Below are 72,089 nucleotides of genomic sequence, written 5' to 3' on the forward strand. Positions count from 1 at the left end.
CCAACATCACTGCCCGACATGGAAATACAAATCAAAACCAGAATGATATATCACCTCGCCCCTGTCAGAATGGCTGAGATCCAAACGACAGAGAGAAACAAATGCTACCGAGAATGTGGAATGAGGAGAACACCATATACATGCCTAGCAATGTAAATTAGTGTGGCCACTGTGGGAAACAGTATGAAGATGTCTTTAAAAACTAAAAACAGACTTTTCATGGGATACAGCAATCCCACTTATGGGACTGTACCCAAAAGACATGAACACACTTTATCAAAGACACAGCAGAGAATCTCACCTTAGTCTACTCTTGCTGCCATCAATAACCCCACAGACTGGGTGGCTTATAGACAAGTATTTCTCACACTCCTGGAGATGGAGAAGTCCAAGGTCCAGGTGTCAGGAGACTGTGTCTGCTTCATGCACAGCCGCCTTCTCACTGCGTCACCTGGCAGAGGAGCTCAGGCAGCTCTCCAAGGTCCCTGCACAAGGGCACTGACCCCATTCACTCTGGCTCCACCCTAAGGACCTGGTGATGTGCCCGACACCTACCTCCTACTACGAAGCTGTGGTTCAGATGTCAGCATATGCATCTGGGGGAGCAGGGACCTGCAGTCTATTCCAGATACGATATTTCTCTAAAGACGGCATGCAAGTGAACAGCAGTCTCATAAAAACATTCAATACCAACAACCATCAGAAAATCTGAAGTAAAAACCGTATGAGATACCAGTTCACAACTCCTCAGATGAACCCGAACATCAGAGAGATGGGTGCTGTCAAGGATGCAAGTGAACTGGAACTACCGTAGGATTGATGGGGAGTCAAATGCAAGTGCCCTGGAAAACTGTCAGCTTCCCGTTGTCAGAAAAGCATCTGACAGTCTGTGACTTGATGGTTCCACTCCTAGGTGTCCACTTACAGAAACTGAAGAGAGGTTCAATCAAAAGGTGGGCCTGGATGCTCAGAGCAGTATTCTAAGGGGTGTTTCAAACATTCATGGAAAAATGGGGAAAGAGCACATTATGAACAAAGTAGAGGGTTCGAAGTATTTTTTGCCAAAACAAATTAACTTTTATAATGAACTTTCGGAAGTTTGTACACACACACACACACACATACACTGCCATTTATAACAACTGAGCCTGGAGGACACTGTGCAGAGTGAAATAAGCCATTTCCAGGAATAAAAAACACAGTCCAGGGGCAACACCTGCTGCTGTAGTTGACACTGCTTGTGACCCACAAACTGCTTACCACAGGGTCTGCATCCGAGTCCTGGCTCTGCTTCCTGTTCCAGCTTCCTGCTACTCCCTACCTCAAGGGTAGTCAATGAACGGTTTAGAAACTGGGCCCCCGCTATCCACGAGGCAAACCTAGACTGAGTTCCAGACACCACCTGGCTGCTGTCTGAGACGTGAGCCAGTAGATGGAAGAACTCTTTTTTAGTCTCTGTTTCTATCTCCATTTTCTGCTTCCTTCCCTTTCCAATAAAAATAAAAATAATTAGATATAGAAACATCATTTAAAGCATTTTCACATTTTTTGTGGAATACAATAAAGTTGAACTGAGAAAAGCACAGAGACTAAGGGTGGTTTCTGGAGGGAACAGTGGGGCTGAAAGGGGAAATGCTGGCTGAGGGGTACGAGGTTTCTCAGATGAGTCTCAGGATTCCCCATACAGCATAGTGACTGCAGCTAAAACTACACTGTGCACTTGAAACTGAGTTACAGAGTAGATCTTTGTAAAAATAAAAGATGTACTTGGCAGGCGCCATGGCTCAATAGGCTAATACCCTGCTTACGGCACCAGCACACCGGGTCCTAATCCCGGTCAGGGCACCGGATTCTGTCCTGGCTGCCTCTCTTCCAGTGCAGCTCTCTGCTGTGGCCCAGAAGTGCAGTTGAGGATGGCCCAAGTGCTTGGGCCCTGTACCCGCATGGGAGACCAGAAAAAACACCTGGCTCCTGGCTTCGGATCAGCACGTTGCACTGGCCGCAGCATACTGGCCGCACCGGCCATTGTGGGGTGAACCAACAGAAAAGGAAGACCTTTCTCTCTGTCTCTCTCACTCACTGTCCACTCTGCCTGTGAAAAATAAATAAATAAAAATAAAAGAGTTATTTCTTTGAAAGGCAGTTACAAAGAGAAAGGGAGAGATAGAAATCTTCTTTGTTTGTTTGACAGGCAGAGTTAGACAGTGAGAGAGAGAGACAGAGAGAAAGGTCTTCCTTCCGTTGGTTCACCCCCCAGATGGCCACGCCAGCCGGCACACTGCGCCAATCCGAAGCCAGGAGCCAGGTGCTTCCTCCTGCTCTCCCATGTGGGTGCAGGACCCAAGCACTTGGGCCATCCTCCACTGACTTCCTGGGCCACAGCAGAGAGCTGGACTGGAAGAGGAGCAACCGGGACAGAATCCGGCACCCCAACCGGTACTAGAAACTGGGGTGCCGGCGTCACAGGCGGAGGATTAGCCAAGTGAGCCGCGGCACCTGCCAAGACAGAAATCTTTCAAGTCCAGGGTTTACTCCCCAAGTGGCCACAAAAGCCAGGGCTGGACCAAGCAGAAGCAAGGAGACAGGGGCTTCTTGTACGTCTCCTACATGGGTGGTGGTGGCCTAAGATTTTCACTTCTCATTTAATCTGAGACAGAGCTTGAAACCAAAACTAAGAGCTTAGAGATCATGGACTGTATGACTTATGCCACATGGACACCAGGTGCTGTGAAGGGGGTGGATGACAGGTCCAGGCTGCCCCTCACTCAGGAGGAGGACCCTCAGCCTCGGGGAACTCAATAAGGCACCAGGACTCCCTTAGCCCAAAGCAGAGGCACTGCACAATGTGGAACTTGTCAGGATGACTGTGCTCCCAAGATAAAGATGAGAGAACATGGTGTTGTCGACAGGGCTGGGCCCCTTCTGACCCTCACTCAAGTGTCAGGGAACTCACAGCAAAGTTTGGAGCTCAGCTCTCCCCACATTACTGTTACCCAGGAGTTAACAAAGGAACATGCAGAGACAGGTGACGTGTTCCACTGTGGACTCTGTGTTCTGTGCTTCCCAGTGGGATCTGTCCCCTTTCCCCAGACACCCCAATGACAATCCACAGAGAGATGAGCTCAGAGAGTCTTTTCCTTAAAACTTGGCAGGTTGCTCTCAGGTGCATGGAATCCCCCAGCTGTCACCCTGGGTAAGTGGCTCTTTATTCCACGGATGGGCCGTCAGGGTGGGTGGCTTCCAAGGCACGGGGTGAATGGGACGAATGGTGATTATGAGGAGGTTGGTGGCAGCCTCAGAAGAGACGTGGGCTCCAACAGACCTCCACAGCTCAGGACTGTTCTCTGTTAACACAATAGGGAAACGGGCTTCTCAGGATATTTGGTCTTTGAATATGCCAACCCACGAAAGTATTTCATTTGGCATCTAAAACAGTAAACTAATCAATTTTAGCTTCCCTTCTTTTTTGATGAAATTACTTTCATTGGCTTGGTCAACTCTCAAAGCACACATTTTCTCACCATTTTAGACTAAAATTGCACTGATTCACAACCACACATTCACCTACGATGGAATGAGTTCAATTCTACATTTTCATTCCATCTTATCAGCTTTGTACTTTTAGCTTCCTAAAACTGAAGTATCACTTTAAACTACCTGTTAAAGTCTGCCTTAAAAAAATAAAACTTTGAGATGCAAATAGGGATGTTTCCTTGAGGCAACGTCATAGAAAGTTAACCCTCTCTTTCCTGCACAATGGCTGCAGTATGTTCTCATGCAGACCCTTCTTATCCTGCTCCGGTGGCACAGATATAAAATCGACGGAGTCAGCTCTGAGGCTGTGGGCAAATGCCAAACAGATGATGGGGAAATGAGGCTGATGTTACACTGAAACAAAGAACATGGAGAGACAGTGATGAGACTTTATCTTTCCTATCTTCTAATTTAGAAATCGTCTATTAGAAATATTGAGTCATTTTAGGAAGTATTAAATTTGCACACTCTAGATCATGAAAACACATCCTCTAATGTTGCCCTCTAGTCCAATGCCAGGCCAGTGCTTTGCAAACCATCTGTAGGGAAGGACCAAATTTTTCTCCAGCCCTTTGTGTATTGATATTTTATAAAATAAACTGAAACCTTCACTGATATTTATTCTAGAAACCATTAGGAAGAAATACTAGAATAAATTTCAGATAACGTGAAGTCAGTGACTGGACTTTTGTTTTATACCCAAAACTAAGGTATTGATGATGCAGGGACTATTGTGCATGTCTATACCTATCATGCATTTATTAAAACAAACGTTCAATAATCACTGCTGCTTGTTAGAAAGAAACGATTGTGGTGTGATCGTAAATGACAGCTCCTCTGTTCAGACAGGAAGTTGGGCTGCTCGTCACTGTTGGTTGATCAGGGAATCTGACTCAGGACTATCTGGCTGGCATGTGTGACACTACAATTAGTTAGTGATGGAGCCCGTGGATATTCCTGTGCTTTGTTTTGGAATGAAGATAATTACTGTGCCCTTGATTTTTCTCAGACTGCGCATCGAATATTGGCACCATTTACATCCAAGAGTGAGCAAGCATCCTGAGCTGGACCTTACCAACATGTAATCCCACCCAGAGCTTTTTGTGAAAATGCTGCCATTCAATTACTTCACAATTTCCTAGCTTTCTCTTCATTCTGGTGGAATTCGTCTACGTCACAGAATCTCTGTACACAGCTCTAACATCTCTTTGGTGACAAGTTTGCCTCTGCTGACCATTTCATAACTCTCCATGTACTCAAATTGAACGTGTTCCTCAGTATACATGTAGTCCTTGATGTACATGACCTGTGTATGGTCAGTGTCACTGACCAGAGTTTATGCTGGATGACCTACATGGTAATGATCAAAAATGACATGCTCTCTCTCAGTATGCAAGGCACCTGACAACGTGCTGGACATACACTCCAGTATTTATCCATCACATCAGTCCTGAGAGAGTTGCAGGACTCTGCTTATGCTCCAGGTGACAGAACACAGATGCCCTTCCCTCCTCACCCGGTCTCTGTCCCCCTCCATCTCTTAAGCTGCTGAGGGTTTTCCTACTCCATGACCACTACCAACTCTGCCCTGACAACTCTTTCAGGTGTATTCTTTTTTTTTTTTTATATGACAGGTAGAGTTGTGGACAGTGAAAGAGAGAGAGAAAGGTCTTCCTCCCATTGGTTCACCCCCCAAATGGCCACTACGGCCGGCGTGCCATGCTGATCCAAAGCCAGGAGCAGAGGGGACTGCCTCCTTCACTGGGGTGTCACAGGGAGTCTTCATGGTTTCATTTGCTCCTGAAGGAACATCAGCCTTCACGACCAGTTCTAAAAACTCCCGGTGGTGAGTTTTCAATGAAACACTGGTTTCCCATTCTATCTCTTATTCTGTGTGTTTCTGTTCTCCAAACCTGCCACTTTGCCTTTCCTTTAACTCGTATGGTGTGACCAGAGAACTCTTCAGAACCTTATTCCACATGATTTGCCTGGATTCGAGTCACTATATTCTGAACCTCAAGTCTATGTGTGGGCAGGTTGCTCTCTCTGGTGTTGAAATGGATATTTGGGCTTGGCGCAACAGGAGAGCAGGTGCCGTGTCAGCACTGTGACCCCTAGGAGCTGTGTGGGACGAGGGTCTCCGGCTCATCCTCCTTATAACAAGAGTTCACTACATGCTCTACTCTCATACACTATGCTGTGCTGCTCAAGATTCTCTGTGAGCAGGCACAGCTGGGGAGAACTTGCTAAGAGCATTTCTTTGAGTTTCTCTTGTGGAATGTTCAAGTCTTACAGGTTTTCTAATCAAATACCAACACAGAAATACGTATTAGCTATATTTACAGAAGCAGTGTGTACCCGGTACAGTGTGGAGACAGCTGGGGGAGTGCACTCCTATCTTCAGGTGTCTCTCTGATCCTCCATGGAGACACTTCAGTGGCTTCTCTGGATGCATCCCAATGTGTCCTTTTCCTTATCAACATTCTGAGAAAAAAAGGAAGTTTCAAGCTCTTTCTTGGGGATTTTGCCTATAGGAAAATAAGACTTCCTATATTTTTGAAGAATGATCCACCTAAAATTTATTTCCTGATACCAAGTCTGTGGTGTCGTGCATCCTGCCTGTTCTTACACACACCACTGAGAAACGCTAGACATACACATTCCATCAATCACAACTTACAACTGATGAAACCAACTACCATATCATCTTTACACTATTATGTACTCGAATGAAAAAGGTTTACTTGTGTTTTAAAAAAAACAAATTAAAGAAAGGCCTGCACAAGAGTAGTTCAAAGAGTTCAAGTAACATGGAACTAAAAGATAAGGTTTTTTGACAGACAAAACATTTTGAAATCTAAGCGTAGTCTTTTTTCAGAATATGCATTTTAGTGAAAAATATAAATACACTTCATATACATGGAGTTCAAATTTTTTAAATCATCTTTAAATGCTTTTTAAAGTAATCACATATTTCAAATAACATAAAAGGAATCCTCATGTTTCAAATATGTAAGAAAACAAGAGTTTTAATTTTCATTACAATCTTTTACTGTGTTATATTAAAATTTTACATCATTAAATGTTATCATAAAACACCCTCAGTATATTTTGCCTAACTTAGGAGAAATAGATACGCAGTACATAGGTGACATGTTAAGTACAGCAATGACAGAACAAACTATCGAAGCTGTGTGCTTAATGATAGCACAGAACCCCTAAAACACGGAGACAGGTAGACGATCTTACTGACACTGTCCCATTTTCTCATGAGTACATCACAGGCTAAAACCTTATCTTGCTGAATGTACGAATTGAGAAGATGAAGTCATTATTTGAAAGATACTTTCAGAAAATATTAACTTTTAAAAAGACTACTATACAAATTCTACTCCAGAAATTTGGAAAATTTCCAAAATTTAGATTGAGTCTTTGTATTTATTTTTTTAAAAAAAGAACTAATTTATTTCATAGGTGCAATTCTAAGATAACCATCTTTCCATCACACTCTCTCCCTCCCTCAATCCCCTCCCCTTCCTTCCTTATTATTCATCGATTTTTGCAATAACAAATTCAATGTGTTCTGTAATCACAGGCTTAATGCATCACTAACCATTTTCTAGAACAAGAAAAAAGTAGAAAAACCATGCTTCCACAGGAGTATAAACACGGGCTAAGATAAACAATCCAAATCACAATATATCCATTTTACCTCTATACTATTTTTTATTCATATAATTCTGCATTTACTACCACATATCAAAGGAAACATGGTATTTCTTTTTGGAACTGGATCATTTCAGTAAGTATAATGGTTTCCCATTGCATCTATTTGCTTACACAAGATCTCATTCTTTTTATGACTGACTAGTATTACAAAGTGTGCATATATACCACATTTTCTTTCAGTCATTTCTTATGGACATCTACATGACTGCACAGCTTAGCAACTGTAAACTGAGCTGTAATAAACACGAGGATAAAGGTAATTCTTTTCATATGTTGATTTCATTTCGTTTGGGTAAATTCCCAGGAGTGGGATGGATGGTAGAGCTATTTTCAGATTTCTGAGTAGTCTCCATGCTGTCTTCTAAAAGGGTTGCACTAGCTCATTTTCCCATCAAAAGGTATATTAGCATATATTCCTCCCCCCACACGCTTCCTAGCATTTAGTGTTTCTGATTTTTGGATGAGAGCCATTTTAGCTTGAGTGAGGTGAAACCTCATTGTGGTGTTCATGTTGATGACTAGTGATCCTGAGCAGTTTTTCTTGTGTCAATCGGCCATTTGAACTTGAAACTTAGCCTGTCCATTTTCTTTGCCCATTTCTTAACTGGATTGTTTGATTTGTGCTTGTGAAGTTTCTTTAGCTCCTTATAGATCCTGGGTGTCACTTTCATCAGATTCATACTCTGCAAGTATTTTCTACCATTCGGTCAGCTGCCTCTTCACTCTGTTGAGTGTTTGCTTTGCAATGCAGAGGCCTCCTAGGTTGATGTAATCCATTTGTCTATCTTTGCTTTGCTTGCCTGTGCTTCTGGGGTCATTTACAAGAAGTATTTGCCTATCCCAATGTCTTACAGAGTTTTCCCGATTTTTCCTTTAGCAATTTGAAGGTATTAGACCATACCATAGATTAAGATTCTTGATCCACTGTACGTTTATTTTTGACTAAGGTGCAAGGCAGGGATCTTGTTACCTGCTTCTGCACATGGAAATACAATGTTCCCAGCAGGATTTGTTGATGAGGCTATCCTAACCCAGGGGTTGATTTTAGCCCCTTTGTCAAAGATTAGGTGCTTATAGCCATGTGAATATTCGGTTTCATTGGTCTACGTGTGTATTTTTGTGCCAGTACCAGGCTCTTCATTATAAGTATCCTGTAGTATGTCTTTCTTTTAACATTTATTTAATGAATATAAATTTCCAAAGTACAGCTTATGGATTACAATGGCTTTCCCCCCACAATGACTTCTCTCCCACCTGCAACCCTCCGCTTTCCCGCTCTCATTCCCCTTCCATTCATATCAAGATTCATTTTCAATTTTCTTTATATACAGATCAGTTTAGTATACATTAAGTAAAGATTTCAACAGTTTGCACCCACACAGAACACAAAGTGAAAAATACTGTTTCAGTACTAGTTATAGCATTAAATCACAATGTACAGCACATTAAGGACAGAGATCCTACATGAGGAGTAAGTGCACAGTGACTCCTTTTGTTAACCTTACAAATTGACACTCCTGTTTATGGCATCAGTAATCTCCCTATGCTCCAGTCATGAGTTTCCAAGGTTATGGAAGCCTTTTGAGTTCTCCGACTCTTATCATATTCAGAGAAGGTCATAGTCAAAGTGGAAGTTCTCTCCTCCCTTCAGAGAAAGGTGCCTCCTTCTTTGAAGACCTGTTCTTTCCACTGGGATCTCACTCACAGAGATCTTTCATTTAGGTCATTTTTTTTTGCAAGAGTGTCTTGGTTTTCCATGCCTGAAATACTCTCATGGGCTTTTCAGCCAGATCCGAATGCCTTTAGGGCTGATTCTGAGGCCTGGAGTGCTGTTTAGGACATCCGCCATTCTGAGTCTGCTGTGTATCTCGCTTCCCATGTTAGATCTCTCTCCCCTTTTTTATTCTATCGGTTACTATTAGCAGGCACTAGACTTGTTTATGTGCTCCCTTTGACTCTTAGTCCTTTCATTATGATCAATTGTGAACGGAAATTGATCACTGGGACTAGTGAGATGGCATTGGTACATGCCACCTTGATGGGATTGAATTGGAATTCCCTGGTATGTTTTTAACTCTACCGTTTTGGGCAAGTCAGCTTGAGCATGTCCCAAATTGTACATCTCTTCCCTCTCATATTCCCACTCTTATATTTAACAGGGATCACTTTTCAGTTAAATTTCAACACTTAAGAAAAACTGTGTATTAATTACAGAATTAAACCAATAGTATTAAGTAGAACAGACAAAAAAAAATACTAAGAGGGATAACGTATTAAGTTGTTCATTAACAGTCAGGGCAAGGGCTGATCAAGTCACCGTTTCTCATAGTGTCCATTTCACTTCAACAGGTTTCCTTTTTGGTGTTCAGTCAGTTGTCACCAATCAGGGAGAACATATGACATTTGTCCCTTTGGGACTGGCTTATTTCAATCAGCATGATGTGTTCCAGCTTCCTCCATTTTGTTGCAAATGACCGGATTTCACTGATTTTGACAGCTGTATAGTATTCTAAAGACTGCATATCCCATAATTTCTTTTTTTTAGATTTTTCTTTTTTTAATCTTTATTTAATGAATATAAACTTCCAAAGTACAGGTTATGAATTACAATGGCTTCCCCCCATAACGTCCCTCCCACCCGCTACTCTCCCCTTTCCCACTCCCTCTCCCCTTCCATTCACATCAAGATTCATTTTCGATTCTCTTATATACAGAAGATCAGTTTAGCATACATTAAGTAAAGATTGCAACAGTTTGCTCCCACACAGAAACATAAAGTGAAAAATACTGTTTGATTACTAGTTATAGCATAAAATCTCAATGTACAGCACACTAAGGACAAAGATCCTACATGAGGAGTAAGTGCACAGTGACTCCTGTTGTTGACTTAACAAATTGACACTCTTGTTTATGGTATCAGTAATCACCCTAGGCTCTTGTCACTTATCTCCTCTGATAAAATATAAACTGATATTGCTTTAAAACAATATTTTTAAGTAGATGAACATTAGCAGTTCATAAATAATAATTTACAACAGTTCTGAAATTACCTTTCTTTGAAATACAGCTTTTATTTAATTCTGGTTATTAACCCTTTATCTGTTGCATAGTTTGCAAATATTTTTTCCCATTCTGTCGGTTGCCTCTTCACTCTCCTGACTGTTTCTTTTGCAGTACAGAAACTTCTCAATTTGATGCAATCCCAATAGTTGATTTTGGCTTTGACTGCCTGCACTTCCCGGGTTTTTCCAGAAACTCTTTGCCTGTGCCAATATCTTGAAGGGTTTCTCCAATGTTCTCTAATAATTTGATGGTGTTGGGTCGTAGATTTGAGTCTTTAATCCATGCTGAGTGGATTTTTGTGTAAGGTGTAAGGTAGGGGTCTTGCTTCATGCTTCTGCATGTGGAAATCCAGTTTTCCCGGCACCATTTATTGAATAGACTGTCCTTGCTCCAGAAATTGGTTTTAGATCCGTGATCAAATATAAGTTGTCTGTAGACGTTTGGGTTGGTTTCTGGTGTTTCTATTCTGTTCTATTGGTCTATCCATCTGTTTCTGTACCAGTACCATGCTGTTTTGATTACAACTGCCCTGTAGTATGTCCTGAAATCTGGTATTGTGATGCCTCCAGCTTTGTTTTTGTTGTACAAGATTGCTTTAGCTATTCCAGGTCTCTTGTGCCTCCATATGAATTTCAGCATCATTTTTTCTAGATCTGAGAAGAATGTCTTTGGTATCTTGATTGGCATCGCATTGAATGTATAAATTGCTTTTGGGAGAATGGACATTTTGATGATGTTGATTCTTCCAATCCATGAGCGTGGCAGATTTTTCCATTTCTTGGTATCCTCTTCTATTTCTTTCTTTAAGATTTTGTAATTCTCATCGTAGAGATCTTTAACGTCCTTGGTTAAGTTTATTCCATGGTATTTGATTGTTTTTGTAGCTATTGTGAATGGGATTGATCTTAGCCGTTCTTTCTCAGCCGTGGCATTGCTTGTGTATACAAAGCCTGTTGATTTTTGTGCATTGATTTTATATCCTGCCACTTTGCCAAACTCCTCTGTGAGTTCCAATAGTCTCTTAGTAGAGTTCTTTGGATCCCCTATGTAAAGAATCATATCGTGTTCAAAGAGGGATAGTTTGACTTCTTCCTTCTCAATGGTATTCCTTTAATTTCTTTTTCTTGCCTGATGGATCTGGCTAAAACTTCCAGGACTATGTTAAATAGCAGCGGTGAGAGTGGGCATCCCTGTCTGGTGCCAGATCTCAGTGGAAATGCTTCCAACATTTCCCCATTCAATGGGATGCTGGCCGTGGGTTTTTCATAAATTGCTTTGATTATATTGAGGAATGTTCCTTCTATACCCAATTTGCTTAGAGTTTTCATCATGAAAGGGTGTTGAATTTTATCAAATGCTTTCTCGGTGTCTATTGAGATAATCATATGGTTTTTCTTCTGCAGTCTGCTAATGTGGTGTATCACATTGATTGATTTGCGAATGTTGAATTATCCCTGCATACCAGGGATAAATCCCACTTGGTCTGGGTGGATGATCTTTCTGATGTGTTGTTGTATTCTATTGGCCAGAATTTTTTGAGGATTTTTGCGTCTATGTTCATCAGGGAGACTGGTCTGTAATTTTCTTTCAGTGCTGCTTCTTTCTCTGGCTTAGGGATTAGGTGATGCTGGCTTCATAGAAAGAATTTGGGAGGATTCCATCTTTTTCAATTGTTCTGAATAGTTTGAGAAGAAATGGAATTAGTTCTTCTTTAAATGTCTGGTAGAATTCAGCAGTGAATCCATCTGGTCCTGGGCTTTTATTTTTTGGGAGGGCCTTTATCACTGTTTCAATTTCTGTCTCAGTTATGGGTCTATTTATGTTTTCTTTGTCTTCCTGGTTCAATTTAGGTAGGTTGCATGTGTCCAGGAATCTATCCATTTCTGATAGGTTTCCCTATTTGCTGGCATACAAGTCCTTGTAGTAATTTCTGATGATTCTTTTTATTTCTGTGGTGCCTGTTGTTACATTTCCTTTTTCATCTCTGATTTTATTGATTTGGTCTTTTCATTTTTAGTTAGTTGGGCAAGTGGGGTGTCAATTTTGTTTATTTTTTCAATAAACCAGCTCTTCGCTTGGCTGATTTTTTGTAATTTTTTTTTGGATTCAATCCTGTTAATTTTTCTCTGATTTTAATTATTTCTCTTCTCCTACTAGATTTGGGTCTGGTTTGCTGTAGTTTTTCTAGGTCCTTGAGATGCACTGAAAGTTCACTTATTTGGTACCTTTTCAATTTCTTGATATAGGCACCTATTGCTATAAACTTGCCTCTCAATACTGCTTTTGCTGTATACCATAAGTTTTGATATGTTGTGTTGTTATCCTCATTTACTTCCAGAAAGTTTTTAATTTCTCTTTTGATTACTTGAATGATCCAGTGTTCATTCAGGAGCATGTTGTTCCATCTCCATGTGTTTGCATATTTTCTAGGGTTTCCTGAGTTGCTAATTTCCAACTTCATTCTGCTGAGGTCTGAGAAGCTGCATGGTATAATTCTAATTCTTTTCAATTTGCTGAGACTTGCTTTAATGCCTAGTATGTGATCAATCCTAGAGAAGGTTCCATGCACTATGGAGAAGAATGTAAAGTCTTTAGACGTAGGATTGAAAGTTCTGTAGATATCTGTTAGATCCATTTGGGCAATAGTGTCGTTTAAATCTGCTGTTTCCTTGTTGATCTTCTGTCCGGATGATCTGTCTATTTCTGAGAGTGGAGTATTGAAGTCCCCCAGTACTATTGTATTGGAATCTAAATCTCCCTTTAAGTCCCTTAACATATCTTTTAAATAGACCGGTGCCCTGTAATTAGGTGCATATACATTTATAATAGTTACATCTTCCTGTTGAATTGAACCCTTAATCATTATATAGTGCCCCTCTTTGTCTCTCTTAACAGTTTTTGTATTAAAGTTTATTTTGTCTGACATTAATATGGCTACACCTGCTTTTTTTGGTTGCTGTTGGCATGGAATATCTTCTTCCAACCTTTCACTTTCAGTCTGCATGCATCTTTGTTAGAAAGATGTGTTTCTTGTAGGCAGAAAATAGTTCAGTTTTGTTCCTTAATCCATTCGGCCAGTCTGTACCTTTTAACTGAAGAGTTAAGTCCATTAACGTGTAATGTGACTATTGATACATAGTGACTTTGCCCTGACATTTTCCCAAAGATATTTTCTGGTATATGCTTTGAGCTTCCTATGCTCTTTTACTGGTGGGTTTTCTTCCTTTACCTTCTTTCATATTGATGGCCATGTTTCTGTGTTTCTAAGTGTAGCACATCTTTAAGCATCTTTTGCAGGGCCGGACCAGTGGTGGCAAAGTCTCTCAATTTCTGTTTGCTATGAAAGGTCTTTATTTCACCTTCATTCACAAATGAGAGCTTAGCAGGATATAATATTCTGGGCTTGCAGTTTTTCTCTCTTAGCACCTGTGCTATGTCTCACCATTCCCTCCTAGCCTGTAGTGTTTCTGATGAGAAGTCTGCTGTGAGTCTAATTGGAGATCCTCTGAGAGTAATCTGACGTTTCTCTCTTGCACATTTTAGGATCTTTTCTTTCTGTTTCACTGTGGTGAGTTTAATTACAACGTGTCGTGGTGAGGATCTCTTTTGGTCATGTTTACTGGGGGTTCTATGAGCTTCCTGTACTAGGATGTCTCTGTCCTTCTCCAAACCCAGAAAGTTCTCTGCTAGTATCTTACTAAAAAGCCCTTCTAATCCTTTCTCTCTCTCCATGCCTTCAGGAACTCCTAGAACTCGAATGTTGGTTTTTTTAATAGTATATAATAGTATCCTGTAGATTCCCAACAATATTTTTTAGATTTCTAATTTCCTCTCTTTTCTTTGGTTTGACTGTATGTTTTCCTGTGCTCTGTCTTCTAAGTCTGATATTCTCTGTTCTGTTTCACTGACTCTGTTTTTTAGACTCTCTAATGTGTTTGTCATTTGATCAATTGAGTTCTTCATTTCATTTTGATTTCTCTTCACTATCACACTTTCCTGTTGTACTAGTTTCTGCATTTCATTTTGATTCTTCCTTAAAATTTCATTTTCACGAGAGAGATTTTCTATCCTGTCCAATAAGGCTTTCTGTAGTTCAAGTATTTGCTTTTGAAAACTTCTAAATGTTCTTGTAATAAATTTTTTGAAATCTGTATCTTGCATTTCTTCTATCTCATCATCTTCATAATCTTGGCTTGGGGTGTTTTGTTTATTTGGAGGCGTCATAGTGTCTTCGTTGATCTTGTTCCCTCGATTTTTGTGTTTGTTGCTTGGCATTGTTAATTCTTATTCCCTCACTGTGAGTTTTTTTTTTTTTTATATATACTATGTCTGTGTTAAGTGGACTGTCTGCTGTTGGAGGAGCCTTGGAGGCTTGAGATGGGTGTGGCCAGAGAGCTCTGCTTGGTTCTTCCGGCTAAGCGTGTGCAAAGGTGACACCCTCACGTTATGCATGGTAAATCTTTCCTTCTTTCCTTCTTTCCTTCCTTTCTCTTCCTCTTCCTCTTCCTCTTCCCCTTTCCCTTTCCCTTTCCCTTTCCCTTTTTCTTTCTTTTTCTTTTTCTTTTTTTCAGTAGTATGTAATACCATATGGCTGACCAGAATTGATGGTATTTAGCTTCAGATCTCTGTCTTCTACCCAAAGAATCTGTGCGGGCTCAGTTTCTCCAGTGGACTCCCACTGGGTTGCCTAGGCTACTGAATTGTAGCACCTCAGTTCCTTAGCTCTACCCTTTTGTTATGTATATCCAGAATGGAACTTGCTCTTTGTCTCTTGCTTGCCTTTGCAAGGTCAGCGGAGAGAGAAACTCGCCCCTACCAGTACACCCCAACTTTTTTTTCTTCCTTTTCTCCTGTAGTCAGTCTGGTGAACTTTCCCTCCTCAAGCCTGCTTCCCTCTACACTCTGTCTGCCATTTCCCTGCCAGTGTCTCAGGTTACTGAGCTCACCTCCCCTTCCAGCGCCGATGTGTGGACTAAGAGCCTTGGGCGTCCCTGCTCTCCCCACTGGTTGTCTGTGTCACATCCACTAGATCCAGAAGGGTTTCCTTTGCATTTTTCCCCCAAGCCTTTCCCTGTGATTACTGTAATTCCTCTTTTATCAACCTATCTTTTCCCAGACTATCAGTGCGCATCCTGACTATTCTGCCATCTTGGTTCCGTCCCTGTAGTATGTCTTGAACTACACTATTGTGATGCCTCCAGCTGTGTTTTTTGTTATTTAAGACTCCTTTAGCTATTTGGGTCTTTGTGCTGCCATATGAATTTCAGTAGTGCTTTTTCTAGATATGAGAAGAATATCCTTTGATTTTTGAATGGAATGTATTGCATCTAAAAATTCCTTTCTATAATTTGTTTTCTGTCTCACCAATGCTGCTGTTAAGACTTTCCATTCTACTTATTTGACATGTTGAATTCTCCATCTTCAATATTTGTTACAATTTTCTTCTGTATCTCCATCGCCCATCAGAATTTTTTCATTTGTGTTATGTGTGGTTTCCTTTAGTTCTGTTTTATTTGCTTCTCTAGGTCTTTGAGAAATCTTATCATGCTTTTGAATACCTTTTCAGGCAGTTGACCCATCTCGTTGTCTTCACATTCTAATACTGAAGTCTTCTTGTGTTCCTTTTGGAGAGTTCTATTTTCATCCTTTTCCATGTTTCTTGTGTTTCTATGCTTATTTTTAAATGTTTGTAGATCCACCTGTTGGTTTTCTCCCCTGATGGCTTCTATCTTTGAATTATGCCTCTGTGGAGTGTTTGCTCCTTCAGTGGATGTCCAGCTGGACCAGGGAGCTCCAGCCAGTGATCAAGATTGGGGTAAACACCCAGGGTGACATCCAGGTACAGAGTCAGCAGAGGGGAGGGTAGGAGCATGTCACTGGACACAGCATCAGCTCCGCTCTGCCAAGGTGATCCAACCACCCATGGTGAACCCACAGTGCCTAGGCACCTCCCCCGTTCAGATGCATGAACTGAACAATGGATCCACGCACGTCTCATTCTCAGTGAGGAACCCTGAGCTCTGAATCCAGACTTGGTGATTGCCCAAAGACCCAGCCACAGCCGACTGCACACCCTATCACATAGAATTCCACAGTCACAGGAACAGGCAATCTATATTAGTTCCCCCTATCCACAGAAAGAACCATGATCTTCCCACAGTCAGCTGCCTTAATCATAGAGGTTGATGGATACCCTGCCTTGGCAAGGTGTCCAGGCAAGTTGATAGAGAGGGGGAGTGCTACATGAGGTGCATGGGTGCCCTCACTCGCATCACTCCTGCAGGCCAGACTCAAACTCAGTGAGGACCACAAATTTTTTAAGAATGTTTTTTAACTTTTATTTACTAATATAAATTTCCAAAGTACAGCTTATGGATTGCAATGGCTTCCCCACCCCCCATAACTTCCCTCCCACCCGCAAACCTCCCATCTCCCACTCCCTCTCCCATTCCATTCACATCAAGATTCATTTTCAATTCTCTTTATATACAGAAGATCAATTTAGTATATGTTAAGTACAGCTTTCAACAGTGTGCACCCACACAGAACATAAAGTGTAAAATACTGCTTGAGTACTAGTTATAACATTAATTCACATTGAACAACACATTAAGGACAGAGATCCTACATGAGGAGTAAGTGCACAGTGACTCCTGTTGTTGACTTAACAAATTGACACTCTTGTTTATGGCATCAGTATTAATTGATTTTGACAGATAGAGTTAGACAGTGAGAGAGAGAGACAGAGAAAAAGGTCTTCATTCCCCAAATGGCCACCACAGCCAGAGCTACACCGATCCAAAGCCAGGAGCCAGGAGCTTCCTCCAGGTGTCCCACGCAGGTGCAGGTGCCCAAGCACTTGGGCCATCCTCCACTGCCTTCCCGGGCCACAGCAGAGAGCTGGACTGGAAGAGGAGCAACCGGCACAGAATCTGGAACCCCAACCTGGACTAGAACCTGTGTGCCGGCGCCGCAGGCAGAGGATTAGCCAAGTGAGCCATGGCGCTGGCGAATCTCGCTGCATTCTTAAATGCTAAAGAATCACATGGCCTAAGCAGTTCTGCTTCTCCTATGAACTTGTGGTGTAGAACCACAAAACTCTAATATGTTGCAGAGGAAACAGTCTGATATTTTGATTTTCTTATGACAATTCTGTGGAAATGTACAGTGGGGATTTTTTTCAAGATTCTATGCCACATATTTATAAGGCTTGAATCCAAGTAATGAACTGTACTGCACAGGGACAGCATCCCACAGGCAGGCCATGAACAAGGTCTCCCAGACAAACAAAGCTTACTTCCCATGCCCCTCCTCACATGAGGAGGACAGGAAGCTCAGGGCCCTATGGAGAACCACCTGTTTGGTGGAGGTGGAGAGAGTGTTCATGCATTAACTCTGTGAAAAAGAATTATCTGGGGCTGGTGCTGGGGTATAGTAGGCTATGCCTCTGCATGAGTGCTAGTATCCTACATGGGCACTGGTTTTTGTCACAGCTGCTTCTGTTCCAATCTGGCTCTCTACTTATAGCCTGGGAAAGCAGCAGATGTCCCAAATGCTTGGGACCCTGCACCCATGTGGGATAAACCGGAAGAAACTCCTGACTCCTGGCTTCAATCAGCTCAGCTCTGGTCATTGGGTCCATCTGGTGAGTGTACCAGTGGATTGAGGACCTTTCCGTCTCTCCCTCCTCTCCTTTGTAACTCTACCTCTCAAATAAATAAATAAAATCTTTTAAAAAAGGAATTGTTCCCTTAGAATATGAACATATTCTTGCTCTTTCAACATGCTTGGGAATGGAAAAAGACGACACTGTGGAACAGAGGGTGTTCAGTGCCTGCTACTGTGCTGTTCACATACCACTGCTCCTCCACACAGCAACAGAGCTGGCAAATTATGAGAGGACGGTGCTCTCTCAAGGTGAGCTCAGCAGGAGAACCTCACAGGGACGGCAACGGCTGCAGTTCCTACAGCGACCATTGTTCCCCAGGCACATTATCCATTTCATGCAATTATCTAATACTCTTTCACCTAAAGTGCTTTTAATAAATAATATGCTTACCTACATTTGTAGATAATTGGGGGTCACATGTTGAGCTACAGCTGAAGGCCATACATTATGTATGTACATACTCTTTACAATTATTGTGTATTGGGGTCTAATTTATGCTTTCCTAAAATTTTCACTTCAATTCATCAAAAATTGCATTCTATGTATCCACAAATTTATCAGGATTTTGCAGCTATATAAGGAAACAAATCATTTTCCCAGATTTTGTATAACTAAAAATTACATAAAAATCAGGAAATGCCTTTCAGATAATGGCCATTATACTGTCCAGTTCCTGTTGCAGCCCAGGAGTGGGATGTATATCCAATCATGATTGGCCTGTGTGGAGCTAGGAACAAAGCACATTCCAGGAGAGTCTTTGGTGGACTGCAGTATTCCAAGGTGAAAAAGGGTGCATGGAAAATGATCAACATATCTTCAAAAGGAGAAACTTGAAGTTGAGACTGATACATGAGTATTATCTGTGATGAATAACTGTTGCTGTGGATTCGTTCTGAAAGGAGGAGTGCAGTGGAGGCAAGAGGCATGGAGTCACCATACAGACACTGGGAGTCACGTGAAAGCGGGCTAGAGGCAAGCAGCCTGCAGACTCATTTATTTCAGTTGGTACAGCAGCTTATATAGCCTAGGCAGCCATTCTGGTCAAGGGGCAATTTATGCCCTAACCAATCACAGCCTGTAGCCAGGCAGGTTCTGTTGCCAGGTGGCAAATGACAAAACATATGTTTCTGGGGGTTTCCCAGGGGGACCCCACTAAGTCTGAAACACTGTCTCAGGCACGTTGGGCTCCAGAAGTTGCTGTGGATTGGTTCTGAGAGGAGGGGTGCGGTGGGGGCAAGAGGCATGGAGTCACCACACATACACTGGGAGTCCGGTGAAAGCGGGCTAGAGGCGAGCAGCCTGTAGACTCATTTATTTCAGTTGGTACAGCAGCTTATATAGCAAGGCACCCATTCTGGTCAAGGGGCGGTTTATGCCCTAACCAATCAAAGCCTGTTGCCAGGCAGGTTCCATTTCCAGGTGGTTTCCCAGGGGGTTTCTGAAGCCATTCCTGAGTAACTGATGCTTGTTTGCCAGTGGCTTTCTTGGCATGGCTTTCTCATTCCACCACAGATAATTTTTCTTACTTTTTCCTCAGACATTACTACATGTCTGTCTTGCACAAAAAAATGAGTAGAACCAATATACTTTCCAGTTTTATTGCTGTAAGAGACACCTTTTTCTTGGAAGTCAGCATTGGTATCACAGCTAATGCCTTCCTACTTCTCTTCCACGGCCTCTCCTTCTTTCTGACGCACAGGGCCACATCCACTAGCTTGACCATTGGACACCTGGCCCTCAACCACCTAGTGATGCTGATCACCACAGGGTTCATAGCCACAGACATTTTTGAGTCTCGGGAGTTATGGGACGACATCACATGTAAAGCGGTCATCTACTCGTACCAGGTGATGCGAAGCCTCTCCCTGTGTAACACCTGCCTGCTGAGCATCCTCCAGGCCATCACCCTCAGCCCCAGGAGCTCCTGTTTGGCAAAGTTCAAGCACACATCCTCACATTACAACATCAGCGGTTTTGTCTTCCTATGGGTCTTCAATCTGTCCATCAGTGCACATTTCTTACTCTCTACTGTTGCCACCAAAAATCGTACGTCCCACAGTCTCATAGTTGTCACTAAATCCTGCTCTCTTTTACCCCAGAGCTACTTACCGAGGCACACAATTTCCATGTTATGGATATTCAGGGATATCTTCCTTATAGGGCTCATGGCCATCTCAAGTGGGTACATGGTGATTCTCCTGTGCAGACACAATAGGCGGTCCCAGCACCTTCACAAAACCAGCCTTTCTCCAAGAGCCTCCCCAGAGCACAGGGCCACCAAGACCATTTTGCTGCTCATGAGCGTCTTTGTGTTCCTGTACTTGATGGACTGCATTGTGTTCTCATTCTCAGGGCTGTGGTGGAAAAATGACCCAGTTCACGTCTGTGTCCAGATGTTAGTAGGCAATGGCTATGCCACCATTGGTCCTTTGTTGTTCATCAGTAGTGAAAGACGAATGATCAAGCTTTTCAAATCCATGTGGGAGAAGGAAAGTAAGTGTTCAATTGTTCCCTGATAAATTTCACTTCTTTCATTGAGCAAATATGTTGATGTTCAAATGACTATTGATTGCCTATAGAATATGCTTTCTGGTTTCATTTAAATGTATGGAGTTAAGTGAGACCCAAGATGGTTCATTAGAGCAAAGCCACACTGACTTCAGCCACAGAAAGACGTTGGTGCAATAAAGGATGGGTCACTATCAGGGGACTGAGAGACACATTCAGTGGAGAAGGCACTGAGGAGAACATGACTGTAGGGAAAGCACCATCTTCACGTGGCTGGGTGAGAGGAGCTGCTGCAGCCCCTGATTCTGGCTATGTTTGAATGAGGGAGAATTCCACAGTCCCCATTGCCTTCAAGTGCATTCTTGGGAGCTGGCAGGGGTTTGCCATCTACTTTGCTCTTTGAAAGGGGGGCCTCATAGCCTCCCACCCTTTTACCACCAAAGCACCAGACACAATGGACTGATGTGGATGTGTATCTGCCCTTTGTCCTGACTGAGGAACAATGGGTAGTTATGGCGATGCCAGGTCCGGGATGGGGGAGCTCGCAGTGTGGAGAGTGGGCCCCTGCACTCTCATGACGACGTGAGTTCTAGGCTTATGTTATGTAGCTGAGAGAGAAATGAGTTATAGCTGATTTCCTGCTCACCTCAACAGTCTGTGGAAAAATATGGGCTCCTTGCATGCTATAGACAGAACTTGCTAAAGAGCTGAGGACAGAAAATGGAGTAAGCCTGTGCTCTGTGTTTTTCGTGTGCCTGGGTGGGTTGGTTGTGCTGGCACCATGAGGTTACTCTGGACTGTGAATCAGCCAGTTCACCCAGCACAGTGAAGGGCTGCAACTGGGCACACATGAATCTATTCCACAATCACCTCCCACCTATCACTGTAGCCACAGGTGCTCCAGCACACCCAATGTGGGTGTCACACCAGATCCTAGCCCACCCACAGAAGGTGGCTAGAAATCCTTGCCTCTACCTAGCACACACACCCTGGAACTCAAGTAAAAGCCCGAGGCACTCCACAAACCCTTATGTTACATTTCCAGGGAGGAAAAGCTCGGTGAGGCAGAAGAAAGAATTTCCAAAACATAGACAAAGCTATTGAACTCTTTCATCAGAAAAAAGCAAGAGAAAAACCGAGGACAATGTTCCATCCCCACGGGATACCATCAAATGACAAAACATACGTTTCTGGGGCCCATGCTATGGTTCAGTGGGCAAAGCCTCCACTTGTGGTGCCGGCATCCCATGTGGGTGCTGGTTCTGGTCCTGGCTGCTCCTCTTCTGAACCAGCTCCCTGCAGGAGAGCAGTGGAGGATGTTCTGAATGCTCGGGCCACTGTACCCACAGGAAAGATCCAGAGGAAGCTCCTAGCTTCTGATCAGTTCAGGTCTGGCCACTGTGGCCATTTGGGGAGTGGGCCAGTGGATGGAAGACCTCTCTGTCTCTCCTTCTCTCTGTAACTCTTCCTCTGAAATAAATAAAATCTTTTGAAAAAGTACAAATCTTAGACATTCCTGAAGGAGTAGAAAAGCAAAATGACTTGCAATATTTCTTCAGTGAAATAACAGCAGAAAATTTCCTGAATTTGAACAAATATAAGGATATCCAAGTACAGGAAGAAAATTTCAACCCACAGTAGAAATGTTCAGCGAAGATCTTCATCACAACACAATATATTCAAACATTCCAAAGTAAAACACAAAGATCCTAAAGTGTGCAAGAAATAAACACCATATACCTTTAAAGATCTCCAATTAGATGGCAGGTTTCTCATCAGAAACCCAACAGGACTGGAGAGAATGGAGCAATATAGTCCCAGACCCTACAGAAAAAAACTGTAAGCTCAGAATACTGTATCCAGTGAAGAAAAAAAATTCAAAGAATTTGTTACAACATGACCAGCCTCACAAATGACATTGAAGGATCTGTGACACACAGCAACAGAAAAATAACCAACATCATGAAAGAATATGAAGTTAGAAAGCCTTGTCATAACAGTACAAAGCATATCAAAAGCAGCAGCATTGTTACTGGAAAAACCAAGACTGATTCACTACATATCATTAATAACCTTGAACATAAATGGACTAGACATTCCAATTAAAAGACAGAGACTGGCTAAATGGATATAAAAGCAAGATCCATGTATATGCTGTCAGCATGAAACACGCCACACCATCAAAGATAGCACACAGATTCAAAGTCAAAGGACGGCAAAAGATATTCCATGAACATAAAAATCAACTACCAGGAACATCTATCTAAATATCAGGCAAAATGGACTGTAAGACAAAATAAGGCCGGCGCTGTGGCTCACTAGGCTAATCCTCCGCTTTGCGGCACCGGCACACCGGGTTCTAGTCCCGGTCAGGGCGCCGGATTCTGTCCCAGTTGCCCCTCTTCCAGGCCAGCTCTCTGCTGTGGCCAGGCAGTGCAGTGGAGGATGGCCCAAGTGCTTGGGCCCTGCACCCCATGGGAGACCAGGAGAAGTACCTGGCTCCTGCCATCGGATCAGCGCGGTGCGCCGGCCGCAGCATGCCAGCCACGGCGGCCATTGGAGGGTGAGCCAACGGCAAAGGAAGACCTTTCTCTCTGTCTCTCTCTCTCACTGTCCACTCTGCCTGTCAAAAAAAAAAGACAAAATAAGAGGCCAGCACCGTGGCTCACCAGGCCAATCCTCCACCTTGCAGCCCCAGTACATCAGGTTCTAGTCCCGGATTCTGTCCTGGTTGCTCCTCTTCCAGCCCAGCTCTCTGCTATGGCCTGGGAGTGCAGTGGAGGATGGCCCAAGTCCTTGGGTCCTGCACCCGCATGGGAGACCAGGAGAAGCACCTGGCTCCTGGCTTTGGATCAGTGCGGTGTGCCAGCCGTGGTGTGCCGGCCACAGCAGCCACTCTGGGGTGAACCAACGGAAAAGGAAGAGCTTTCTCTCTCTCTCTCTCTCTCTCTCTCTCTCTCTCACTGTCCACTCTGCCTGTCAAAAATAAAAAAAAAATTAATTTTAAAAAAGACAAAATAAGAGACAAATAAGGTCATTATTTAACAACTCAGTGTGAATGTGTGACTACAGTAAATGTATATGCATCCAATTCTAGAGACATCAGCTATTTGTTTTTTTTTTTTTAAGAATTATTTATTTGAAAGAATTATGGGGGCAGGGGAAAAGACAGGGAGAATTTCCAACCACTGGTTCACTCCCCAAATGGTCATGACAGAGCCGTGCTGATCCAACACCAGGAGCTTCTTCTGGATCTCTTTCACAGGTGCAGGGACCCAAGTACTTAAGCCATCTTCTACTGCTTTCCCAGGCATATTAACAGGGATCTGGATTCAAAGGGTAGCAACCAGGAATTGAACCAGCACCCATATATGATACCAGCACCACAGGCAGCAGCTTTACCTACTATGCCATAGAGCCACTCCCTACCTCTGCAGCTATTTAAAACACACACTACTGGTTCTAAAGAGAGACATATGACCCCAAACAATAATAATGAGACGTCAATACCCTACTTTCATAAATGGATAGTTCAACTAGACAAAAACATCAACAAAGGAACAACAGAGCTAATCTACACTACTGAGTACATGGATCTAATTCATATGTACAGAACATTTCTCCCCACAGCCATAGAATTCACATTCTTTTCATCAGCTCATGAAACATTCTCTAGGAAAGACCATGTAATAGGCGACAAAATAATTCTCAACAACTTTTTAGAAACCCTATGATTCTCAATAGATGCAGGTAAAGCATTTGGTAAAATACAACATTGTTTTATAATAAATGTCTTCAGCAAGCTGGGTTTAGAATGAACATTCCTCAACACAATGAAGGCAATTTTTGCCAAATCCACATCCAGCATCACATTGAATGGGGAAAAGCTGGATCCATCGCCTTACTAAGATCCAGAACCAAAAAAAGGAGGCCTACACATTGACCTCTACTATTCAATATAGTTCTTGAAGTTTCAGAAAGAGTCATTTGGAAAGATAAAGAAATCAAAGGGATACAAATTAACAGGGAGGAAGGCAAATCATCCCTGGTTGAAGATGACTTGGTTCTACATCGTGGAATGAAAAGACTCCACTAAGAGATTACTGGAGCTCATAAGACAGTTTGCCAAATGTAGTATATAAACCCACACACACAATTCAAAAGCCTTTGAATACACCAAGAATACCAGGGATGAGTAAGAACTCATAAAGTCAAAACAATGCATGAGCTACACAAATTTAAATAGTCAAATACATTTTACCAAGGAAGTCAAAGACCTATTAAGCGAAAATTATAAAACATTAAGGGAAGAATTAGAAGATAAAAATGTAAAATACCTCCATGTTAATGGACTAGCAGAACTTACGTTATCAAAATATCCATAGTACTCAAAGTAATTTACAGATTCAAAGTGATTCTGATCGAAATTTTACAGAAAGTCTTCTCAGACCTAGGAAAAATGATCCTAAATGCATATATAAACATATGAGATCCAGAACAGCTAAAGCAATTCTAAAAACCAAAACCAAAACCAGAGGCATCCCAGTAACAGATGTCAAGACATACTACATGGCAGTTATAATCCACAGAGCCTGGCACTGGCACAAAAATAGACATGTAGACCAATGGAACACAATAAAAATTAACCCATCTATCTACAAACAACTAATCTTTGACAAATGAGTTAAAATTAATCCCTGGAAAAAGGATGGTCTCTTCAACACTTGGTGCTGAAGAGATGTATGAAACAAGACCCTTACCTTACACATTATACAAAAACTAATTCACAGTGGATCGAACATCTAATTGATGATTGATACTGCCAACATACTACAGGAAATCCATGAGGAACCTCAGTAATACATTGCCATAGGCCAAGACTTCTTGGATAAGACCCTGGAAGCAGGCACTAAAAGCCAAAACAGACAAATGGGATTACACCAAGCTGAGAAGCTTCTGCACATTTTCAGCCCACAGATGTCCTGGTGCTCACTCCTCTGTCTGCTCCATCAAAGTCTTGCAATGAGGAATCTGCTATCAGCCATGTACGTCATAGTAAGCTATAAAGCCATTCAACCTTTAAAAAAGCAGAGTGACAGAGAAAAAACTGTCCAAACTTGAAAATAAGCAAATGTAGGCTTCTAATAATTACTGCTGGCAGGTGGTTGTTGGAGTAAAAGCCCACTCAGCCAGCTGCTGAGTCAACTGCATGTGCAGAGGGAGAACAGGACTTCATGACTGGCATAGGGGTCACCATGCCTATGAGTTCCATGGCCACTGAGTCTGTCAGGTCAGCACCCATGGACCTAATGAGCCATATCCCTGATCAGAAAAGGCCAGGGCAGAATGGGTGGTGGATCTCACCCATCACAGCCCGAGCAAGCCCAGGCTATGGATGGACACATGTTGTATTAAACCCACAGTCTCACTGCTCTGCTTGGTGGACAAGCTGGGTGAACAACACTGTTTCCTGGGCATTTTGCTTTTAATGCACTGAACTGTTGCACAGACACTTTTCTAAGTGTTCCCTTCCTAACGAATTTAATAACATGAACACAGGGTTGCTTCAGATAAAACTGTACAACATCTCTATTTTGGGAGCACAATCACATCTAAAGCCTGGGACTCCTTCAATGCCAGGGAATCCTGGCTCCCCCACTCTGCTCTGTCATCACTCTGTCCTCATTTTCCTTGCCCTAGAGGGCTCAGGGCATGGACTTCTCAGCACATCAGCCACACAGTGCATGGAGGGCAGGAGTGTGACCTTCATCTCCTGCAGGGTCTGGGCCATCACCAGACAGGGGCTGCATACTTGCATCATATATAGGGACACAGCAGGGGTCACTAGGTCACAAAAAAAAAAACCTGTCTCCAAAGGAATTTGCTTTTACCCACTGCCATCTTAGATCACTATCTTAGCTGATCTGAGACAGAGCTTGAAAACTGAAACTAAGAGCTTGGACATCATAGAATATGTGTCTAATGCCACACAGAAACCAGGTGCTGTGTGCATGAATGGATGCCTGGACCAGGCCACCCCCAGAATGAATGGAGGGGACCCTCAGCATCAGGGAAGTCATGGAGAAAACTAGGGGTCTCTCAGCCCAGGGAAGGGGCACTACGGTGTCGAGTGGTTTGGACTATGGGCTCTCAGGATAAAACTGGGAGAAGTTGGTGTTGTCTACAGGGCTGGGCCCCTTCTGACCCTCACTCAAGTGTCAGGAAACTCAGAAGAAAGTTTTGAGCTCACCTCTCCCCAGATTGCTATTATCCAGGGGTTAATGGAGGAAAATGGAGAGACAGATGACATATTCCACTGGGGACTCTGTGTTCTGTGCTCCCTGGCGGGATCCGTCACCTTTCCCCAGACACCACAATGACAATCCACAGAGAGATGAGATCAGAGAGTCTTTCCCTTAAAACCCTGCAGGGTGCTCTCAGGTGCATGCACTCCCCCAGCTGTCATCCTGGGTAAGTGGCTCTTTATTCCACGGATGGGCAATCAGGGTTGGGAAGTTCCTAGGCAGGGCGTGAATGGGAGCAAATGTGGCTACAGTGAGCTTTGCAGCAGCCTCAGAGGAGATGTGGGCTCCAACAGTCCTCCACAGCTCAGCAGTGTTCTCTGTGAGCCAGTGGGAACATTTACTTCTCAGGATATTTGCTCTTTTGGTTTGGCAACCCATAAAATTAGCACATTTTTCCATATGAAACAGTCAACTGATCAATTTCAGTTTCACATTCATTTCTTTCCGTGAAATGACATCCACTGGCTTGGTTTATCTCCTGACGAAGTGCATATTTTCCAACCATTTTCTTACTACAATAGTTCTCATTTCTAACCACACCCCATGTGGGACAAGTGGAATTCTCAGTTTCCATTCAATTATCAGCTTTATTCTTTCATCTGCAGGACACTGAGCTGTCATTTTACACTACTTCAAAGTTTGTCCTGAAAAGTACCTTAAGCCTTTTTTAGCAAATGGGAATGTTTGATCAAAGCAACGTCAGGAAAAGTTATCCCTCTGCTTCCTCCCAGTGTGTTCTCACAGAGGGCTTTCTTGTCCTGGCTGCAATTTCACTCAGTTCAGATTGATGAAGTCAGCTCTTGGGCTGTGCAGCAAGTCCAAACTAGAGGATACAGAAATGAGGCCGCCACTACACTGAATGACAATGGAGTGATGCAAATGGGACTTAATTCTCCCTTTCTCCAAATTTCAGAAGAACAGTATGTCAGAAATAAGTGTCCTAATAACTACTCTATCCATTAAAAAGTCCTCGTGTATCACTGATGATAAATACTGAGGAAATCATCCAAAAGCTGTACTTTGGAAATTTATATTTATTAAATAAAAGTTAAAATAAAATTAAAAAGTAGAAACTAAACTTTTAACATTTACTAAAATATTGAGGAAATTTTGTTAGGAAGAAATTCTAAAAGAAATAGTTTCATATTCCTTGATGCCCATGCTTGATTTAAGTTTTCCCCCAATTTGATATACTGATGATACAAGAAATGTTGTGCCTGCTATATACATATCATGATTTACTAGACCAGAAAAATGCTAAGTAATCACTCTTTTTTGTTAGGAGGATACTTTGGGAAAACTTTGCCTCTGCTGGCTGCTGTCAGCTGTTTTTTCATAGATCTCATAACCCTCCAGCTCGAGTTGTACACAAAGAGAACATGCTGCTCCATACACACACAGTCCCTAACATACATGCACCATGTGTGGTCAGTGCCACCCACCAGAGAGCTTTTATGTCTACCACGTGGTGAAGACAAACTATGGTAACAACAAACAAAGGTGAGCTCCCTCATGTATCCAAGGCACATTAGAATGAGCAGACATAAATCCTAGTTTATATCCATTAAGTCAGTCCTGAGAGAGATGCAGGACCACACTAATGCTCCAGGTGACAGAACTGACATGCCCTCCCTCTCTTCCTCGCTCACCCTGTCTCTGTCCACCTACGAACTCCTAGGCACAAAGCCCGCACCGGGGCCTGCAGAGGGTTTTCCTTGTCCTGTTACCACTGTCCGTTCTCTCTGTCCACTGGCTCGGGTGCATTGACATGATCAGTAACCCCTTGTGCCTGGCCCATCTGATGGTGCAGTGTGTGGTAAGACTGCCTGACTAGGGTAAATGCAGTGTCAGAAGTGACTGCTGTTTACTGGGGTGGCACACAGTCCTAACATTGCTGATTTGCTCACGGAGCATCAGCCTTCACGATCAGTTCTGCCAACTCCCGGCAGTGAGCATTCAGTGAAATGCTGATTTCCTGTTGACTTCCTTACTCCGTGCATGTTTTGTTCTCCTAACCTGCTCACTTAGCCTTTCCCTTCCTCTCCCATGGTGTGACCTGTCTGAGTGAGAACTCTTGCAGGACTTTCTTCCACAGGATATGCCTGTGGTTTATGTCACTGTATTCAGAACCTCAGGTCTCTCTGAGGGCAGGTTGCTGTCTCCTGTGTGGAAAATGGATTTCGGGCTTGGTGCATCAGGAAAGCAGGTGTGGTGTCAGTATCATCACCCCTAGGAGCTGTGCTGGAGGAGGGGCTCCTAGCTCATTCTGCTGATGCAAAGAGTTCTGTACCATCCTCTACTCTCCCACACCATGCTGTACTATTCAGGACTGTGTGTGAGCAGGCACAGCTGGGGAGAACTAGCTGACAGCATTTCTACACTTTCTTTTCTGAAATGTTCACATCTTAAGGAATGTTTTCTAATAAAATAACACAGTACCAGGTATTAGCTATATTTAGCTTCCTTTCAATATATGCATAAAATAAAAATGCAGACATCTGGCAATGACAGCCGCAGTGTGCACTCAGCACGGTGAGGACACAGCTGGGGGAGAACACTCCTGTCTTCAGCCACCTCTCCTGATCCTCCACAGAGACACCGTCAGTGCGTGCCCTGGATGCATCCAAATGTGTCCTCTTCCTGATCAATACCCTGGGAAAGAAGGAGATGTCTTCCAGCTCCTTCTGGGGAATTTCGTCCATAGGCAAAGTAAGGCTTTTCCAGTGGTTTGAAGAATGATCCATGAGAATGGTACTTCCTGATATGATCCCTACTTTGTGGCATCGTCTGTCCTGCCTTTTCTTACACACATCCCTGACAAACACTCAACTTATGTTGTCCACCAACCCCAACTTACCAATGATGAGGAAGCTGGCAGATCAGTGTTCTAATATTATATGTCCATACTTCTATCAGCTACAGTTATATTTTTAAATCTGAGTTAAAGCACAGCACACACAAAACTTGAAAGCATGCGAGGACCACAGAAGTAAAAGGTAAGCATATTTTGGTTACACAGAATATTTTGAAATCTATACATATTCTACATGCACTTTAAGTTTTAAAGACCTTTCATATATATGTAGTTCAATTTTTTTTTTTATTTGGGCTTCTGCCTCCTGGATGAAGCTCCTGTCTTTTTGCTTTGGCTTGGCCTAGCACTAACCACTGTGGCCATCTGAGGAGTGAACCAGCAGATGGAAGATCTCTCTCTCTCTGTTTCTGCCTCTGTCTCTAACTCTGACTTTCTTTTATTTTCTTTCAAAATTTTATTTAATGAATATAAATTTCCAAAGTACAGCTTATGGATTACAATGGCTTCCCCCCCAATAACGTCCCTCCACCCGCTACTCTCCCCTTTCCCACTCCCTCTCCCCTTCCATTCACATCAAGATTCATTTTTGATTCTCTTTATATACAAAAGATCAGTTTAGCATACATTAAGTAAATATTTCAACAGTTTGCTCCCACACAGAAACAAAGTGAAAAATACTGTTTGAGTACTAGTTATAGCATTAAATCTCAATGTACAGCACACTAAGGACAAAGATCCTAATTGAGGAGTAAGTGCACAGTGACTCCTGTTGTTGACTTAACAAATTGACACTCTTGTTTATGGCATCAGTAATCACCCTAGGCTCTTGTCATGAGCTGCCAAGGCTATGGAAGCCCCCTGAGTTCACTGACTCTGATCATATATAGACAAGGCCATGGTCAAAGTGGAAGTTCTCTCTTCCATTCAGAGAAAGGTACCTCCTTCTTTGATGACCCATTCTTTCCACTGGGATCTCACTCGTGGAGATCTTTCATTTAGGTTTTTTTTTCCCCCAGAGTGTCTTGGCTTCCCATGCCTGAAATACTCTCATGGGCTTTTCAGCCAGATCCGCATGCCTTAAGGGCTGATTCTGAGGCCAGAGTGTTGTTTAGGACATCTGCCATTCTATGGGTCTGCTGTGTATCTCACTTCCCATGTTGGATCATTCTCTCCCTTTTTGATTCTATCAGCTAGTATTTGCAGACACTATTCTTGTTTATGTGTTCCCTTTGGTTCTTAGTCCTATCATGATCAATTGTGAACAGAAATTGATCACTGGGACTAGTGAGATGGAATTGGTACATGCCACCTCGATGGGATTGAATTCGAATCCCCTGGTATGTTTCTAACTCTACCGTTTGAGGTAAGTCAGCTTGAGCATGTCCCGAATTGCACATCTCTTCCCTCTCTTATTCCCACTATTACATTTAACAGCAATCACTTTTCAGTTAAGTTTCAGCACTTAATAAGAATTGTGTATTGATTACAGTATTCAAGCAAAAGTATTAAGTAGAACAAACCAAAAAAATACTAAGAGGGATCACATATCAAGTTGCTCATCAACAGTCAGGGAGAGGGCTGATCAAGTCACTGTTTCTCATAGTGTTCATTTCTTTTTGGTGCTCAGTTAGTTGTCACCTATCAAGGAGAACAAGTGGTATTTGTCCCTTTGGGATTGGCTTATTTCACTCAGCATAATGTTTTCCAAATTCCTAACAGGGATCACTTTTCAGTTAAAATTTAAACACCTAAGAATAATTGCGTGTTAATTACAGAGTTCAACCAATAGTACTAGAACAAAAAAAAATACTAAAATGGATAAAGTATTACATTGTACATCAACCATCAGGACAAGAGCTGATCAAGTCACTGTTTCTCATAGTGTCCATTTCACTTCAACAAGTTTCCCCTTTGGTGCTCAGTTAGTTGTCGCCGATCAGGGAGAACATATGATATTTGTCCCTTTGGGACTGGCTCAATTCACTCAGCATGATGTTTTCCAAATTCCCCCATCTTGTTGCAAATGACCGGATTTCGTTGTTTTTGACTGCTGTATAGTATTCTATAGAGTACATGTCGCATAATTCCTTTACCAGTCTACTGTTGATGGGCATTTGGGTTGGTTCCAGGTCTTAGCTATTGTGAATTGAGCTGCAATAAAAATTAATGTGCAGACAGCTTGTTTGTTTGCCAATTTCATTTCCTTTGGGTAAATTCCAAGGAGTGGGATGGCTGGGTTGAATGGTAGGGTTATATTCAGATTTCTGAGGAATCTCCAGACTGACTTCCATAGTGGCTTAACCAATTTGCATTCCCACCAACAGTGGGTTAGCATCCCTTTTTCCCCACATCCTCTCCAGCATCTATTGTTGGTAGATTTCTGTATGTGAGCCATTCTAACCGGGGTGAGGTGAAACCTCATTGTGCTTTTGATTTGCATTTCCCCGATTGCTAGTGATCTTGAACATTTTTTCATGTGCCTGTTGGCCATTTTGATTTCCTCTTTTGAAGATTTTAGACATTTTCACCTATTTCCAATAACTTAAGGGAAATCCTCAAATATTTCAACAAATAAGAAAATAGAAGTATAGAACTTTGATGGGTTTTGAAAGATTAATGCATTTACTTGAAAGGAAGGGTTACAGAGGGATGGAGAGAAAAAGGAGTTTTTCTTTTCCTAGTAATTTTATGCTATTTTCTAAAGCATTACCTTAAATTATTTTTTATTAAATGTTATTATTTTAAAACACTATCAGAATATTTTGCCTAGCTTAGGTGAAATAGATACACAGTAAACAGTTGTGTTTTTTTATATACAGGAAAGACACAAAAGACTATTTAGAGCTGTGTCCCATCATCATTTCTGTAGAAAAGAATCATCCGTCTACATAGACTGTGAACATATCCACTGTGGTTTCTATGAGGTAGGAATGGAGCAGGAAGGAACCATGGAACAGAAGGTGTTCAGACCCTGCTCCTCCAGGCAAGGACAGAGCAGGCAAATTAGAGAACAACCACTATAACCCAAAAGGTGCACTTATGAAATTTGTATTTATTAAATAAAAGCTTTCTTTTTTTTATTTTTGACAGGCAGAGTGGACAGTGAGAGAGAGAGACAGAGAGAAAGGTCTTCCTTTGCCGTTGGTTCACCCTCCAATGGCCGGCGCACCGCGCTGATCCGATGGCAGGAGCCAGGAGCCAGGTGCTTTTCCTGGTCTCCCATGGGGTGCAGGGCCCAAGCACCTGGGCCATCCTCCACTGCACTCCCTGGCCACAGCAGAGGGCTGGCCTGGAAGAGGGGCAACCGGGACAGAATCCGGCGCCCCGACCGGGACTAGAACCCAGTGTGCCGGCGCCACTAGGCGGAGGATTAGCCTAGTGAGCCGCGGCGCCGGCCTTAAATAAAAGCTTTCTATTAAAAAATATGAGGGGACAGCGCTCTCTCAAGGTGAGAGGAGGAGACCATCACAGGGACAGCAGTGCCCGCAGTTTCTGCAGAGACTATTGTTACCCACACGTGTTCACACATGTATGTAATAGAACCTACACCTGTTCACACACATATGTAACAGGACCTGCACCTGTTCACACATGTATGTAACAGGACCTATACCTGTTCACACACATGTAACAGGACCTGCACCTGTTCACACACATATGTAACACCCTTGCACACACAGCATCTCTAGTAAGTGACAAGCTTACCCATACAGAGCATCACATATTGAGTGAATGTCAGGTGATACAATTAAATTCAGAGCATACACTAACTCACATTTATGTTAACTCTCAAGTGTTAAGAAAATTTCTCTGGAAATAACTGAATATAAACCTAACAGAGACGTAAGACAGTTCCATGCATAGACAGACCCTTGCCACTTACTGCATATGAATGTCTCATTCCTAGTTTCCTAAAATTCTTATGAGAGTTCATTCCTACTGTGGATCCAGAACTTTATGAGGATTCTGCAGATGCAAAGGGAAGGAACTCACTGCCCTTCAGGTGAAAAACTAAAAGTAAGGTAAAACTCATGAAACACCTTTAATATAGTGACCACTTTATTGTCCAGGTCCTGTGGGAGTCCAGAAAGGGCTGTATGCTCCAATCATGATGGGCAGGTGTGCAGCTAGGAACACAGTGGCTTCCAAGATAGTCTGAGGTAGACTGAAGTATTCCCATGTGAAAAAGGATGTACAGAGATTAATCCAGATATCTCCATGAAATGTAGCTGTGGTCACAACTGATAAATGAAGTAATACTCGAGATTAACCATTTTTTTCTTACTTTTTCAACAGACTTACTCTATGTTTTTCCCCTTTAAAAATGAGCAAAAAGATTTATTTTCCAGTTTTATTGCTGTAAGGAATGTTTTTTATCCTGAAGTCAGCATCGGGATCATAGCCAACGCCTTCCTTCTCTTCCAAATCCTCTCGTTCTTTCTCAAGCACAGGCCCAGGCCCACCGACCTGACCATTGGGCACCTGGCCCTCATCCACCTGCTGATGCTGATCACTGTGGGGGTCATAGCCACAGACATTTTTGAGTCTCAGGAGGTATGGGATGACATCACGTGTAAAGCTGTCATCTACTCGTACCAGGTGACACGGAGCCTCTCCCTGAGCACCACCTGCCTGCTGAGTGTCCTCCAGGCCATCACCCTCAGCCCCAGGAGCTCCTGGTTGGCAAAGTTCAAGCACACATCCTCACAGCACAGCATGTGTGGGTTTCTCTTCCTATGGGTCTTCAATTTGTCCATCAGTGCTCGTTTCTTAATTTCTACTGTTGCCACCAAAAATTGTACATCCCACAGTCTTATGTTTGTCACTAAATCCTGCTCTCTTCTGCCCCTGAGCTACTTACCCAGGTACACATTTTCCATATTGTGGATCTTCAGGGATGTCTCCCTTGTAGGGCTCATGGCCATCTCAAGTGGGTACATGGTGACTCTCCTGTGCAGGCACAAGAGGCAGTCCCAGCACCTTCACAGCACTAGGATTTCTCCAAGAGCCTCCCCAGAGCACAGGGCCACCCAGACCATCCTGCTGCTGATGAGCGTCTTTGTGTTCCTGTACTTGACAGACTGCCTTGTGTTCTCATTCTCAGGGCTGTGGTGGAAAAATGACCCAGTTCACGTCTGTGTCCAGTTGTTAGTGGGCAATAGCTATGCCACCATTAGTCCTTTGTTGTTCATCAGTAGTGAAAAACGAATGATCAAGCTTTTCAAATTCATGTGGGAGAAGGACAGTGTGTGTTTGTTCAGGAATAAATAACGTGTCTTTACCTGAGCAAATACTTTGACTTCTAAGTGCTTCATGATTGCTTATAGAACGTGCTCTTCTAGGTTCGCTGAAATATAGAAATAAGGGATATTCGAGATGGTGGAATGGGGAAGCTACATTGTCCTCAGCCACAGAAAGTTCCCAGAAAAGCAGAGGAAGGACCACATCCTCAGGGGACTCATTCAGAGAAGCTTCCAGTGGCGGATGCACAGAACAGAGAATCCATGGAGCAGTGAGGAGAGAGGATGGACACGTGGCCGCCAGCCACCGCTGCATTTGTCAGTGGCTCATGACTGGGGCTTCCATCTTCACAGGGCAGCAGGGTCAGAGGAGGTTGCCTGGGCCCCTGCCACTGGCAGCTGTATTGAGGAAGAATTCCAGCTCTCCCACTGGATCCAAGTCTGGCCTTGGGAGCTGCAGGGGATGGCTGACTACTTTGCTCTGTGAAACGAGGCCATGTTGGCTCTCTCCACTCCTCCACCAAAGAACCAGACACAATTTGCCTAGGTGGAGCTGCAGGTGAGCTCAGTTAACAGCAGGCAGTTCCACCTCTGCTGGAGCCTGCCAGGGCCTGGGGCAGGGCAACTTGCAGGGTGGAGACTGGACCTGCACCCTGTCACTGTGGAGTTGGTGCTATTCACCATGGGGTGCAGAAGAAGGTGGGGTGTAGCTGAGTTCCAGTGCACCAAGCAGTCTGTGGAGTCTCAGACCCCACTGCTCTCTGGGGACAGATCCTGCAGGGAGTTGGGAGACACACACCCCCCCGTGAAGTGAGTCAGGGCCCTGTCTGGCCACGTGCATGGGTGGGGGAGGGCACTAGCACCGTGAACTCACTCTAGGCCTTCAATCAGCTGGCTCACCCTGTCAGAGAAAGCTGCCACTGTCCACACACTAGGAGCCTCCACCATCCCCTGCCCCACTGACTACCAGAGGCTCTGCAGCACAGCCAGTGTGGGTGTAAATCTGGACTCTTGCCCCACCCACAAACAGTGGCCAGAGCACCCTGGTCCTTCTCAGCACAAATACCTGGAACTCAAGTGTAAGCCTTAGACACTCCTCCAAGTCCTTGAGGCACATTTCCTGGGAATAAATATTTGACCAAAAAATAAATACACAAACAAAAATAAACCAAAACACCCATTCCCCAGAGCAGTAACAAGAGATCCCCCAGATATGAAAAAGTCAATGCAGATGCACAAAAGCATGATCAGGGAAGGCGCACGTGTCCTCTGTATGAACTCATCTGCAATGTGAAGAATGGGAGACAGGCCAGCGCTACGGTGTTGCAGGTAAAGCTGTCACCTGTAGTTTAGGCATCCCTTATGGGCACCAGTTCTAGTCCTGGCTGCTCTACTTCCAGTCCAGCTCTGTGCTATGACTTGGGAAATCAGTAGAAGATAGCTCAAGTCCTTGGGCCCCTGCATTCACATGGGAGACCCAGAAGAAGCTCCTGGTGTCAGATCAGCTCAGCTCCAGCCATTGCTCTCAATTGGGGAGTGAACCAGTGGATGGAAGGCCACACTTTTTACCTCTGCCTCTCCTTTTCTATCTGTGTAACTCTTTCAAATAAATAAATCTTTAAAAAAAGAAGGGGAGAATAAAAATGCCTGGAAAGGAATTCAAAAGAGTGTAAGGTTACTCAAAAACTTACAGAAACAGTGGGGTCAAATTAGGAAGTCAGTATGTGCCATTGTCAAGAATCTGAAGACATGTTAAAAATGGAAATATTACACAAAGTATTAAAAATACGTGTATTAAAGAGAATCGAAAATTAATCTTGATGTGAATGGAAGGGGAGAGGGAGTGGGAAAGAGGAGGGTTGCAGGTGGGAGGGACGTTATGGGGGGGAAGCCATTGTAATCCATAAGCTGTACTTTGGAAATTTATATTCATTAAATAAAAGTTTAAAAAAACAAAACAAAACAAAACAAATATGTTTAAAGCCATGACAACAGATTTGGTGAGGCAAAATACAAAGTATCTGACCTTGAAGGCAGGTCTTTGAATTCTCTCTGGCTAAAGCAAGGAGAAGGAAGAAAGGAAGGTGGGGGGGAGAGGAGAGAAAAAGCTGAAGACAATTGGAGGAGGGAGAAAGGGAGAGGAGGGGGCAGGAGGAAAAAGAGGGGAGGTGGAGGAGGGGGAGGGAGAAGAGGGGGAAGAGGGTGAGGAGGGGAGGGAGGAGGATGAGGAGGGCAAGAGGATGATGAGGAGGGAGAGGAGCAGGATGAGATGGAGGAGAGAAGGAAGAGAAATTACAAAGACTGAAAACAGTGTTAAAGTCTATGGGATACCATTAAACTACCAAATAGTCATAACTCTTAAGAGTTCCAAGATGATGTAAAATTCTTCCACGTTCATGGATTGGGAGAATTAACACTATCACAATGCCCACACAACCCAAAGCAATTTGTAGATTCAATGTGATGCCAATCAAAATACTTAGGATATTCTCTACAGAACTACAAAAAATAATCCAAAAATTCACCTGGAAGCACAAAGGATCCAAAGTCACCAAAGCAGTCTTAATCAATAAAAACAAAGCTTGGGGCTGGTGTTGTGGCACAGCAGGTTAAGTCTACATGCATTGCTGGCACCACATATGGGCTCCAGTTTTTGTCCTGACTGCTCCACTTGCAATCTAGTTCACTGACAATAGCCTTGGAAAAACAGAAGATAGACAAAATGTTTGCAATGTGTGAATCCAATAAAGTATATATATCTAGAATGTAGAAGGAGTTCAATAAAACTAAAAAAGCCAATCAGTTAAGAAATGGGCAAGGGGCCTATGCTGTGGTACAGTGGGTACAGCCACTGCCTGCAGTGCCAGCATCCCATATGGGTGCTGGTTCATGTTCACACTGCTCCACTTCCAATCCACCTCTCTGCTATGGCCTGGGAAAGGAAGAATACATGGTCCAAGTGCTTGAACCCCTGCACCCACGTGGGAGATCCAGAAGAAGCTCCTGGTTCCCGGCTTTGGATTGGCTCAGCTCCCACCAATGCAGCCATTTGCAGAGTGAACCAGCACATGAAAGACCTCTTTATCTCCCACTGCCTCTTCCTCTCTGTAACTCTTTCAAATTAATAAATTAAAAAAAAGAAATGGGCAAATGATATTTGTCTTTTTTTCAAAAGACAAAATGCAAATGTGCAACAGACACAAGGAAAAATGATCAGGATCACTAGATGTAAGAAAAAGGCAAATTAAAACACAATGAAGGGTCACCTCATCCCAGTCAGAATGGTTACCATGTAAAAATGAAAAAATAATAAATTCTAGTGATTCTGTGGAGAGAAAGATGCCCTAATACACAGCTGGGAAGAATGCAAAGTGGTATAAGCATTATGGCAGGCGCTATGGAGATTCCTCAGAAAACTAACAACACATCTGCCATAAAACACTGCAGTGCAGTCTCACCCAAAGGAAATAAAATCAGTGTATCAAAATTACCTGCACTCCCATATTAGTAGCCACTCAATTCACAATACCTAAACAACCCACATAGCCATCAGCTGGAGATCAGCTAAAGACAATATGACATATACACACAATGGAATACAACTCAGCCATTAAAATGCAATTACGATATTTGCAACAAAAGGATGCAACTGGAGAACATTATGATAAGTGGAGTAATCAACTCAAAAAGAAAATGCACAACTCAGGACCCCAGCAGCTGAGAGCCTCTATACCACCTTTGGAGTGTGAGGCAAGACCACACTGCAGTAGCCCAAGACAGTGGTAATAAAGCTACAGGAAGAGCCTGGAGTGAATCTGGCTTGGAGTTCCGTGGGGATAGTTTATCTGACAAACTAAGGGAAAAGATGGGGGGCAAACCTCCCTCTCTCTATTCCCATTGCATTGGCATCCTTTAACAAGCCAACAAGGAGGGGGCACCATTTTCGACATATAGAACAGATGCACTAGCTCATTTCCATGTCCAGCAATCAGCTAAGTGCAGACTCCTTACTCTGATAGGGAGAACTGACCGGGGAATGGGTGCTCGGGACATTGGGAGGCTTGTGTGCCCAAACTGTGAAAATCTGAGGCTGTGTGGGAGGGCCCAGGGTGTGGTTAGCACTTTGAGCAGTCACTGTGGAAGACTCCACACACTCAACCCACCCTGGTTCCCTGGTAAGGGACATCACTGGGGAATTTGCTCACATTGAGGACTGCACAGATCCCTGTGATTGGTCCTCATGGAAGTGCAGATGAACATTATACCTGCTGGGGCTAGTGCCCAGGCACTGATCTCCTGTGAAGAGAGGAAGAGTGATCCGAGTCTACACCAACAGAATAGAAAAAAACCTAGCCTCTGATTAAAACAAGATTTACTATACCAAACCTGGTTGTCACCTTATACACTCCCTTCACCCTGGAGCACGGAACAAAGCTCCCTGGCCACACCCACCACACACCTCTAGGTATTCACTGAAAATTAGACTCTCCGCTAATCCACAGAGGCATGCTCCAAAGATGAAAGCAGCCACATCGGAAAAAAAAAAAAAAAACCAAGAAACCAGAGTATCCCCACAAATGCCGAGTAATAAATGCACCAATTCAAGAAACAAGAGTAAGGATCTAAGGATCACAAAAATTACCACACTTCAATACAAGATTATGAAGATGCAGAGGTTGAAGAAATGTCAGAATAGGAATACAAAAAGTCGATCATAGGATTACTTAGACTACTTATCAATCGTCACCTAAATGTAAATGGCCTCAACTCTCCAGTGTAAAGACACCGACTAGCAGAACGGATTAAAAAAAAAAACTCATCAATTTGGTGCCTAAAAGAAACACATCTCATCAACAGAGAAGTATGCAGGCTTAAAGTGAAAGGATGGAAAAAAGATATTCCAGGCCAAGGGAAACCAAAAAGAGCTGGTAGAGCCATCCTATTATCAGACAAAATACACTTTAACTGAAGAACTGTTAAAAGAGACAAAGAAGGGCACTATGTAGTGACTAAGGGATTAATTAAACAAGAAGATCTAACTACTATTAACATATATTCACCTAATTATAGGGCAACTGCTTATTTCAAAGATATAATAAGGGACTTAAAGGGAGACATGGACTCAAATAGAATAATAGTGGGGGACTTCAACAGCCCACTTTCAGCAATAGACAGTTCACCCAGAACGAAAATCAGCAAGGAAACAGAAGAGTTAATTGATGCTAAAGACCAAATAGACCCAACAGGTATCTACAGAACTTTCCATCCCACAGCCATTGAATACATATTTTTCTCACCAGTGCATGGAACTTTCTCTAGGACTGACTACATGCAATGCCATAAATCAAGTCTCAGCAAATTAAAAACTCAAAATTATACCATGCACCTTCTTGGACCACAATGCAAAGAAGTTTGAAATCAACAATTCAGCAATCTCTAGAACATATACAAACACACAGAGACTGAAAAGTAGGACCCAGAATGAACAGTTACTCACTGAAGAAATCAAAACGGAGATCAAAAAAACTTCCTGGAAACAAATGAAGATGACAATACAACATATCAAAACTTATGGGACAGTGTAAAAACCATGTTAAGAGAAAAGTTTTTAGCAATTGGTGCCTACATCAAGAAATTGGAAAGGCACCAAATGAGCAATTAATGCATCTCAAGGATCTAGAAAAACAATAGCAAACCAAACCCAAAACTAAGAAAAAAGAAGTAATTAAAATTAAAAAAAACTGAATCCAAAAAACAATATAAAAGATCAGCAAAATAAAGCTTCTTTTCCAAAAAAATAAACGAAATCGATGCATCATTCGCCCAAGTAACCAATAAAAAGAGAGAGAAGAATCAAATTATTAAAATTAGAGGTCAAACAGAAAACTTATCATCAGACACTACAGAAATAAAAAGAATCCTCAGAAATTACTACAAAGAGCTGTATGCCAACAAACTGGGAAACCTAGAAGAAACAGATTCCTAGATACATACAACCTATGAATATTAAGCCATGAAGACATAGAAAATCTAAACAGACTCATAACCAAGACAGAAATTTAATCAGTAATAAAGACCATACCAACAAATAAAAGCCCAGGACCACAAGACTTCACTGCCAAATTCTACCAGACACATAAGAACTAATTCCAATTCTCCTCAAGCTATTCAAAATAATCCAAAGGGATGGAATCCTCCCAATTCTCTCTAGGAAGCCAGCTTCATCTTAATTCATAAACCTGAAAAAGATGCAACTGAGAAAGAGAACTACAGACCAATTTCCCTGATCAACACAAATGCAAAAATCCTCAAACAAAATTCTTGTCAATCAAATCCAAAAACACATCAGAAGTATCATTCACCCAGACCAAGGCAGACCTATCCCTAGTATGGAGGGATGGTTCAACATTCATAAATCAATGCCACACATCACATTAACAAACTGAAGGACAAAATCCCTATGATTATCTCAGTAGATGCAGAGAAAGCCCCTACTAAAATACAACAATCTTTAATGATGAAAACTCCAAGACATTTTGGCACAGAATGAACTTCTTTCAACACAATCAAGGCAATCTATGACAAACTCATGGCCACAGTCCTACTGAATGAGGAAAGTTAGAAGCATTCCCACTGAGATCCAGAACCAGACAAGGATGCCACTCTAACCAGTGCTATTCAACATAGTCCTTGAAGTTTCAGCCAGAGCCATTAGGCAAGAAAACAGAAACCAAAGGGTTACAGACTGGGGAGGAGGAAGTCAAATATCCGTATTTACAGAAGACATGAATCTATATACAGGAGATCCAAAATACTCCATTAAGAGACTATTGGAACTCATAGAAGAGTTTGGTAAAGTAGCAGGATATAAAGTCAATACACAAAAATCAATGGCCTTTGTATACACAAACAATGCCAAGGCTGAGAAAGAACTACTAAGATCAATGCCATTCACAATAGCTAGAAGAAAATAAAATACTTTGGAATAAACTTAACCAAGGATTTCAAAGATCTCTATGATAAGCATTAGAAGGAGATATAAAAAAATGGAAAATCTTCCATGTTCATGGGTTTGAAGAACCAATCTAATCAAAATGTCCATAGTTCTGAAACCAATTTACCGGTTCAATGCAATATAAAAATACCAAGGATATTCAGCTCAGATATGAAAAAATGAAGCTGAAATACATATGGAAACACAGGAGGCCCTGAATAGCTAAAGCATTCTTATACAACAAAAACAAAGCCAGAGGCATCACAACACCAGATTTCAACAAGGCAGTTATAATCAAAACAGCCTGGTACTGGTACAAAAACAGATGGATAGACCAATGGAACAGAAAACAAACACCAGAAATCAATCCAGGCATCTACAACCAACTTGTCTTTGACAGCAGCTAAAACCAATCCCTGGAGCAAGGAAAGTCTCTTTAACAAATAGTGCTGGGAAAACTAGATTTGCACATACACAAGTATGAAACAAGACACCCTACCTTACACGTTACACAATAATACACTCAAAATGCATCTATGATCTGATACCAGCAGATTATTAAGAGAACACTGGGGAAACCCTGCAAGACTTTGGCACAAAGAGTTCTTTCAGAAGTCCCCAGAGACACACACAAGCAACAAAAGCCAAAATAAACAAACAGCATAACATCAGATTGAGAAGCTTCTGTACTCCAAAACAAGCATTCAAGAAAGTGAAGAGGCAACTGACAGAATGGGAGAAATTATTTGCAAATATGCCACTGCTAAAGGATTAATAACCAGATTATATCAAGAGATAAAGTAACTCAACAGCAACAAAACAAACATCCCAGTTAAGATATGGGCAAAGGACTTAAACAGACATTTTTCAAAAGAGGAAATCTAAATGCCCAATAGACACATGAAGAAGTGCTGAGCATCTCTAGCCATAACGGAAATGCAAATCAAAGCCACAATGAGGTTTCACCTCACCCCAGTTAGAACGGCTTTCATACAGAAATCAACAAATGACAAATTCTGGCAAGGATGTGAGGAATCTAATCCACTGTTGGTGGCAATGTAACCTGGTGCAGCCACTGCAGAAGACAGCATGTAGATAACTCAGAAATCTGAATACGGACCTACCATATGGCCCTGCCATCCCACTCCTGGCAATTTACCCAAGGGTAGTGAAATCAGTATATTGAAGTGTTACCTGAACGCCCATGATTATTGCAGCTCAATTCACTATAGCCAAAACATGGAATCAACCCAAATGCTCATCAGTTGAAGATGGATAAAGAAATTATGGGATAGGTATCCCACAGAATACTACACAGTGCTAAGAAAACTGCAATCTTGTCATTTGCAACAAAATGAATGAATCTGGAAAACTACATACCTAGTAAAATAAGTCAGTGCCAAAGGGACAAACACCATACTTTCTCCCTGACCTGTGGCAACTAATAGAGTGACTAAAAGGAAACCTGTAGAAGTCAAAAGGAAAATTTGGGAAGCAATGACTGGAACAGCCCTTGCCTTGACTTTTGAGAAACACATTTTTTTTCCTCATACTATTTGTTTAACTTTACTTAAAGATTTATTTTATTTATTTTAAAGCAATCTTATACAAAAACAAAGTCAAGGAGGAGAAGGAGAGGTAGAGAGAGACAGAGAGGTCCTCTGTCCTCTGGCTCACTCCGCAGCTGACCGCAATGGCCAGAGCTGTGCAGATCTGAAGCAAGTAACCATGGTCTCCCACATGGGTGCAGGGGCCCACAGACTTGGGCCATCTTCCACTGATTTCCAAGACGATAGCAGAGAATGGGATTCGAAGTAGATGAGCTGGGACTTGAACTGGCACTCATATGGGATGCTGGCACTACAGCCCATGGCTTTACCTGATACACCACACTTCTGGCCCCTAAACTCTTAACATAGAGTTAAACATGTGTATATGAAGTCAATTGAAAATACATCTCAGTAAAAAATAAGATAGGGAGGAGTAAGAGGCCTGGGAGTATAGGTGGGTGGGAAGGTGGGCTTGATGGGAAGAATCACCATGTTCCCAAAGCTGTAATTTATTAAGTTTGTAACTGTAAAGCTATATAGTACTATATACATTCCTACATACTTCTTTTTTTAAAGATTTTGTTTATTTGAAAGACAGAGTTACAGATAGAAGTAGAGTCCAAGAGAAAGAGAGAGGGAGAGGTCTTCCACCTGCTGGTTCATTCCCCCAAATGACCACTACGGACAGAGCTGTGCTGATCTGAACCCAGGATCCAGGAGCTTCCTCCAGGTCTCCCATGTGTACACAGTGGCCCAAGGACTTGGGCCATCTTCTACTGCTTTCCTACGCCTTAGCAGAGAGTTGGTTCAGAAGTGGAGCATCCGGGACTCCACCAGTGCCCAAATGGGATGCCGGCACATCAGACTGTGGCTATAATGCACTGCACAACAGTGCCAGCCCCAACTTAAAGGCTTACTTTTTTTGACAGGCAGAGTGGACAGTGAGAGAGAGAGACAGAGAGAAAGGTCTTCCTTTGCCATTGGTTCACTCTCCAATGGCCGCTGTGGCCGGCACACCACGCTGATCAGAAGGCAGGAGCCAGGTGCTTCCCCTGGTCTCCCATGGGGTGCAGGGCCCAAGCACTTGGGCCATCCTCCACTGCACTCCCAGGCCACAGCAGAGAGCTGGCCCAGAAGAGGGGCAACTGGGACAGAATCCGGCGCCCCGACCGGGGCTAGAACCCGGTGTGCCGGTGTCGCTAGGTGGAGGATCAGCCTGTTGAGCCACGGCGCCAGCTCCTAAAAGCTTACTTTGAAGGGCATGGTTTAAAAATTTGCCATGGAACCCCAAATCCCATTAAGCTGGGTGGTAAAAATCCCATCTTTAGTGTGAAAGTGATCATATGAATAGGATTAAGTGTTGGGTAATAATTACAGAAAAAATTAAAAAGTGGAGAGTATCCAACATGGGAACGAGTTCACACAGCTGACTCATAGAATGACAATCACTTTAAGTAGCACTATGACCTCAGAATGAGCCCTTAAGGCATTCTGGTCTGGCTGAAATGACACAAAAGCATTTCAGGAATGGAAAGCCAAGACACTGTGTCAAAAAACTTCCTATATGGAGCACCATGGAGGCTGAGACCCCAGTGGAAAGTAGTGGTCATCAAAGGAGGAGGTACTTTTCTCTGAAAGGAGGAAAAACTTCCACTTTGCTTATGGCCTTGTATAAATACTGACAGTTTGTGGATTCAAATGGGTTCCATAGCCTAGGCAGCTCATGTCAGGAGCCTCGGGTGATCACTGACATCGCACATAAGGATGTTAATTGTTAAATTAACAACAGGAGTCACTGTGCACTAACTTCCCATGCATGACCTGTGTCCTCAAGGAGTTGTATTATAATTATGTGTAAGTGCTCACAAAAATTTATCATTCTTCAGTGCTTCTTTAAAGTTAACTAAGTTTCTCAAGAAGAAAAAAAGTGAAATATATTTCAAGATGCAATGATGTTGAACAGCCCTTGTCTTGACTGTTGAACAGTTTTTTATTCCTTGTGCAAGTTGCTGAACTATTTACCTGGCATAGAGCTTGTCTTCTGTGTATTACGTTAACTGAAAATGGACTTTAGTGGAGAACTGGACTGGGAATGGCCGAGGGAGGAGGAAGGGTTGTAGTGTAGGTGGGAGGGTGCCTATGATGGGACGGATCACTATATTTCTAAAGTTGTACTTATGAAATGAGAGAATTTTGTATTCCTTAAATAAAAGGTTTCTTTGGGAAAAATATACAAAAAAGGTACACAAAAGGGTCAATAATCACAAAAAAAATGCTCAATAGCCTTAAGCATGAGAAAATTGTACATGAAAACCACAAGGTAGGCCTGTTCACAATTCCTGACACTACAAGAAAATATGGAAGAGGCAAATGCTGTTAAGGAGGTGAGCAAATTGAGTCTTTGATATGGTTGTGAAGATTGCAAATGCAGCTGCCCTGTGAAATAGTCCAAGAGTTTCCCAAAATGTCCAACAGTGAAGTATAATACATGACCCAATGTTTCCACTCCCAGGTGGATACTCAGGGGAATGGAAAACACGTTCAAAAATGTGTGTTGGGATGCTTCAGTTTTAGAAGGGGTGTTCAGAAAGTTCACAGTAATTTACATTATGAAAAAACAATGCACGGATTTCATCCAAAACTATCAGACCCTAGAAGAATGAGAAACAAATGCAAAACTAGACACTAGTATTTCATCAAACTAAAGAGCTTTCAGACCACAAAGCAAACACTCAAAAGAGTAAAGAGTCAACCTACAGAATGGGAGAAAAGATTCCCAAGGTAAACACATAACAAGGAGCTGATAACCATAATGTCTGAAATACAGTAGCAAAACAACCCCATTTTAAAAAGGGCAGTATCTCTAAAAAGATTTTTCAAAGCTGGACCTATGCCTTTACAGGTTCATAGAAATGCTGCACATGCCTCTTCAACTGGGAAACATAAATCAAAACCACAGTGAGACAGCACCTCACTCATGCTACACCGTTGGTATAAAAAAGTAAAATGGCAACTAGTGCTGGCATGGATGTGGGGAACGGGAACCACTGCATACTGATGGGAAAAATAAATTTGTTCAGCTACTGTTAAAAATAGTGTGGAGGTTCCTCTAAAAACTTGAACTGCCATACGCCCCAGCAAGTCCACAGATAGTCATATATGCAAGGGAAATGAAGCCACTCTGGGGAAGAGACATCTGCACTATTGTGTTTATTACAGTGATCTTCACAACAGCCACAATATGGGAATAATGTAAGTGTCCCTTAAAAGATTAAAGGATACAGAAAACGTGTTTGTGGGGCTGGCACTTGGCAAAAAGAGTTAAGCCTCCATCTTTAAAGCCAGAATCCCAAATGGGCACTGGTTCAAGACTAGCTGCTCCACTTCTGATCTAGCTCCCTGCTAATGCACCTGGGTAAACAGCAGAAGATGCCCCAAGAGCATTTCCACTGCAACACCTTGACCTGCAAAAGGTTCCAGGCTCTTAGATTCAATTCAGTTCAGCCCAAACCATTGCAGCCACTTGGGGAGTGAACCAATGGATAGGAGCTCCCTGTCTCTCCTCTTTTCCTTGGGTCATGGATCACCTAATCGAAGCCTGAGCAATCCCAGGTTACCTATGGATCCTTGGTGTATCCATAGCATTTGTATTCAACCCACAGTTTTACTGGTATGATGGTAGTCAAGGTGGGTATGTATGCATTTTCCTGGAAATTTTAAATTCTTCTCATTGAAATGCTTCAAAGACAGAACCTTTTCTCCTCTAAGTGGTTTGCTTCCCAAATAATTTTATAAAATGAACAGAGCATTGCTCCAGATCAAATTGTGTGACATCTCTGCTTCAGGAGAACAATCAGAGGAGCCTGGGTTCCTCCAATGCCAGGAAATCCTGGCTCCCACCACACTGCCCCATCATCCCTCAGGCCTCATTTTTCTTGTCCTGAGGCTGAGGGCATGGATTTCTCAGTGCATCAGCCACAGAGTGCACGGGTCCCTGCCTTGTGCTCAGGTGTGAGCTCCATCTCCTGAAGGGTCTGGACCATCACCAGGCAGGGGCTGAGGATTTGTATCAAACACAGGGACACTGCAGGGATCACTCAAGAATGAAAAGAATGAAATGGGCCCTTAAGCCCACAGCCATAAGAGATTTTTATTTCTTGTTTAATCTGAAACAGTTTGAAACTTGAAACTAAGTTTGGATATTGTGGGATATACAACTAATGCTACTTGCATACCAGGAGCTGTGTATGTGTGAGTGGATGTTGAGACCACCAACCCTCCCGCTGCAGCAAGAAGCACTCAGACTCTGGGAATCATGGTCTCTCAGCATATAGTACAGGCACTGCAGACTGCGGGGTGGGTTTGGAATAAGGTGTTCTCAGGATGAAAATGGGTAGACGTGGTGTTGTCTAGAGGGCAGGGCCCTTTGGCCCTCACAAAAGTGTCAGGGAACTCAGAGGAGTTTTGAGCACAGCTCTCCCAAGATTCCTATTATCCAGCAGTTAATAAAGGAAAACAGAACAGGTGACGTGTCCCACTGGGGACTCAACGTTCAGCTTCGTGCTGTCACCAGAGTGATGATCCACAGAGAGATGAGCACATGGAGTCTTTTCCTTAAGACACTGCAGGTTCCTCTCAGGTGTATGGAATCCCCCAGCTGCCCTCCTGGTAAGTGGCTCTTTATCGCAGAGATGGGCAATCAGGGCGGGTGGGTTGCTAGGCAGGAACAAATGAAGACTACACGGAGGTTTGTGGCCGATTCAGAAGAGACGTGGGCTCTAACAGTGCTCCAGAGCTCAGGGGTGTTCTCTGTGTAACACAACAAGGAGACGGTCTTCTCAGGATATTTGGTCTTTTCTATTAACAAACTGACTTTTTGGGTTATCAAACTAAAACAGTTAACTAATCAAATTTAGTTTCCCATTCATTTCTTTGGATGAAAAGACTCTGATTTCCTAGGTATGTCAACTCTGAAAGCACAGATGTTCTACTAACATTAGACTGAAACTGCACTCATTCATAAACACGTTTATCTGGGAGAGGAAGAGTTGAACACTTAGGTTTTCATTCAAGGTCATAAGCTTTATGTGTTCATCTTCATAAATATTACTGTCATTTTAGACTACCTTTTTTTTTGACAGGCTGAGTGGACAGTGAGAGAGAGCTAGAGAGAGAGGCAGAGAGAAAGGTCTTCCTTTTGCCATTGGTTCACACTCCAATGGCCGCCGTGGGTGGCGCACTGCAGCCGGCACATCGCGCTGATCTGAAGCCAGGAGCCAGGTGCTTCTCCTGGTCTCCCATGGTGTGCAGGGCCCAAGTACTTGGGCCATCCTCCACTGCACTCCCTGGCCACAGCAGAGACCTGGCCTGGAAGAGGGGCAACCGGGACAGAATCCGGCACCCTGACTGGGAATAGAACCCGGCATGCCGGCGTCACAAGGCAGAGGATTAGCCTATTGAGCCACGGTGCTGGCCTAGACTACCGTTTAAAGTTTGCTTTTAAAAATGACTTTAACCTTTAGAAGGATTTTGGATCTTTGCTCAATGCAATAAAAACAAACCTCCCCTGCCTACACAATGTCTACAGCTTTTCCTCAAGAAGTCATTTCTTGTCCAGGCTTCCGTTTCACAATTTTCAAGTTGATGAAGTCAGCTCTCAGACAGTGAGCAAACTCCAAACTAGAGAATGGGGAAATGAGGCTGAAATTATACTGAAAAGGAAAACAAAAAGATGGTGGTGAAATTTTATCCTTCCTATCCCAAAATTTCAGAAGAATAATCTCTCTGGAATTGTTAAAGAGTCATCTAAAACAGAGCCCTTCTGTGTTTCATTGGTTATAAATATTTCAGATCCCTTCAGCCAGGAGGAAGTTTACAATACAGTTCTTATACTCTGATGTCTATGCTTGGACTTGTGCTTTCTTCTCCTTAGTCTTATGTACTGAATATGGAAGAAACAATGAGCCTGTACATTCTACCACGCATATCTTAGTCTGAAATAATCTCTTCTTAGGAAAATACAGAAGACTATGCTGTGATCAGGAATGACAGTAAAATATGTGCTGCAAACATGTCAGGCTGCTCTTCCCTCTTCTTTTGCTGATGAAGGAATCCAGCTCTCAGGGGACTGTCAGGTTGGTAATTGTGACACTGGATTTCTTTAGTGATGAAACCCTCAGTATTCTTCTGTGTTTTGGAATATAATAATTGCTCTTGATTTGGTGAGATAGCACATAAAAATAATGGTGCCATAAATACACAAGGGTAAGCAAGTGCCTTGAAGTTTACAATTATTTCACCTTGTATGGCCAACATATAAACCCACCCAGAGTGTTATTGGGAAGAGCTGCCATTCATTTACCTATTTCTCAAGGTTTTTCTTCATTCTGTTGGAATTCAGGCAGTGGCAGCTTTGCCTGTGCTTACTAATGTCAGCTGTTTCTCCATAGATCTCTTCCTCATTCTCCAGCTGAAGCTGTCACTAAAACAAAGTGCTGTTCAGTACACCCACAGTCACTAACAGCCATGCACTACGTATGGTCACTGTCACCCACTGGTTAGCATATGTTTTGACAATGATGGAGAAAACGACCTATATGTAATGACCAAAGTATGCTCTCATGTATCCAAGGCATCTTACAATGTGCAGGACATAAACCCTAGTATTTATCCATCATGTCAGTCCTACGAGAGATGCATGACGATGCTTATGCTCCAGGTGACAGAACAGATACGGCCCTTGTAGTTCCCTCACCCTGTTTGTCTACCCCAAGGTTGTAAGTACAAAGCTTGTACTGGGCTCTGCTGAGGGTTTTACTTCTCCTGTCCACTGATTCTGGCCCAGCTGATGGTGCCACGTATCAGGACTACCCACATATGAACCATTGGGTAAATGCACAATATCACATGTGATTGCATCTTTGGTCAAGATGACATAGGGAGTCTTCACAGTGTTAATTTGCTCCTCAAGGAAAATCAGCCTTCAGGATCAGTTCTATGAAGTCCTCACACTGAGTTTCCAATGAAATACTCATTCCTCATGGATATTTCTTATTCTATTTCTTGTTCTCCTACCTGCCCACTTGGCCTTTCCTTCCTCTCCTATGGTGTGATCTGTCCAAGTGAGAACTCCTTCAGAACTTTCTTTCTTAAGATTTGCCTGTGATTCATATCACTATATTCAAAACCTCAAGTCTCCGAGAAGTTTGTTTGCTCAAATCTGGGAAATACGCTATGGGGGCTTGGTGCATCAGGAGAGCAGGTGCCGTCTTAGCACTGTTGCTCCTAGGAGCTGTACTGGCAGAGGGTCACCTGGCTCATCCTCCTGATACCAAGAGTTCTGTATTATCCTGTATTCTATTCAGGACTGTGTATGAGTAGGCAGAGCTGGGGCAACTTGCTAAGATCATTTCTATTACCCTATTTTATGAAATGTTTACATTTTACAGAAAGTTTAATAAAATAACAGAAACAAGTATCAACTATATTCATATTCTTTCTCTTATAATCATTGCATAAAAATAAAAATGTAGATACCTGTACTTGTACTAAGAATGTTCAATTATATTTTAAAATCTGAATTGAAGCAAAGACTGCCCAAGGGAACTTCAAAGAGTTCAGGTGACATCGAATAACAAGTTAGTGTTGCAAGAAAAAAACATTTTGAAAATTATGCATAGGTTTTTCATAATATGTACATTAATGAAAATTTTGAGGACTTCATATACATGGAGTTCAATTTTTTAAAGAAAATTATGTTTCTTTTTTTTAACTTTTATTTAATGAATATAAATTTCAAAAGTACGGCTTATGAATTACAATGGCTTCCCCCCCATATCGTCTCCCTCACCCTCATCCCTCCCCTTTCCCACTCCCTCTCCCCTTCCATTACATCAAGATTCATTTTCGATTATCTTTATATACAGAAGATCAGTTTAGCATACATTAAGTAAAGATTTCAACAGTTTGCTCCCACACAAACCTAAAGTGAAAAATAATAGATGATTTTTTAAATGATGATGAAATCAGATCAGACCTATTGTCATGTTTAATCCCAGTGAGAGTCAAGTTGGGAATTGCTAATTTCTTCTTTTTTTTTTTTTTTTACAGAAGATCAGTTTAGTATACATTAAGTAAAGATTTCAACAGTTTGCACCCCCATAGAAACACAAAGCAAAATATACTGTTTGAGTACTCATTATAGCATTAAGTCTCAATGTACAACACATTAAGGACAGAGATCCTACATGAGGAGTAAGTGCACAGTGACTCCTGTTGTTGACTTTACCAATTGACACTCCTGTCTATGGCATCAGTAATCTCCCTATGCTCCAGTCATGAGTTCCCAAGGCTATGGAAGCCCCTTGAGTTCTCCGACTCTTATCTTGTTTAGACAAGGTCATAGTCAAAGTGGAGGTTCTCTCCTCCCTTCAGAGAAAGGTACCTCCTTCTTTGAAGACCTGTTCTTTCCATGGGATCTCACTCACAGAGATCTTTCATTTAGGGTTGTTTTTTTGTTTGTTTGTTTGTTTTTTTTTTTTTTTTTTTTTTTGCCAGAGTGTCTTGGCTTTCCATGCCTGAAATACTCTCATGGGCTTTTCAGCCAGATCCGAATGCCTTTAGGGCTGATTCTGAGGCCAGAGTGCTGTTTAGGACATCCACCATTCTATGAGTCTGCTGAGTATCTCGCTTCCCATGTTGGATCACTCTCCCTTTATTTATTCTATCAGTTAGTATTAGCAGGTACTAGACTTGTTTATGTGCTTCCTTTGACTCTTAGTCCTTTCATTATGATCAATTGTGAACTGAAATTGATCACTTGGACTAGTGAGATGGCATTGGTACATGCCACCTTAATGGGATTGAATTGGAATCCCCTGGTATGTTTCTAACGCTACTATTTGGGGCAAGTCAGCTTGAGCATGTCCCAAATTATACATCTCTTCCCTCTCTTATTCCTACTCTTATGTTTAACAGGGATCACATTTCAGTTAAATTTCAACACTTAAGAATAACTGTGTATTAATTACAGAATTAAACCAGTCATATTAAGTAGAATAGACAAAAAAACTACTAAGAGGGATAATGTATTAAGTTGTTCATTAACAGTCAGGGCTATGCTGATCAAGTCACCATTTCCCATAGTGTCCATTTCACTTCAACAGGTTTGCTTTTTGGTGTTCAGTCAGTTGTCACTGATCAGGTAGACCATATGGTATTTGTCCTTTTGGGGCTGGCTTACTTCACTCAGCATGATGTGTTCCAGATTCCTCCATTTTGTTGCAAATGACCGAATTTCGTTTTTTCTTACTGCAGTATAGTATTCTAAAGAGTACATATCCCATAATTTCTTTATCCAGTCTACCGTTGATGGGCATTTAGGTTGGTTCCAGGTCTTAGCTATTGTGAATTGAGCTGCAATAAACATTAGGGTGCAGACCACTTTTTTGTTTGCCAATTTTATTTCCTTCGGGTAAATCCCAAGGAGTGGGATGGCTGGGTCGAACGGTAGGGTTATCTTCAGGTTTCTGAGGAATCTCCAGACTGACTTCCATAGTGGCTTGACCAGTTTGCATTCCCACCAACAGTGGGTTAGTATCCCTTTTTCCCCACATCCTCGCCAGCATCTGTTGTTCGTAGATTTGTGTATGTGAGCCATTCTAACCGGGGTGAGGTGAAACCTCATTGTGGTTTTGATTTGCACTTCCCTGATTGCTAATGACCTTGAACATTTTTTCATGTGCCTGTTGGCCATTTGGATTTCCTCTTGTGAAAAACGTCTATTGAGCTCCTTGGCCCATCTCTTAATTGGGTTGTTTGTTCTGTTTTTGTGGAGTTTCTTGATCTCTTTGTAGATTCTGGTTATTAACCCTTTATCTGTTGCATAGTTTGCAAATATTTTTTCCCATTCTGTCGGTTGTCTCTTCACTCTCCTGACTGATCTTTTGCAGAACAGAAACTTCTCAATTTGATGCAATCCCAATAGTTGATTTTGGCTTTGACTGCCTGTGCCTCCCGGGTCTTTTCCAGAAATTCTTTGCCTGTGCCAATATCTTGAAGGGTTTCTCCAACATTCTCTAGTAACTTGATGGTGTCAGGTCGTAGATTTAGGTCTTTAATCCATGTTGAGTGGATTTTTGTGTAAGGTGTAAGGTAGGGGTCTTGCTTCATGCTTCTGCACATGGAAATCCAATTTTCCCAGCACCATTTATTGAATAGACTGTCCTTGCTCCAGGAATTAGTTTTAGATCCTTGATCAAATATAAGTTGGCTGTAGATGTTTGGGTTGATTTCTGGTGTTTCAATTCTGTTCCATTGGTCTATCCATCTGTTTCTGTACCAGTACCATGCTGTTTTTTTTTTTTATTTATTTTTTTTATCTTTTATTTAATGAATATAAATTTCCAAAGTACGACTCATGGGTTACAATGGCTTTCCCCCCATACCGTCCCTCCCACCCACAACCCTCCCCTTTCCCACTCCCTCTCCCCTTCCATTCACATCAAGATTCATTTTCGATTATCTTAATATACAGAAGATCAGCTTAGTATACCTTAAGTAAGGATTTCAACAGTTTGTTCCCACACAGAAACATAAAGTGAAAAATAATAGATGATTTTTTTTTAAATCATGATGAAATCAGATCAGACCTATTGTCATGTTTAATCCCAGTGAGAGTCAAGTTGGGAATTGATAATTTCTTTTTCTTTTTCTTTTTTTTTTACAGAAGATCAGTTTAGTGTACATTAAGTAAAGATTTCAATCGTTTGCACCCCCATAGAAACACAAAGTGAAATATACTGTTTGAGTACTCGTTATAGCATTAAGCCTCAGTGTACAGCACATTAAGGACAGAGATCCTACATGAGGAGTAAGTGCACAGTGACTCCTGTTGTTGACTTTACCAATTGACACTCCTGTTTATGGCATCAATAATCTCCCTATGCACCAGTCATGAGTTTCCAAGGCTATGGAAGCCCCTTGAGTTCTCCGACTCTTATCTTGTTTAGACAAGGTCATAGTCAAAGTGGAGGTTCTCTCCTCCCTTCAGAGAAAGGCACCTCCCTCTTTGAAGACCTGTTCTTTCCACTGGGATCTCACTCACAGAGATCTTTTTGCCAGAGTGCCTTGGCTTTCCATGCCTGAAATACTCTCATGGGCTTTTCAGCCAGATCCGAGTGCCTTTAGGGCTGATTCTGAGGCCAGAGTGCTATTTAGGACATCCGCCATTCTATGAGTCTGCTGAGTATCTCACTTCCCATGTTGGATCACTCTCCCCTTTATTTATTCTATCGGTTAGTGTTAGCAGATACTAGACTTGTTTATGTGCTCCCTTTGACTCTTAGTCCTTTCATTATGATCAATTGTGAACTGAAATTGATCACTTGGACTAGTGAGATGGCATTGGCACATGCCACCTTGATGGGATTGAATTGGAATCCCCTGTTATGTTTCCAACTCTACCAATTGGGGCAAGTCAGCCCGAGCATGCCCCAAATTATACATCTCTTCCCTCTCTTATTCCCACTCTTATGTTTAACAGGGATCACATTTCAGTTAATTTTCAACACTTAAGAATAACTGTGTGATAATTACAGAATTAAACCAGTCATATTAAGTAGAACAGACAAAAAAAAATACTATGAGGGATAATATATTAAGTTGTCCATTAGCAGTCAGGGCTATGCTGATCAAGTCACCATTTCTCATAGTGTCCATTTCACTTCAGGAGGTTTCCTTTTTGGTGTTCAGTCAGTTGTCACCAATCAGGGAGAACATATGGTATTTGTCCCTTTGGGACTGGCTTACTTCACTCAGCATGATGTGTTCCAGATTCCTCCATTTTGTTGCAAATGACTGGATTTCGTTGTTTCTTACTGCGGTATAGTATTCTAAAGAATACATATCCCATAATTTCTTTATCCAGTCTACCATTGATGGGCATTTAGGTTGGTTCCAGGTCTTGGCTATTGTGAATTGTGCTGCAATAAACATTAGGGTGCAGACCGCTTTTTTCTTTATCAATTTAAACTCCTTTGGGTAAATTCCAAGGAGTGGGATGGCTGGGTCGAACGGTAGGGTTATATTCAGGTTTCTGAGGAATCTCCAGACTGATTTCCATAGTGGCTTGACCAGTTTGCATTCCCACCAACAGTGGGTTAGTGTCCCTTTTTCCCCACATCCTCGCCAGCATCTGTTGTTGGTAGATTTCTGTATGTGAGCCATTCTAACCGGGGTGAGGTGAAACCTCATTGTGCTTTTGATTTGCATTTCCCTGATTGCTAGTGACCTTGAACATTTTTTCATGTGCCTGTTGGCCATTTGGATTTCCTCTTTTGAAAAATGTCTATTGAAGTCCTTGGCCCATCTCTTAAGTGGGTTGTTGGTTTTGTTTTTGTGGAGTTTCTTGATCTCTTTGTAGATTCTGGTTATTAACCCTTTATCTGTTGCTTAGTTTGCAAATATTTTTTCCCATTCTGTTGGTTGTCTCTTCACTCTCCTGACTGTTTCTTTTGCAGTACAGAAACTTCTCAATTTGATGCAATCCCAATAGTTGATTTTGGTTTGACTGTCTGTGCCTCCCGGGTCTTTTCCAGAAATTCTTTGCCTGTGCCAATATCTTGAAGGGTTTCTCCAATGTTCTCTAATAACTTAATGGTGTCAGGACGTAGATTTAGGTCTTTAATCCACGTTGAGTGGATTTTTGTGTAAGGTGTAAGGTAGGGGTCTTGCTTCATGCTTCTGCACGTGGAAATCCAGTTTTCCCAGCACCATTTATTGAATAGACTGTCCTTGCTCCAGGAATTGGTTTTAGATCCTTGATCAAATATAAGTTGGCTGTAGATGTTTGGGTTGATTTCTGGTGTTTCAATTCTGTTCCATTGGTCTATCCATCTGTTTCTGTACCAGTACCATGCTGTTTTTTTTTTTTATTTTTTTTTTATCTTTTATTTAATGAATATAAATTTCCAAAGTACGACTCATGGGTTACAATGGCTTTCCCCCCATACCGTCCCTCCCACCCACAACCCTCCCCTTTCCCACTCCCTCTCCCCTTCCATTCACATCAAGATTCATTTTCGATTATCTTAATATACAGAAGATCAGCTTAGTATACCTTAAGTAAGGATTTCAACAGTTTGTTCCCACACAGAAACATAAAGTGAAAAATAATAGATGATTTTTTTTTAAATCATGATGAAATCAGATCAGACCTATTGTCATGTTTAATCCCAGTGAGAGTCAAGTTGGGAATTGATAATTTCTTTTTCTTTTTCTTTTTTTTTTACAGAAGATCAGTTTAGTGTACATTAAGTAAAGATTTCAATCGTTTGCACCCCCATAGAAACACAAAGTGAAATATACTGTTTGAGTACTCGTTATAGCATTAAGCCTCAGTGTACAGCACATTAAGGACAGAGATCCTACATGAGGAGTAAGTGCACAGTGACTCCTGTTGTTGACTTTACCAATTGACACTCCTGTTTATGGCATCAATAATCTCCCTATGCACCAGTCATGAGTTTCCAAGGCTATGGAAGCCCCTTGAGTTCTCCGACTCTTATCTTGTTTAGACAAGGTCATAGTCAAAGTGGAGGTTCTCTCCTCCCTTCAGAGAAAGGCACCTCCCTCTTTGAAGACCTGTTCTTTCCACTGGGATCTCACTCACAGAGATCTTTTTGCCAGAGTGCCTTGGCTTTCCATGCCTGAAATACTCTCATGGGCTTTTCAGCCAGATCCGAGTGCCTTTAGGGCTGATTCTGAGGCCAGAGTGCTATTTAGGACATCCGCCATTCTATGAGTCTGCTGAGTATCTCACTTCCCATGTTGGATCACTCTCCCCTTTATTTATTCTATCGGTTAGTGTTAGCAGATACTAGACTTGTTTATGTGCTCCCTTTGACTCTTAGTCCTTTCATTATGATCAATTGTGAACTGAAATTGATCACTTGGACTAGTGAGATGGCATTGGCACATGCCACCTTGATGGGATTGAATTGGAATCCCCTGTTATGTTTCCAACTCTACCAATTGGGGCAAGTCAGCCCGAGCATGCCCCAAATTATACATCTCTTCCCTCTCTTATTCCCACTCTTATGTTTAACAGGGATCACATTTCAGTTAATTTTCAACACTTAAGAATAACTGTGTGATAATTACAGAATTAAACCAGTCATATTAAGTAGAACAGACAAAAAAAAATACTATGAGGGATAATATATTAAGTTGTCCATTAGCAGTCAGGGCTATGCTGATCAAGTCACCATTTCCCATAGTGTCCATTTCACTTCAGGAGGTTTCCTTTTTGGTGTTCAGTCAGTTGTCACCAATCAGGGAGAACATATGGTATTTGTCCCTTTGGGACTGGCTTACTTCACTCAGCATGATGTGTTCCAGATTCCTCCATTTTGTTGCAAATGACTGGATTTCGTTGTTTCTTACTGCGGTATAGTATTCTAAAGAATACATATCCCATAATTTCTTTATCCAGTCTACCATTGATGGGCATTTAGGTTGGTTCCAGGTCTTGGCTATTGTGAATTGTGCTGCAATAAACATTAGGGTGCAGACCGCTTTTTTCTTTATCAATTTAAACTCCTTTGGGTAAATTCCAAGGAGTGGGATGGCTGGGTCGAACGGTAGGGTTATATTCAGGTTTCTGAGGAATCTCCAGACTGATTTCCATAGTGGCTTGACCAGTTTGCATTCCCACCAACAGTGGGTTAGTGTCCCTTTTTCCCCACATCCTCGCCAGCATCTGTTGTTGGTAGATTTCTGTATGTGAGCCATTCTAACCGGGGTGAGGTGAAACCTCATTGTGCTTTTGATTTGCATTTCCCTGATTGCTAGTGACCTTGAACATTTTTTCATGTGCCTGTTGGCCATTTGGATTTCCTCTTTTGAAAAATGTCTATTGAAGTCCTTGGCCCATCTCTTAAGTGGGTTGTTGGTTTTGTTTTTGTGGAGTTTCTTGATCTCTTTGTAGATTCTGGTTATTAACCCTTTATCTGTTGCTTAGTTTGCAAATATTTTTTCCCATTCTGTTGGTTGTCTCTTCACTCTCCTGACTGTTTCTTTTGCAGTACAGAAACTTCTCAATTTGATGCAATCCCAATAGTTGATTTTGGTTTGACTGTCTGTGCCTCCCGGGTCTTTTCCAGAAATTCTTTGCCTGTGCCAATATCTTGAAGGGTTTCTCCAATGTTCTCTAATAACTTAATGGTGTCAGGACGTAGATTTAGGTCTTTAATCCACGTTGAGTGGATTTTTGTGTAAGGTGTAAGGTAGGGGTCTTGCTTCATGCTTCTGCACGTGGAAATCCAGTTTTCCCAGCACCATTTATTGAATAGACTGTCCTTGCTCCAGGAATTGGTTTTAGATCCTTGATCAAATATAAGTTGGCTGTAGATGTTTGGATTGATTTCTGGTGTTTCAATTCTGTTCCATTGGTCTATCCATCTGTTTCTGTACCAGTACCATGCTGTTTTGATTACAACTGCCCTGTAGTATGTCCTGAAATCTGGTATTGTGATGCCTCCGGCTTTGTTTTTGTTGTACAAGATTGCTTTAGCTATTCGAGGTCTCTTGTGTCTCCATATAAATTTCAGCACCATTTTTTCCAGATCTGAGAAGAAGGTCTTCGGTATCTTGATTGGTATTGCATTGAATCTATAAATTGCTTTTGGGAGAATGGACATTTTGATGATATTGATTCTTCCAATCCATGAGCATGGAAGATTTTTCCATTTCTTGGTATCCTCTTCTATTTCTTTCTTTAAGGTTTTGTAATTTTCATCGTAGAGATCTTCATCGTCCTTGGTTAAGTTTATTCCAAGGTATTTGATTGTTTTTGTAGCTATTGTGAATGGGATTGATCTTAGAAGTTCTTCCTCAGCCATGGCATTGTCTGTGTATACAAAGGCTGTTGATTTTTGTGCAATGATTTTATACCCTGCTACTTTGCCAAACTCTTCTATGAGTTCCAATAGTTTCTTAGTAGAGTTCTTTGGGTCCCCTAAATAAAGAATCGTGTCATCTGCAAAGAGGGATAGTTTGAGTTCTTCCTTCCCAATTTGTATCCCTTTAATTTCTTTTTCTTGCCTAATAGCTCTGGCTAGAACCTCCAGAACTATATTGAATAGCAGTTTTGAGAGTGGGCATCCCTGTCTGGTACCAGATTTCAGTGGAAATGCTTCCAACTTTTCCCCATTCAATAGGATGTTGGCTGTGGGTTTTTCACAGATTGCTTTGATTGTATTGAGGAATGTTCCTTCCAAACCCAGTTCGCTTAGAGTTTTCATCATGAACGGGTGTTATATTTTATCAAATGCTTTCTCGGCATCTATTGAGATAATCATATGGTTTTTCTTCTGCAGTCTGTTAATGTGGCGTATCACATTGATTGTCTTGCGCACATTAAACCATCCCTGCTTACCAGGGATAAATCCCACTTGGTCTGGGTGGATAATCTTTCTGATGTGTTGTTGCATTCTATTGGCGAGAATTTTATTGAGGATTTTTGCATCTATGTTCATCAGGGATATTGGTCTGTAATTCTCTTTCAGTGCTGCATCTTTTTCCGGCTTAGGAATTAAGGTGATGCTGGCTTCATAGAAAGAATTTGGGAGGATTCCCTCTTCTTCGATTGTTCTGAATAGTTTGAGAAGAATTGGAGTTAGTTCTTCTTTAAATGTCTGGTAGAATTCAGCAGTGAATCCATCTGGTCCTGGGCTTTTCTTTGTTGGGAGGGCCTTTATTACTGTTTCAATTTCTATCTCAGTTATGGGTCTGTTTAGGTTTTCGATGTCTTCCTGGTTCAATTTAGGTAGGTTGCATGTGTCCAGGAATCTATCCATTTCTGATAGGTTTCCCTGTTTGCTGGCATACAAGTCCTTGTAGTAATTTCTGATGATTCTTTTTATTTCTGTGGTGTCTGTTGTTACATTTCCTTTTTCATCTCTGATTTTATTGATTTGGGTCTTTTCTCTTCTTTTTTTAGTTAGTTGGGCCAATGGGGTGTCAATTTTGTTTATTTTTTCAAAAAACCAGCTCCTCGTTTGGCTGATTTTTTGTAATGTTTTTCTTGATTCAATCCTGTTGATTTCTTCTCTGATTTTAATTATTTCTCTTCTCCTACTAGATTTGGGTCTGGTTTGCTGTAGGTTTTCTAGATCCTTGAGGTGAATTGAAAGCTCATCTATTTGGTGCCTTTCCAATTTCTTGATGTAGGCACCTATTGATATAAACTTTCCTCTTAACACTGCTTTTGCTGCGTCCCATAAGTTTTGGTATGTTGTGCTGTTATCCTCATTTACTTCCAGAACATTTTTGATTTCTCTTTTAATTTCTTCTATGACCCATTGTTCATTCAGGAGCATGTTTTTCAATCTCCATGTGTTTGCGTATGCTCTTGGGATTCCTGAGTTGCTAATTTCCAACTTCATCCCACTGTGGTCTGAGAAACTGCATGGTATGATTCTAATTCTTTTGAATTTGCTGAGACTTGCTTTATGGCCTAGTATGTGGTCAATCCTAGAGTAGGTTCCATGTACTGCTGAGAAGAATGTAAAATCTTTAGCTGTAGGATTGGACATTCAGTAGATATCTGTTAGATCCATTTGGGCTATAGTGTCGTTTAAATCTACTGTCTCCTTGTTGATCTTCTGTCCTATTGATCTGTCTATTTCTGAAGGTGGAGTATTGAAGTCCCCCAGTACTATTGTATTGGGGTCTAAGTCTCCCTTTAAGTCCGTTAACAAATCTTTTAGATAAACTGGTGCCCTGTAGTTAGGTGCATATACATTGATAATTGTTATATCTTCTTGTTGTATTGATCCCTTAATCATTATATAGTGCCCATCTTTGTCTCTCTTAACAGTTTTTGTGGTAAAGTTTATGTTGTCTGATATTAAGATGGCTACGCCTGCTCTTTTTTCATTTCTGTTGGCATGGTATATCTTTTTCCAGACTTTCACTTTCAGTCTGTATGGATCTTTGTTGGAAAGATGTGTTTCTTGTAAGCAGCAAATAGATGGGTTTTGTTCCTTAACCCAATCAGCCAATCGGTGTCTTTTAACTGGACAGTTCAGGCCATTAACATTCAATGTGACTAATGATAAAGTGGTTGCTTTGCCCTGCCATTTGCCAAAGATAAGTTCTAATATATGCTTTGAATTCCCTGTGATCTTTTGCTGTGAGCTTTCCTTCCTTTATCTTCTTTCATATTGATGACCGTGTTTCTGTGTTTCTGTGTGTAACACATCTTTAAGCATCTGTTGCAGGGCTGGATGAGTGGTGACAAATTCTTTCAATTTCTGTTTGCTATGAAAAGTCTTTATTTCACCTTCATTCACAAATGATAGCTTTGCAGGATATAATATTCTGGGCTGGCAGTTTTTCTCTCTTAGTACCTGGGCTATATCTCACCATTCCCTCCTAGCTTTGTTTCATTTGTTTTTGATGTTCACATATTTTTTTCTTTTTTTGTGCAGGCAGAGTGCACAGTGAGAGAGAGAGAAACAGAGAGAAAGGTCTTCCTTTTGCCATTGGTTTACCCACTGCGGCCGACACACTGTGGCCAGCGCACTGCGCTCATCTGATGGCCTGAACCAGGTACTTATCCTGGTCTCCCATGGGGTGCAGGACCCATGTACTTGGGCCATCCTCCACTGCACTCCTGGGCCACAGCAGAGAGCTGGCCTGGAAGAGGGGCAACCGGGACAGAATCTGGCACCCCGACCAGGACTAGAACCCGGTGTGCCAATGCCGCTAGGTGGAGGATTATCCTAGTAAGCCCCGGCGCCAGCCCGATGTTCACATATTTCAATAACTTAAGAGAAATCCTCACATTTCAAATAACATAGGAAAAGAAGGTTACAATTTTAATTTTATTGCAATCTTTTAAAAGTTTTTTTTTTTTTGAGGCAGAATTACAGACAGACACAGGGAGAGACAGAAAGACAGATCTTCTTTTCTTGGTTCACTACCCAAATGGCCACAACAGCCATAGCTGGACCCATTCGAAGCCAGGAGCCAGCAGCCTTCTTTGTCTCCCACATGGGGGCAGGGCCCCAAGCACTTGGGCCATCTTCCATTGCCTTCACAAATCATTAGCAGAAAGCTAGATCAGAAGTGGAACAGCAAGGACTTGAACCACTGTCCATATTGGATGCTGGTGCTGCAAGCAGAGCTTTAACCTGTTATGCCACAGTGCCAGCCATGTTACTGTGATCTAGTAAAATGTTACATGAAAATATTATTTAATCTATTATATATTTTCAGTACTATCAGTTTATTTCACCTAAGGTTGGTCAAACAGATACATAGCAAATAAGGGAATTTTATTTAAGTACAGGAGAGACAGAGGAGACTGTTCAGAGGTTAATGGCAGCACAGGACCCATGAAATGCAGAGACGAGTGAATAGCAAGACATATTTTCCTCTTTCCTCCGGAGCATATAACAGGATCAAATCTTATCTTGCTCAAAGTATGAATGGAGAAGATTATGTCATTTATTTGATCAATTCTTTGAGAAAGATTAGCTTTAAAAAATGCTATCATTGAACTTCCACTAGAACCCAGCACCCTGGGTTCTAGTCCCGGTTGGGGTACCAGATTCTGTCCCAGTTGCTCTTCTTCCAGTCCAGCTCTCTGCTGTGGCCCAGGAAGGCTGTAGAGGATGGCACAGGACCTTGGGCCCTGCACCCGCATGGGAAACCAGGAGGAGGCACCTGGCTCCTGGCTTCAGATAGGCACAGTGCACCGGCTGTAGCAGTCATTTGGAGGATGAACCAATGGAAGGAAGACCTTTCTCTCTGTCTCTCTCCCTCTCACTAACTCTTCCTGTCATTAAAAGATTAAATTCAGAATCTATACTAACCAAGAATGGTTATTATTCAGAGTGTTTATCAAGAAATAAACCAAAATAAACGTAACAGTGAGATAAAATAACTACACGCATGGGTGTATCATGGACACTTATAAAGTGTGCTCTTCATTGGAATCCACCAAAAATTACAGAGCTCTCACTAAGTAGCCAGAAAATTATCAGGATTTTATAGATTCAAAGTAAAAACTCATTGCCCTTGACTTTGAAAAAGTAAAAATAAGGTAAAACTCAGCAAACAATTTTCACAGCATGACAATTTCATGGTCCAGGTCCTGCAGAAGGCCAGCAGTGGGACATAGTATATGATCATGAATGCCAAGTGTGTAGCTGCGAACAGAGTGGCTCCCAGGAGAGCGTGACTGGGGCTACAGGCAACAAGTGTACACTTGGAATGATCCATACATCTTGTGGTTGAGAATGATCAATAATATAGTATTTCTCATAACAACATTTCTTACTTTATCCTCAGACATTTACTACATCTTTCTTCCCCCAAAAAAGATGAATAAAAACAATATACTTTCCAATCTCATTGCTGCCAGAAATGCCTTATTCTTGGAAGTCAGCTTTGGGATCACTGCCAATGCCTTCCTTCTTCTCTTCCACATCCTCTGGTTCTTTCTCAAGCACAGGCCCAGGCCCACCGACCTGACCATTGGGCACCTGGCCCTCATCCACCTGCTGATGCTGATCACCGTAGGGGTTATAGTCGCAGAAGTTTTTGAGATTCATGACTTATGGGATGACATCACCTGTAAAGCTGTCATCTACTCATACCAGGTGATGTGGGGCCTCTCCCTGAGCACCACCTGCCTGCTGAGTGTCCTCCAGGCCATCACTCTCAGCCCCTGGAGCTCCTGTTTAGCAAAATTCAAGCTTACATCCTCACAGCACAACATGTGTGGATTTCTCCTCCTATGGGTCTTCAATTTGTCCAGTCGTGCTCGTTTCTTGATCTCAACTGTTGCTACTCCGAATGATACATCCCACGGTCTTATGTTTGTCACTCAATCCTGCTCTCTCTGGCCACTGAGCTACTTACCCAGGCACACATTTTCTATGTTGGGGATCTTCTGGGATGCCTCCTTAATAGGGCTCATGGCCGTCTCAAGTGGGTACATGGTCACTCTCCTGTGCAGGCACAAGAGGAGGTCCCAGCACCTTCACAGCACTAGGATTTCTCCAAGAGCCTCCCCAGAGCACAGGGCCACCCAGACCATCTTGCTGCTAATGAGTGCCTTTGTGCTCCTGTACTTCATGGACTGCATTGTGTACTCCTTATCAGGGATGTGGTGGAACAGCGACCCAGTTCGCCTGTGCATCCATTTGTTGGTGGGCAATGGCTATGCCACCATTGGACCTTTGTTGTTCATCAGTAGTGAAAAGCGAATGATCCAGTTTTTCAAATCCATGTTGGAAAGGCATGTAAGTGTTTAATTTTTCATTAATGCCTGATTTCAAGAAAGAATAGGAACAGGGCAGCCTTTACTAGGCTAGGAGAAAATGGTTTTTAAAAAATCATCTATTATTTTACACTTTATGTTTCTGTGTGGGAGCAAACTGTTGAAATCCTTACTTAATGTATACTAAGCTGATCTTCTGTATATTAAGATAATCGAAAATGAATCTTGATGTGAATGGAAGGGGAGAGGGAGTGGGAAAGGGGAGGGTTGTGGATGGGAGGGACGTTATTGGGGGGAAGCCATTGTAATCCATAAATCCTACTTTGGAAATTTATATTCATTAAATAAAAGTTTAAAAAAAAAGTGGAGACTGTGCATTCTCATGTGATAGTTGGAGGGACAACTACAGTGTAGATTCTGTGGAAGGAAGAGCGATGCTGTGGATCTGTGTGCAGGCTGCACAGGCACCACAACGAGCATGCACAAAACAAACGAACCCAATAGCCCTGAGCTGCAGAAAGCACCAGCTCTGGAGATCAAAATGAGATCAGAGTGCAGCAGCCCAGGCCACTGTAGTAACAGCTGCAGTGACACAACAGACTCCACTTGGAGTCCAGTCCACAACCCTGAGGGGAACACAGTTCTTACTCAACCAGCAGAGAAGAATAGGGGCACATCTCTCTCTTCCCATAACCCTAACAACAGCGTACATCAACCGGCTGCCAGAGGGTGGGTGCCATTTTGAAGCAGCTGCTTCAGGGACAGTCGCCATCTCATCAGCACAGGCAATGGCAGCAATTCCCATGCACTCATCTGGCAACAGATGGGGAGAGGCAACCTTTCCAGTGTTAGTCCCAGCTGAAGAAACTCTTGTAAATGCCCAACATGATTGTGAAACAAGCAGGGTCGTGCTGGTATTCCGCACGCATGTGATCCAGGGATTTTACCAGATGAAAAAAAATCCACATTCCCCACTGATGTTGAGCCTGGCTGGAGGACTGACAGGGGCTCAGCACCAATCTACAACTCTGAGGTATGCTCAACCTCTCAGTGTATCACAAACTCCAGAGTCCAGGGCTCAATGCACCAAGGAAACAATATGATCAAAGTGTGCATACTGCCAAAAGCAATTTACAGATTCAATGTAACCCCAATCACAATACCAATGACATTCCTCTTAGATCTAGAAAAACCAATGGTAAAATTCATATGAAAACAGAAGAGACCCTGGATAGCTAAAGCATATCTTATACAGCAAAACCAAAGCCAGAAGCATCACAATACCAAATTGCGAATATTACTACAAGGAAGTTATAATTCAAACAGCCTGGTACTAGTTAAAATAAAACAGATGCATAGACCAATGGAACAGAACAGAAATGCCAGATATCAATCCAGCATCTACACCCAACTTATATTCAAACAAGGAGCTAAAACCATTCCCTGGAGAAAGGACAGTCTCTTCAACAAATCGTGCTGGAAAAACTGGATTTCCACATGCAGAAAAATGAAGCAGGACCTCCACCTTACACAAAAGTCCACTCAAAGTGAATCAAAGACCTAAATCTACAACCTGCTACCATCAGATTACTAGAGAACACTGGAGAAACGCTTAAGTCTTTACCTATGCCAATGTCCTGATTGGAAAAGACCACAGAGGCAGAGGAAGTCAAAGTCAAAATTAACAAATGGGATTACATCAAACTAAGAAGCTTCTGCACTGCAGAAATACTCAGCAAAGTGAAGAATCAACTGAGAGAATGGGAGAAAATATTTGCCAACATGGCAATTGAAAAAGGATTAATATCCAGAATCTATGACGAGCTCAAAAAACTCAACTTCAACAACACAACAATCCAGCGAAGAAATGGGTAAAGGTATTAAGTAAGTATTTTTTCAAGAGGCAAAACTCTACTGGCCAAAAGACACATAAAAAAATGCTCAGGATCACTAGCCATCACGGAGATGCAAATGAAAAGCACAACGAGATTTGACTTCACCCCATTTAAAATGCCTGTCATACACACATCAACAATCAACAAATGCTGGCAAGGATGTGGTGGGAAAGGTAGCCTACTCCACAGCTGGTGACATGTAAACTGATACAACCAATGTTGAATGACCCAACCATCCCACCCCTGAATATTTAACGAAATGAAGATAAATCAGCATATTAAAGAGATATCTGCACACCTATGTTCACTGCAGCTCAATTCACAAAAGCCAAGATATGCATTTAACCCAGATGTCTACCAAATGAAGACTGGATAAAGAAATTATGATACATACGCACTATGAAATACTACACAGCAGTAAAAAATATGAAGTCCTGTCATTTGCAACAAAATGGATGCACCTGGAAACTACAATTCTTAGTGAAATAATCCAGTCCAAAAAAGGCAAATACCATATGATTTCCCTGATCTGGAATAACCAATACAGTACCTAAAATGTCATCTATAGGAGTGAAATCACACTTTGAAATTCAATAATTTTTTGTAGCCTTTGTCTTGACTTTGAGGAACAGTGGTTTTTTTCTTCATACTATTTGTTGAACTCTACTTAGCATTTTGTTGACTTATAAGTATAAAGCTAACGTAGATATTTGTTAATTTAAGAATGAGAATTGGAGAGGATGGAGAAGAAAGGTAGGAGAAGAGGTGAGAGAGAGGATAGGGTGGAAATTATCATTATGTTCCTGAATCTGTACATGGGAATTGCATGAAATCTGGATACCTTAAATATTTAAAAAACTCTTCAATAATTAACATGTCTTTAGATAGTAAATATTTGACCTCAAAATGATTAATGGTTGTGTACAAGATGTGCTCTGCAGGTTCACAGATATTTATGGAGTTCAGGGTTTTTTCTGTTAAACTACTTATGTTGTTGCATTTTGACATGTGAAAAATAGGTAACTTAACCCTACAACAACTATTGAGTAAACCCAAGCATCTAATTCAAATCAGATGCATAATAACTAGAGCTTGTCCTGAGTTACAAACTTTAAGTGACTAAACACATGTGAGTTTTCAAGATGTAGATGTGATCTGAGGACATACACAGGATAGAAGGACAAGAAAGGGGCATAGGAAACACTGGGGAATTGACTATGGACCCAGTCACAGGACCCAGAGCAGGTGCTTGTGGCCCTGTGAGGGACAGAGCTCAAATACAAAGGAAGGAGGCAACGGCACTGTCACTCCCCCTCTTCGTGGAGGAGCGACACAGGACCCTGCGCTGTTCTTTCGTCTGCTCGGCCCTCCCCGGGTTTGCTGCTGGTTCTTCCCGGGTTGGCTACTATCCTTTCCACCTCCGTGGAAGGGCAGTTCCCCCTGGCCACATTCCCCACTTCCGCAGGGGAGCGGCACACCGCCAGCCGGCTCTTCTCGGGGGCTGCACAGGTGTTCCTTCAGCTAGATGTTCCCCTTAGATGTTCCTGGTACATGCCGTCTCTCTCCTCCTTTATAGTCCTCCTCCGCCAATCCCAACTCGGCTGCCCACACGCCGAGTACGCTGCTCTCCTCCAATCAGTAGCAAGTCCTACAGTTTATTGGTTGAACTGGAGGCAGCTGTGCGGAAGCTGTTTACTTCTCTCCCAGCGCCATATTGTGAGAGAGCAGATGCATAGAATAAGTCTTAATTCCAGTAACTCAGTCTAGTCCGGGTTGCTCCCCACAGATCCCCCTTTCTTTTTATTTTTGGCGTTGATACGCGCCTGTCTTCGGTGTCCCACGGCACACACTCTGCTCTACTTGCTAGAGTTGCCACAGGTTCTTACAAGTCCTATCAATCAGGCAAACCGAATCCGGGTCCTCTCTTCGCCATGTTGTGAGGAGGTTTTTAGGCGCCGATGCGTGCCTGTGTTCGGTGACCTGCGGCTCACACTCTGGTCGAGCCGCCTGCTGGCGCTTACCGCCTTAATCAGGCAGACCGAATCCAAGCCTCCTAATTGTTGTATTGTGGGGAGGCCTTACTGATGTTAATTCGTGCCTGTCTTCGGTGACCTGCAGCGCATAAGCTGCTAGCCGCCGCAGGTGCTCATCGCCTCACTTAATCAGGCCGAATCCAAGCTTTCTCATTGCCATGTTGAGGGGAGGCCTTTCTATTTCTCTATTTCTCTATCTCCGGGCATTCCTATTTCTCCCATTTTATTTCTATCTTCCAGCATTCCTATTTCTCTCATTTTACTTCTGTCTGCCAACATTCCCATTTCTCTCACTCCACTTCCAAACTTCTGTTTCTCTTATCCCTGCGGCTTCCCGGCGCCTCGCCCTGCCGGCAGGCTCCGCCCCGAGGCTACTTCTCGGTGCCTCAGCCCGCGCCTCTCTCATCTGGGCGGCTTGGCTTCGCGCGCTCCGCGGTCTCGCACTTAACCCTTTCGCGTCTGAACCACGGCCTCGCGCCAGCCCCGTTCCCTATCTATTCACGCCCCGTGCTCTGTCTGCGGGCGGCAGCCTCCGCGAGTCACACAGCGTAGCTTACGTGTCCGCCACTAGCATTCAATCTAAGTTCCCCGGGCTAGCCTGGCGAATTCAACCCAGCATACGTCTCCGCCCCACGGTTTGGCTTCCCGTCCTTTGCTCCCCGGGATAATCAGACGGATCCCAATCTGGCTTACGTTTCAGCTTCTGGTTTCAACTTCTCGCCCCCTATTCCCGGGCTAACTTGAGAATCCCAAAGTGGCTTTCGTTTCCGCCTTGGCCTGCCCCCTGCGGCTTCAATTTCCCTAACATTTTTCTCTACCCGGTATGTTTCCCCAAACTTTCCTCCAACGATATTCCTCCCTCATTTCTCCTGGCCTCTCCCCACAGTCCGCGTCCGAGTCTGTTTGTTCTAGCTTTCACTTTCGCTTTCGACCTTAGAGATTTCTCCCAGCTTCCCTCCGTAGTCCGTATCTGAGTCTATGCCTAGGCTTTCAATAGCTTCTTCCGGCACCGTTTTCATCCGGCTTTTCCCTAGGCTGTTTGCTAGTCTCTCTCTCCGGTATTTTCCCTAGGCTGTTTGCTAGTTTCTCTCTCCGATATTTTCCCTCTTCTTCCCGGTCTTTCCCTCCTAGGTTTCCTATCCGAGTCACGGCACCACTATGTCACTCCCCCTCTTCGTGGAGGAGCGACACAGGACCCTGCGCTGTTCTTTCGTCTGCTCGGCCCTCCCCGGGTTTGCTGCTGGTTCTTCCCGGGTTGGCTACTATCCCTTCCACCTCCGTGGAAGGGCAGTTCCCCCTGGCCACATTCCCCACTTCCGCAGGGGAGCGGCACACCGCCAGCCGGCTCTTCTCGGGGGCTGCACAGGTGTTCCTTCAGCTAGATGTTCCCCTTAGATGTTCCTGGTGCATGCCGTCTCTCTCCTCCTTTATAGTCCTCCTCCGCCAATCCCAACTCGGCTGCCCACACGCCGAGTACGCTGCTCTCCTCCAATCAGTAGCAAGTCCTACAGTTTATTGGTTGAACTGGAGGCAGCTGTGCGGAAGCTGTTTACTTCTCTCCCAGCGCCATATTGTGGGAGAGCAGATGCATAGAATAAGTCTTAATTCCAGTAACTCAGTCTAGTCCGGGTTGCTCCCCACAGGCACAGCTGTTCTCCCATCTGCAGCGTGAGTGAAACAGGAGTTGAGATGATGCATGACCACCATGAGGTCCAGCACTCGCTGACCTGCTTTAGGTACAAGAAAAAGCACACCTGGGTTTTCTTTTTTGTTTAACTTTTATTCAATGAATATAAATTTCCAAAGTACAATTTATGGATTACAATGGCTTCCCCCCCATACCGTCCCTCCCATCCACAACCCTCCCCTTTCCCACTCCCTCTCCCCTTCCATTCACATCAAGATTCATTTTCGATTATCTTAATATACAGAAGATCAGCTTAGTATACATTAAGTAAGGATTTCAGCAGTTTGCTCCCACACAGAAACATAAAGTGAAAAATAATAGATGATTTTTTTAAATGATGATGAAATCAGATCAGACCTATTGTCATGTTTAATCCCAGTGAGAGTCAAGTTGGGAGTTGATAATTTCTTTTTTTTTTTTTTTACAGAGGATCAGTTTAGTATACATTAAGTAAAGATTTCAACAGTTTGCACCCCCATAGAAACACAAAGTGAAATATATTGTTTGAGTACTCGTTATAGCATTAAATCTCAATGCACAGCACATTAAGGACAGAGATCCTACATGAGGAGTAAGTGCACAGTGACTCCTGTTGTTGACTTTACCATTGACACTCCTGTCTATGGCATCAGTAATCTCCCTATGCTCCAGTCATGAGATTCCAAGGCTATGGAAGCCCTCTGAGTTCTCCGACTCTTATCTTGTTTAGACAAGGTCATAGTCAAAGTGGAGGTTCTCTCCTCCCTTCAGAGAAAGGTACCTCCTTCTTTGATGACCTGTTCTTTCCACTGGGATCTCACTCACAGAGATCTTTTGCCAGAGTGTCTTGGCTTTCCATGCCTGAAATACTCTCATGGGCTTTTCAGCCAGATCCGAATGCCTTTAGGGCTGATTCTGAGGCCAGAGTGCTGTTTAGGACATCCACCATTCTATGAGTCTGCTGAGTATCTCGCTTCCCATGTTGGATCACTCTCCCCTTTATTTATTCCATCGGTTAGTGTTAGCAGGTACTAGACTTGTTTATGTGCTCCCTTTGACTCTTAGTCCTTTCATTATGATCAATTGTGAACTGAAATTGATCACTTGGACTGGTGAGATGGCATTGGTACATGCCACCTTAATGGGATTGAATTGGAATCCCCTGGTATGTTTCTAACGCTACTATTTGGGGCAAGTCAGCTTGAGCATGTCCCAAATTATACATCTCTTCCCTCTCTTATTCCCACTCTTATGTTTAACAGGGATCACATTTCAGTTAATTTTCAACACTTAAGAATAACTGTGTATTAATTACAGAATTAAACCAGTCATATTAAGTAGAACAGACAAAAAAAACTACTAAGAGTGATAATGTATTAAGTTGTTCATTAACAGTCAGGGCTATGCTGATCAAGTCACCGTTTCCCATAGTGTCCATTTCACTTCAACAGGTTTCCTTTTTGGTGTTACCCACTGCACCACTGTCTCATCACTCAATATCCTCATCAGATATAAAATGACCTCTTTGATCTTTGGCAGCAAGTAGGAGACAACCAGTAAAATGCTCAATTTGTTTACTTTTAAGGAAATTTTAGCCCCATAGTCACTGTTGTCATCTGACACATAGAGCTGCTGCAGCATGTGCCGATGCATTGATATCATTCACTTACAACTGTGACACCTAACCTGGGATGAGATGTGTAGTTGTGATAATAGGCCATGTTCTGGTCCTGCAGCCAGCTCTAAGTCTCAAAGTCTGACTAACACAAGTGAGATTCTTTAACTACAAGGTAATC

The 72,089-nt window shown here is 42.5% G+C and overlaps 3 protein-coding genes across 3 annotated transcripts; all 3 read left to right on the forward strand.

The window, feature by feature from the left end:
- Positions 1–19,563: 19,563 nt before the first annotated feature.
- Positions 19,564–20,511, forward strand: ORYCUNV1R1571 (vomeronasal 1 receptor oryCunV1R1571). Its single transcript, NM_001167258.1, has one exon. It carries the CDS (start codon positions 19,564–19,566, stop codon positions 20,509–20,511), a length of 948 nt encoding a protein of 315 aa, NP_001160730.1.
- A 13,417-nt stretch (positions 20,512–33,928) lies between these two features.
- Positions 33,929–34,894, forward strand: ORYCUNV1R1656 (vomeronasal 1 receptor oryCunV1R1656). The gene has a single exon (NM_001167335.1). It carries the CDS (start codon positions 33,929–33,931, stop codon positions 34,892–34,894), a length of 966 nt encoding a protein of 321 aa, NP_001160807.1.
- Positions 34,895–63,797: 28,903 nt separating this feature from the next.
- ORYCUNV1R1603 (vomeronasal 1 receptor oryCunV1R1603) lies at positions 63,798–64,733 on the forward strand. The gene has a single exon (NM_001167290.1). It carries the CDS (start codon positions 63,798–63,800, stop codon positions 64,731–64,733), a length of 936 nt encoding a protein of 311 aa, NP_001160762.1.
- Positions 64,734–72,089: the final 7,356 nt, after the last annotated feature.

Source organism: Oryctolagus cuniculus, chromosome 10 (assembly GCF_964237555.1).
Source record: "Oryctolagus cuniculus chromosome 10, mOryCun1.1, whole genome shotgun sequence".
NCBI classification, from domain to species: domain Eukaryota; kingdom Metazoa; phylum Chordata; class Mammalia; order Lagomorpha; family Leporidae; genus Oryctolagus; species Oryctolagus cuniculus.

What these genes read in the sequence shown, in the direction of transcription:
- ORYCUNV1R1571 (NM_001167258.1), top strand. Translation starts at nt 19,564, where the DNA reads ATGAGTAGAACCAATATACTTTCCAGTTTTATTGCTGTAAGAGACACC.
- ORYCUNV1R1656 (NM_001167335.1), top strand. Translation starts at nt 33,929, where the DNA reads ATGTTTTTCCCCTTTAAAAATGAGCAAAAAGATTTATTTTCCAGTTTT.
- ORYCUNV1R1603 (NM_001167290.1), top strand. Translation starts at nt 63,798, where the DNA reads ATGAATAAAAACAATATACTTTCCAATCTCATTGCTGCCAGAAATGCC.